Source organism: Glycine soja, chromosome 13 (genome assembly GCF_004193775.1).
Source record: "Glycine soja cultivar W05 chromosome 13, ASM419377v2, whole genome shotgun sequence".
Taxonomy (NCBI): Eukaryota; Viridiplantae; Streptophyta; class Magnoliopsida; order Fabales; family Fabaceae; genus Glycine; species Glycine soja.
The window spans coordinates 15,263,632-15,335,720 of NC_041014.1; the positions used below are offsets into that span (position 1 = coordinate 15,263,632).

At 30.9% G+C, this 72,089-nt stretch overlaps 4 protein-coding genes, 1 long non-coding RNA gene and 1 pseudogene across 10 annotated transcripts; 3 read left to right on the forward strand and 3 right to left on the reverse strand.

The window, feature by feature from the left end:
- The first annotated feature begins 8,574 nt into the window (after positions 1 to 8,574).
- On the forward strand, positions 8,575 to 10,892 carry LOC114381622 (annotated as a pseudogene).
- Positions 10,893 to 13,803: 2,911 nt separating this feature from the next.
- LOC114381020 lies at positions 13,804 to 15,994 on the reverse strand. Its single transcript, XR_003659918.1, has 3 exons — positions 14,720 to 15,994; positions 14,537 to 14,667; positions 13,804 to 13,998 (listed from the first exon to the last, which is right to left on the reverse strand). It is a non-coding gene; the product is annotated as an uncharacterized LOC114381020 (long non-coding RNA).
- Positions 15,995 to 24,271: 8,277 nt separating this feature from the next.
- Positions 24,272 to 28,226, forward strand: LOC114382075 (uncharacterized FCP1 homology domain-containing protein C1271.03c-like). Of its 2 annotated transcripts, XM_028341309.1 has the most exons (8): positions 24,272 to 24,417; positions 25,881 to 26,167; positions 26,249 to 26,330; positions 26,502 to 26,568; positions 27,029 to 27,214; positions 27,335 to 27,395; positions 27,779 to 27,977; positions 28,059 to 28,226. In XM_028341309.1, the coding sequence occupies exons 2-7, from the start codon at positions 25,882 to 25,884 to the stop codon at positions 27,949 to 27,951; spliced, it is 855 nt and encodes a 284-aa protein (XP_028197110.1). In that variant the 5' UTR covers positions 24,272 to 24,417; position 25,881; the 3' UTR covers positions 27,952 to 27,977; positions 28,059 to 28,226. The 2 variants fall into 2 exon arrangements, with proteins under 2 accessions (XP_028197110.1, XP_028197109.1); XM_028341308.1 differs by having other exon boundaries at positions 27,779 to 28,098.
- A 15,373-nt stretch (positions 28,227 to 43,599) lies between these two features.
- On the forward strand, positions 43,600 to 49,146 carry LOC114382492 (protein LONGIFOLIA 1-like). Its single transcript, XM_028341959.1, has 5 exons — positions 43,600 to 44,385; positions 45,651 to 45,703; positions 45,783 to 47,600; positions 47,680 to 47,833; positions 48,003 to 49,146. The coding sequence occupies exons 1-5, from the start codon at positions 44,229 to 44,231 to the stop codon at positions 48,776 to 48,778; spliced, it is 2,958 nt and encodes a 985-aa protein (XP_028197760.1). The 5' UTR covers positions 43,600 to 44,228; the 3' UTR covers positions 48,779 to 49,146.
- Positions 49,147 to 54,320: 5,174 nt separating this feature from the next.
- LOC114381623 lies at positions 54,321 to 54,722 on the reverse strand. Its single transcript, XM_028340877.1, has one exon. It carries the CDS (start codon positions 54,720 to 54,722, stop codon positions 54,321 to 54,323), a length of 402 nt encoding a protein of 133 aa, XP_028196678.1.
- Positions 54,723 to 63,132: 8,410 nt separating this feature from the next.
- On the reverse strand, positions 63,133 to 65,813 carry LOC114380806 (transcription factor TCP13-like). Of its 5 annotated transcripts, none has more exons than XM_028339860.1 (2): positions 65,668 to 65,813; positions 63,133 to 64,888 (listed from the first exon to the last, which is right to left on the reverse strand). In XM_028339860.1, the coding sequence occupies exon 2, from the start codon at positions 64,764 to 64,766 to the stop codon at positions 63,660 to 63,662; it is 1,107 nt and encodes a 368-aa protein (XP_028195661.1). In that variant the 5' UTR covers positions 64,767 to 64,888; positions 65,668 to 65,813; the 3' UTR covers positions 63,133 to 63,659. The 5 variants fall into 5 exon arrangements, with proteins under 5 accessions (XP_028195661.1, XP_028195660.1, XP_028195662.1 ...); XM_028339859.1 differs by having other exon boundaries at positions 65,663 to 65,813; XM_028339861.1 differs by having other exon boundaries at positions 63,133 to 64,901; positions 65,663 to 65,813.
- Between the last annotated feature and the right edge of the window lie 6,276 nt (positions 65,814 to 72,089).

The following is a 72,089-nucleotide window of genomic DNA, read 5'->3' on the forward strand; positions in this document are numbered from 1 at the left end:
AGCCTACAGGTTGCAGTTGCCACCATCGTCAAGGATCCACCCTGTGTTCCACGTTTCTCTTCTTAAGCTTCATAAGGGTCCCTTACCTTCCTCTCCAGCGTCCCTTCCGACGGCATCTATCGATAATCACCCATTAGTTGCACCCCTCGCCATTCTCGACTGGTGAATGGACCACTCGCAGGACCCACCAGTAACGCAGGTCCTGGTTCATTGGGAAGGGCAAGCTCCTGAAAACTCCTCGTGGGAACGCTGGGACGAGTTGTGTCGCGTCCACAACCTTGAGGACAAGGCTGTTTTCGGGGAAGGGAGTGTTGATAGCAACACTGGCTAGGGGGATACAGGTGTTATCACAGGGAATCACAGTAACACAGGGGACATCACAGAGAACCACAGCAGGCCAAAGAGAGTTAGTGTGAGACCGACTTACCTGCGGGATTATGTGTAAAGCAAGAAGCAATTCATTACCCTTCTTATAGCAGTAGATAGCATTGTGTTCAGGAGAATCACGGTGTATAATAATGTCACCTGTTATACCTGTCATAACAGGAAGTCAGTTGAAGTTCCTTGTATAAAAGCAAGTTAGTTACTGGAATTGAATAACGGAAAATATTCAGACTTAACTCCTTAGCTTCTTAGTTCCTCTTTCTCTCCCTTTTACTCCCCTTAGATCCCTATCAAAGTCCTACTCCAGGGTTATCCTATGTGAAATCCTCTATAAGAAATACTATTCTTACGGATATTCTGATTTTCTTTTTAGATAAACACTTATTCTCTGTCCTGTTCTTGTTATGAGAACCTTTTTCTATTTGGCAAAAAAAAAAAAAACAGCCAGGTGTCTCTCTCCCATGGTCTCACTAATTATTATTTTTTTTTTCTAATTTCTGATTTTTCCTTTCGACAAACACTTAATTTTCACCTGTATGTAGAGAAAACTTTTCTCTTCATCTGTATACGTAGTACTGCTCTGAGTATTTATTCTGATTTTTATTTTCGATACGTACACACTTAATTCTTTAGAACCTTTTTCTAATTGGCAAAATAAAAAGAAGGTCTCTCTCATGGTCTCACTATTATTCCCTTTGGATCTATATATATATATATATATAAAAGGAATCTCGTATGTTAGAGTATTAAAAAAGTTGTGGGTAATATATAGCTGAGAGGCTCTCAGGCACACTACGCTTTTTACCCGGGAGTGAGTGAGAGTAACAAGTAACAATGGCTTCTTTCAGTGCTTCTTTGGCTCTTGGTATTCCCACCACCACCACCACCACCACCACCACCACCACCACCACCACCACCACCAAAACCTTTGAGTTCAACGTACAAAGAGAGAGTGAGAGTAACAATGGCTTCTTCCAGTGCTTGTTTTGCTCTTGGTATTCCCACCACCAAACCCTTGATTTCAACGTACAAAGACTCTTTCCTTCGGTTCTCTGCAACCTTTCCGACCCGCACACGGTTTTCAAACGGAGCATTTTCTGTTTCTTGCTGCAAGGTAAAATATATTGACTATTCCTTCATTATTACGACTTTCAAGTATTGAGGGAGTTGTTTCTCTATTGAATGCAGAACATGGAGCCGGTTGTTTACTTGAACCATGACAAGCAGCAGCTGATGGTGAATGATCGTCCCATTTTGAAGGGAATGACAGAGAACTTTACACTGAGCTCAGTGACGGAAGGTCATGGGCATTTCCTTGAGGTGAACAACTCTGCGCATGTTGTCTCCCTCGGAGTGCTCAGCTGCCTCTCTTTCACGGCATCATTCCGGAGGGATAGATGGTATATGGCGCGGGAGACCGGAGACTGGGGGGATTTGAAGTGGGATGTTCCATCCCAAACTGAGTTTTTGCTTGTGAAGAGCGACAACCAGCAGGGACTATATACCATTTTTTTCCCGCTCCAGGGAGTGTGGATTCAAAGCAATGTCGAGAATAAGGATAAGCTTGAGCTACATCTACATCCCGAGGCCAAAGGGTTTACTCGTGTGATCTTTCTCAGTGCTGGCAGCGACCCATTTAAGTTAGTGCACGACGCCTTCTGCTTCATGGAAGAGTCTTTACAAGATGAAAGAGTTCATTACCTTCAACCCCTCGCCACAGGCAACATGCCGCCATCGGAGTTCGTGATCATCGACGACTATGTCTCCCAACATCTCAGCCGTCGTAGCCCGTCGCCAAAAGATGTTAGCCTGTTGAAGATTTGGAGGGGGAACAAATATGGTGGGGTGATGGGAATGTTTCACTGTCAAGGTGTTGCGTGGAGCTCGGCTTCTTCCAAACTGGGTGGGTCTCTAACGGAGCTTGACGTGAGATTCACAGAGTTTGTTCATGGAGACAGAGGGAAGTGGAACCACCAATTTGCCTTCTACGCTCACTGTGAAGAGCGAGTGTTCGTGGGCAACAATGTTCGACTGTGGCTTAATCGCCCCTTTCAACATGAGGTGCTAGTTGTGGCACCCATCATGAAATTTGGAGATAGAGTAGTTGCGGTGTTTGGTTTTATTGACCTCTTGTATCCCTGCTCATCAATTGAGGGAATTGATTTTGAGGAGGTTGATCATGAGCTGCCCAAGGTGAAAGAGTATCTTGTAAACGTGAAACTCAAGGGTAATGGAAAATTTGCTGTATATTCCTCCTTTAAACCAGCTTTTTGCTTGATTCTTGGGAAGATGGTTGAATTTAATTACAATTATGAAGATCATTTGGTGACTATCAATGTTGACCCACGATCAGATGGCAATCCATCTCAGGATGTTAGCCTTGTGTGGCTTACTTATTAGGGAGGTTAAAGCTATTTAAGATAGGATGCTATACAGAGTTGGTGTAGTATCTTTTAAATGTTTGGATTGAAAACTAAACTTTGTATCCCGTGCTTCTTTCTTTTCTTTTTTTTAGTAATGACTTGTATCCCATATGCTCTCTATCTCATATGCTCTCTATGTTATTATTGTTATGTTGCTAATCACTTGTATCCCATATGCTCTCTATCTCTCTTTTTTAAGTGTTTTTTTTTATAATTTATCTAGTGATATATTTTAAGTTTTGAGATCATATAAAATATTATCATACCATATCTTTAGAAAAATAACCCTATCAGATCCGTAAAACTCTTAAGGTTAAGTTCAGCTAAAAAATTCAATTATATTATTAACAAAAGGTTTTTATCACATTAAGCAAATGTAATATGCCAACACAATATTACTTTCTTTTTTTTTACCGAAATGTCACTATTTTCTTCATTTTTTAATTTATAAAATAAATAATTATAGTAATTATAATAACTAGTATGATTATAAGAAATATATATTTTGATCAAATCAATTAATTAAATTTTATATGATTCTTTATTTTATATAATACATTATAATACTAGCTAGATTAATATATTTGGTCTGTCCTTATAATACTTTAAAAGCCTTGAACGGACTTTGGAAGTTGGCTTATGTTATCATAAGAAATTATCATCTGCAGAGAGGTGCTGATTAAGGTTGCGCTTTTGGTCAATACCGTGAAGGGGGTTCTAAAATTGTTTATCAGTGTTGGGTTCCTTTTAATACAAGGGTTAAACTTATTTAACTGTGTAAGGACAGGAGTTTAAAATGAGACCTTTTTTATTATGTCTTCTGTCTTTTTTAGCAATGAGGCACAATGTTAGCATTTTTACCTCAGGGACTTCGGGTAATCCTTGCTGACAGATAAGGACAAGGGAGCATATCTTTGCCCGCACCGCACCAGGATTTCTGCAGCAGAAAATACAAATTCAGTTATAGTGTTAGAATCTTTAGCAGACAAGGTTGTTAATTTGTTGATGAATTACATTTGTAATGTCTATCAATAGCATCAAGAATGAATGAAAATGCATCAGAATTTGCTCAATTGCCTTAGTCTTAATAGATATTAGATAAACTTCCCTAACACACAACTTGTGTTTTGTTTGCATCTTAATAAATCTTTTTTTTGCTTAGAAAAAAAAAATTCAAAATTGCAGAAGGAGGCACAATGAATTCCTCAGGTAAAAATTGCATGTGAGCTCCTAAGCCAGAGCCAGATATATTTAATTAAACGCATGATATATTTAAACTTGTTAAGATAAAGATAAATACATAGCAGTAAATATACAATTTCTTAGTCAAGACTAAGAAAAATTGCTCCTAAAATCCAAATAATGTAACTATTTAGATTCCCAATAATTATATTTATAGATAAATACTTGACACTAAAGTATATAATTCTCAGTTTTCTTTTATAACCTTCCTTGCCAAACAGTGGCACAATACTATCATATTCATGACATGGACAATACTTTTGTGACCAGAATGGGTGGCACCTTTATTCGACCAAAACATTTTACGAATCTGAAATTAAAATAAAAAGCTCTTTAATGTTAATATAGCTCCTAATTAACTGTGATAGATCACCCATAATCTTTTTACAAGACTAATAATGCTTAATATGATACTCTCTTACTTCTTAATTATAAGATTCTTTTAAAAACTTATTTTTCTTTTTTATATTTTTTTTAATTTCTAGATACATACATTAGTTTTTTTTTCTTACATATTTTTACTTAATTAATCTCTTCTCAAATATTATTGAGAAATAACTAAATGGATAGAAAAATAAGAAAATAGTAATTTTATTAATTATTTTTTTAAGGGATGTGAATGAATGCATTCTGCAGCATACTGTTCAATTTGAGAATACAAACATTGGATCAAGCAATTCAATTTGATAGATGGCAGAATTATTGGAAAATAAATTTCATAGAAACTTGTTTGTTGATGTACTTTATGTCAATGAATTTCATAGAAACTTGTTTCTTCAACATTTGCTACTTGATTCTGATGTGCTCTGTACCAATCCCATGTTTGCGCCACAAAATGCAAAAGATGGGAGAAGTGATTTTCTTTTTGTTTTTTTATAAGGTTAGATTAGGAACACATGAAGCAAGAACATCACATTTGATCGGTTTTTTAACATTTTTTCTAGTGAAGGTTATCAACTTGTTGAAATGCCATGTGTTGAACATGATCGATAAACAACTGGATCGCAATTTATAAATATGTTTTTAAAAAATTAATTTTATTTTATCAGTAATTTCTTTCTCAACCAATTATTGTATTTTAGATCATGATATTAATAAATTAAATCATTTTAAATAAATATTGGCACGTTGTTATTGTGTTACATTTAAAAATTAAAATTTAAAAATATAATTAAATTATTAAAATTATTTCATAATCGAAAAAAATTTGTTTATTAGAACCAGAAACATTATTTAGTAAGAACTATTTCAGTATCAATTTGTACTAGGAGGTTATTGATAAGGAATTTACTAGAAATTCTGGATATTTTGTGAATCACCATTCTTAGTTTGGTACAAAGGATTGAGAATTACGATTCTAGAAAATAAAAGTCAATAAAATCTGGTTGATGATAAGGAATCTAAGAAATATTTATATTATTCAAATGGAATAAGATTTAATTTTGAGTGAATATTATTTATTTTTAGATATATCTAATTTATTTATTACACATGTTAATTAAAAATAATTTAATAACATTTTGGTTGATAAAATAAATAAAATTGACGATTAATTTTTTGACCTACATATATAATATTCACTCGTTTTAAATGAAAATAGATCAAAATCTTCTATTGAGTTTTTTGGGTAAAAAAAACATTTTAAATAGAAATAAATTGATTTTGTTTAAATCTGCCTAAAATTAATGATAAAATATAAGATAATAGATTATAATGATAATGATAATGATATATACTCTCATCATTGATGTTTAATATTTTTTTCACAAATATTAAGAATAATAATCAATACTCATTTATTAAAACAATTTTACTAAAATATTTTTATTTATTAAAGGCATTAGTAAGAGAATTTAATATAGAAAATTTTCATTAAAAATATCATTAATCTATCTTTGTTGTAATTTTCAGTGTATTTCTAATGGGAATTCCATATATATATATATATATATATATAGAGGGGTGTTCAAAACCGAACCAATCCAAAATGGAAAACTGTAAAAAAAAAAAAAACCGAAATCCAAACCAAACCGCGAATTTTCGAATTAGTTTGGTTTTTTTTATAGAAACCGAGCGGTTTGGTTCGGTTTCGGTTTCTAGCTGAAAATCCAAACCAAACCGCATATTTACATATTATATATTTTTTTAATGGTGAGAGATGTTGAAATATGATCTTTTTGTTGGATTTGGATAACTAGATTGTTGTCTTTGATCTTGATGATAAGATTACCAATCAACTTACTAAGGATTGATTGTGTCATGTAGTATATAACTATATATATGTTGCTGGTTAGGGAAAATTTTCGGGAAAAAATTATTGTAGGGGAGATTTGCAAAAATTTATGTTTGATTATTTTGTGAAGGTGTTTGTATGACATGATTTGTTGTTTTAGTCAAAATTATTCTAGAAAGCATGAATAGATTGGATTTGGATTTGAATTTGAATAACACATATTATTTTCAATTCAAAGATAATAGTACTTAGTACTGATTGAGTATTAAAAGAAATATTAATTCTTTGATTGTTTTACTTGAATTATTGTTGTAGCATATCTTTATGAATTACTTGAATTATTTGACGGTTTATGTTTTTATACTTTATTTTCTTAAGAAATATTTAAATCTACAACATATTAATTTTTATTATGATTATAAACAAGATTTTATAATTAAAAAAATAAAAAAAAACCGCCCAAACCACATCGCATAAATTGGTTTGGTTTGGTTTGGTTTGAATTTTATTTTTTAAAAAATCCAAACCGCATGTTAATTTTTTGTTTGGTTTGGACGTAATTTTGAGAAAAAATTGCCCAAACCGTACCGTGAACACCTATATATATATATATATTGTGAATTCTTTGACTTATGGTGCTTATTAGTCAAATGATTAAGAGTACGAATATGTTTGGATGGAGAAATTTAATAGGGTAATTCAATTTTTTAAAGGATTTTAATTACTTTTCAATTAAATAAGATGTTTGGATAAAAATTTGAAAAGAAATTGAAATTTGAGTATTTTGATCAGGGATTTTAGTTAACTTAAATGTTAGCATTTCAAATTCTTTGAGTATTCTCTCTCTTGCAACAGCTTCTCCCGAAAACCTCCGCACTTGTTCAGCTGCCGACGGTGGTTTCTGGTGACTACATCGGAAAAGAAGAAGAAAAAGAAGCTGATGGTGGCGTTGTCGATGCCGCAGGACACGGTCATGGTTGAGTTGAGGCCGAGGGACGATGATGAGAGCGTGGTGGACTTGTTAAGCGAAGGGAGCCTCTCAGGGTGGTCACAATGGCCAAGGCTGTTGCCTCCGGTCAGCAAAGCGACGACATTGGTATTTTGATACGCTTATTGCGCTCCGATTTGCCATCCTCGATGCCACCAAACGTTCGAGATGCCGCCGTTGCCGGTTCTGGCCACCACTGGACTAGTCTTGCTCAGCCTCTGCGACTGTGGCTTGTTGGTGAGTGTTGCTTACTCTTTGATGGAACTGTCACTCTTGTGGTCCCTTTGCTATTTGCGTTTCATGGTATATAGTTATAACTGCTGCCAAGTGAGTTTTGTAAATCTGCTGCCACCAAGCAGTTTTCGAAATTGAAGGAGGAAGTTAGTGATTTTGTTTGTTCTATGCTATATTCTACAGTAACATATGAAAGATTTTGGATAAAAGTTGGAAATATCAATGCATGTTCCTGAATATCAAGGGACCAAACACAAAATTTTAAAAATGAAAGAATTTAAATTGAAGCATTTGAAATTTTCAGAATTTTAAATTCTTTAGAATTTTAAATTTTCTCATCCAAACACACTCTGAGTGATTAATGGTAGTAATTATAAAATTGATATACATGATACTAGAAAATCAACCAATGTGATTTTTTTTAATAAAGAGAAATTAATAATTTTCTTTATACAAAAAAGAATTTAATCTAAGTATCATCCAAAGTACACCTAAGTAGGATTATTATCTATTCAAAAAGTCATTTTAAATAAATATTGACAAATTGTTATGGTGTTACATCTCAAAATTAAAAATATAAATAAATTATTAAAATAATTTCATAATAAAAAAATTTTGGTTATTATAATCTGAAGCAATATTTAGTAAGAATTATTTTTTTACCAATTTGTATTAGGAGGTGTTTGATAAGAAATTTACTAGAAATTACGGATTTTGTGAATCATGATTCTTAGTTTGGTACAAATAATTAAAAATTAGGATTCTAAAAAATATAAATGAATAAAATCTGGTTGATAATATAAAATCTGAAATAAATTGACGATCAATTTAACATAAATATATAATATTCATTCACTTGTTCTAAATAAAAATAGATCCAAATTTTCAGTTGAATTTTTTTGATAAAAAAATATTTTAAATAGAAATAAATCTATCTATAAAATCAATGATAGAATAAAAGATAATAGATTATAATAATAATGTAAACGATAATTTTCTTTATAAAAAAGTGCACCTACCTGCATCTTTTGAAACCTAGATCAGTATCTATGAAAGGTAGGGTGGGTACCATGCTGAGTGTTTCAAGTTTTCGGCCGCCGGCTGTGTATCCTACGTTGTTGCATTGTCCGAGACTCCACCATGTTAATGTTTCCTTATTCTGCTCCCTTTCAAATGGCGCCTCTTCTTCATGTAGATCCCTCGGTATACTACGTGCCATCGACCGTGAATCCGAAGTGCCGGCTCAACAGTTGCACCACGTCCAGAACCAGAAGCTAAAGATTGGCATCATAGGCTTCGGCAAATTTGGGCAGTTCCTGGCCCGAACCTTGGTTCGACAGGGCCACACCGTCTTGGCCCATTCCCGCTCCGACTACACTCACGTCGCACTCGAACTCGGCGTAACATTCTTCGAAAACCCCCACGACGTCTGCGACGAACGCCCCGAAGTCATTTTGCTCTGTTGCTCCATCCTTTCCGCCAGGCACGTGCTCCTCACTCTTCCTCTGCAGCGTTTGGAGCCTGGCACATTGTTCGTCGACGTCCTTTCTGTCAAGGAGTTTCCCAAAAAGCTCTTGCTCGACGTGCTTCCCTCCAATCTCGACATTCTCTGTTCGCACCCCATGTTCGGCCCCGATAGCGCCAGCTGCGGCTGGAGTGGCCGTCGCTTTATGTTCGACAAGGTTCGAATTCGGAACGAGGAGCGGTGCAACAAGTTCCTGGATGTGTTCAAGAGAGAAAGATGCGAAATGGTGGAGATGAGTTGTGAAGATCATGATAAGCTTTCGGCAAAGACGCAGTTCATAACACACACTATCGGTAGGGTTTTGGGGATGTTGGACTTGGAGAAGACTCGTATTTATACTAAGGGGTATGAGTCTCTGTTGAATTTAAAGGAAAACACTGCTAAGGACAGTTTTGATCTCTATTATGGTTTGTTTATTCTTAATAAGAATTCCCCGGACATGTTGGGAAGGTTGTGTTTTGCTTTCCAGGAGTTGAGGAAACAACTCTTGAAAGGGGTGCATGTTGTTGTCAGAGAACACTTGTTTGAGAATCCCGTAACCGCAAAGGTGCAAAATTTACAAGATACTGCATCATTTCATAGGTACTTATTTATTTATTTTACTATCCATCTTAATGTTGTTTAATTAGTACATTGTAGGGACATGAATTTGGTTTTTTGTTGTGATTTCTGTTGATTTTTTTATTATCTGAATTGGCTTAATTTGTTTTCAACTGTGATGAAACTAGCCTCAACTAGGCTAAAAGGCTAAAGAGGTTGCTTAATTACAAGGCAACTGCGAATGTCCAATACAATTACAAATGAGTGCACGAGAATCAAAACCCCTCTTATTTTTGTTTTCTATTTTTTCTCTCTCATTAACTCTGATTTATACTTAATTCTATGTTGAATCTCATTACATACATTCAGTGATGTCAGCGAATACAAGTCGAGCCTTTCAAGTGATTATTCTTATAACAACTTGAAGTTGAAGATTGCAATAGTTGGTTTCGGCAACTTTGGTCAGTTTCTCGCAAAAACTATTGTGCGTCAAGGTCATCAAGTGTTGGCATACTCTAGGTCAGACTACTCTACTGTAGCTAAGGAATTGGGTGTTACTTATTTTCGTAATGCTGATGATCTATGTGCACAACATCCCGAAGTAATTTTACTTTGCACATCAATCCTTTCCACAGAGGGTGTTCTTAAATCATTCCCTTGGCAGAAATTGGAGAGAAGTACCTTGTTTGTTGATGTACTTTCTGTCAAGGAATTTCATAGAAACTTGTTTCTTCAACATTTGCCACTTGATTTTGATGTGCTCTGTACTCATCCCATGTTTGGGCCACAAAGTGCAAAAGATGGATGGAGTGGTTTTCTTTTTGTTTTTGATAAGGTTAGAATAGGAACAGATGAAGCAAGAACATCACGATGTGATCTGTTTCTCAACATTTTTTCTAGTGAAGGGTGTCAACTTGTTGAAATGTCATGTGCTGAACATGATCGGCAAGCAGTTGGATCGCAATTTATCACTCACACTGTAGGAAGAATGTTAGAAAAGCTAGATTTTTTGGAGCCAACGAAAATTGACACAATAGGCTTTGAGTCTTTGTTGAATTTGATGGATAATACTGTTAGAGACAGTTTTGATCTCTACAATGGTTTGTTCTTGTTTAATGAAAACTCCAGGCAACAACTAGAAGAATTTCATCTAGCTTTTGAGTCATTGCAGAATCAACTTTTGGATCATGCGCTTGATAACTTAAAGCAAGTATTAATACTTGAAGAAGAATCCCATGATTAGCCAAAGAGGTCTATATGTTGCCTGAGAGATATGAAGATAGTACATAATCATCTTTTTCTTATATTGTGGACACTAAATGAAATTGATTTTCCAGATTTGCCTCTAATTGATAATGTTGAAGGCCCCTGATTAAGAATGGAGTTCACATGTTCATATTTTTTTGTCCCTTACATAGCTCCCATTGTTAATGACAATAAATATAGACTTGAAAGTTTTTATTTATTTGATTCCCTGCAAAAAAGTCATTACATTTTTTGTGAGTTTGTGACTTTTTATAACCTTGATTGATGCAATGTATTACTATGAGTGTCCAGACTCCAAAGAATGTATTATTTGTGGTTTGAACATGAGTATATTCTTGATCCCTTGTAATTTTTTCCCGAAACTAAAAAATAGAGAATTTCATTGTATTGTTGAAGGGGACTCATAGGTTTGAACATGATTAGGCTGTTATGTCATGGTTTGATATAGGTGTGCTTATAGGTTTGATTAGGTTGTTTCAATCAACCATGAATTTGGTCTCAGAAGCTTTTTGTTTGATCATTGTATAGGTTTGAGTTTTGCTGGTGTGGTGAAAAAATAGATAAAAAAATAAATAACCAAATTATGATTTTGTTGGACTATAATTGAATCATGTTTTTATTGGTTTATTTTTTTTCCCTTATGATAAATAATTTTTATTTTGATATAATATTATTTTTAAATACAGACAAATTATTTTTAAAATTTATTGGAATTTAATTTACACCTATAAATTTAAATCATCATCCTAAAATGATTTTTTAAAGCTATTATTGAACTAAAATATTTTTAAGAGTTACACTGACTTTTGTTAAGTCACATATTTTATCTTAGTTCTATATATTGAGTATCTAATTTTTTTTTTAATTTTAATTTATTTAAATATATTTTTATTATATATTAAATTATAATAATGTTTGTATATTTAAAATTATAAAATATTAATATAAGTATATATTATGCAAAACAAGTCTAAGGTGGAGTGTATAGTAATTTTTGTCAAGTAAAAAAACATTAAATTGACATCAAATGTGCGCTGTAAATTACCCATAACTTAGTTCAATGTGGTGGAAGTAAACAAAAACCGATAAAAAATTGTAATCTTCTCGGTGCTGGCTGCGACCCATTTAAGTTAGTGCGCGACGCCTTCTGCTTCATGGAAGAGTCTTTACAAGATGAAAGAGTTCGTTACCTTCAACACCTCGCCACAGGCAACATGCCGCCACCGGAGTTCGTGATCGTTGACGACTATATCTCTCAAAAGCTCAGCCCTCGTAGCCCGTCGCCAAAAGATGTTAGCCTGTTGAAGATTTGGAGGGGGAACGAATATGGTGGGGTGATGGGAATGTTTCACTGTCAAGGTGTTGCGTGGAGCTCGGCTTCTTTCAAACTGGGTGGGTCTCTCACGAAGCATGACGTGAGATTCACAGAGTTTGTTCATGGAGGCAGAGGGAAGTGGAACCAATGTTCGTGGGCAACAATGTTCGGCTATGACTTAATCGTCCCTTTTAACATGAGGTGCAAGTTGTCGCACCCGTCATGCAATTTGGACATCGAGAAGTTGCGGTGTTTGGTTTTATTGACCTCCTGTATCCCTGCTCATCAATTGATGGAGTTGATTTTGAGGAGGTTGATCGTGAGCTGCCCAAGTTGAAAGAGTGTTTTGTAAACGCGAAACTCAAGGGTAATGGAAAATTTACTGTATATTCCTCCTTTAAACCAGATTTTTGCTTGCTTCTTGGGAAAATGGTTGAGTTTAACTACAATTATGAAGATCATTTGGTTACTATAAATGTTGACCCACGATCAGATGACAATCCATCTCAGGATGTTACCCTTGTGTGGTTTACTTATTAGGGAGGTTAGAGCTGTTTAAGATAGGATGATATATGCTTTTGTTGTCTATGTTAGAATTCCTTTTAATGCTTTATTTTACGGTGTTGGTGTGGTATGTTTTAAATGTTTGGATTGAAAACTTTGTATCCCGTGCTTTTTTTTTTGTGGTAATGAATTGCATCCAATGTTATTATTATTATTATTATTATGATTATTATTATTTTGCTAATCACTTGTATCCCATATGCTCTCGATCTCTCTTTTTAAGTGTTTTTTTTTATAATTTATTTAGTGATATATTTTAAGTTTTGAGATCATATAAAATATTATCATGCCATATCTTTAGAAAAATAACCCTATCAGATCAATAAAACTCTTAAGGTTAAGTTTAGCTAAAAAAATCAATCATATTATTAACAAAAGGTTTTTATCACATTAAGCACAAATGTAATATGCCAACACAATATTACTTTTTTTTTTTTTACCAAAATGTCACTATTTTCTTCATTTTTTAATTTATAAAATAAATAATTATAGTAATTATAATAACTAGTACGATTATAAAAAATATATATTTTAATTAAATCTTATATGATTCTTTATTTTATATAATACTAGCTAGATTATATTTGGTCTGTCCTTATAATACTCTAAAAGCCTTGAACGGACTTTGGAAGTTGGCTTGTCATAAGGAATTATCATCTGCAGAGCGGTGCTGATTAAGGTTGCGCTTTTGGTCAATACCGTGAAGGGGGTTCTAAAATTGTTTATCCGTGTTGGGTTCCTTTTAATATAAGGGTTAAACTTCTTTAACTGTATAAGGACAGGGGTTTAAAAATTGTATTTGGTCGAGGGAGGTTCTGAGACCTTTTTTATTGTGTCTTCTGTCTTTTTTAGCAATGTTTGCATCTTAATAAATCTTTTTTTTTCTTAGGAAAAAAAATCCAAAATTGCAGAAGGAGGCACAATGAATTCCCCAGATAAAAATTGCTTGTGAGCTCCTAAGCCAGAGCCAGATATATTTAATTAAACGCATGATATATTTAAACTTGTTAAGATAAAGATAAATACATAGCTGAAAATATACAATTTCTTAGTCGAGACTAAGAAAAATTGGTCATAAAATCCAAATAATGTAACTATTTAGATTCCCAATAATCACATTTATAGATAAATACTTAACAGTAAAGTATATAATTCTCAGTTTTTTTTTATAACCTTCCTTGCCAAACAGTGGCACAATACTATCATATTCATGACATGGACAATACTTTTGTGACCAGAATGGGTGGCACCTTTATTCGACCAAACCAGCAACATTTTACGAATCTGAAATTAAAATAAAAAAAACTCTTTGATGTTAATATAGCTCCTAATTAACTGTGATAGATCACCCATAATCTTTTTACAAGGATAATAATGCTTAATATATACCATCTTCGTTCTTAATTATAAGATTCTTTTAAAAAAATATTTTTCTTTTTTATAAATTTTTTTCTAACTTTTAGATACATACTTTTACTTAATTAATCTCTTCCCAAATATTATTGAGAAATAACTAAATAGATAGAAAGATAAAAAAAATAATAATTTTAGAATGATAATATAAATAATTGATAAATTTAATGTGATTATTTAAATTAATTATTTTTTTCAAGGGATGGGAATGAGTTAAAAGGATTCTATAATTAAGGAGTGAGGGGAGTATATTTTTCAAATGATACAATGCCTATAAACCAATAATACACGAGTCTTATAGTATCTGCATCACTGTGCTCAAATCTGTGATAATTCCTGGAATACCAAATGCTCGGTGATAAATATTGTAAAAGAAGGAAGCAAGTTGAGACTCAGACGAGTATATTACCAAGAAAGATGGTGACAGACCATATCTCAGAATGCTCTCAGCAAATAAACGCACAACACAAAGGTAGTTGCAGGAGCAGAATCTGTCAAGCAGGCACATATATAGAGATAGCTTGTTGAAATGAATGCATTCTGCAGCATACTGTTCAATTTGAGAATACAAACATTGGATTATAAAATTTACCTGAAAAAGAATAAGATGGGGTCATCAATTTGATAGATGGTTCAAAGATAAGATGGGTCAACGGAAATTGATGATCACTCAGTAAAATAATGTTCTACCAGGGAGATGATAAGATATCTTCCAAAGCAAAAACACAAAATAACTAGAAGGAGGAAAATCCCAGCAACGAAGCAAAGCTGCCCTATCTCTGCATGCTGCGTTAAGAGGAACCAAATCTGAATCACAGGCACTATTTCTAATTTAACTTTTTCCTTGACAAAGATGTACAGGTAGTATAATGTTACCGGCAAAATAAATAAATTCAATGGCTAACTGGGAGAAAGAGATAGAGCAATAGTAGCAAACTTCAGAGAAAAGGTGAAGAGGAGTGCTAGCAACACTGCTATTGCATAAAATTTATTAGAAAACACAAATTTTGGTGGATCTTATTTTTAAATAAGAAGAAGAGAGCCTCATTAAATGAGAGGTAAAACCCACCAAAATTTGTAATTTTTAGTAGAGAGGATATTAGAAAGAAAGTAAGATTGGCATTCTTCAAAAGTGAAAACATGAAATTGATTTATCAATCGCAAGGTAAATAAAAAAAATTAAGAAAATTCACTCTCTAGTGACACCACTCAATTATTTCTCTATTGCAAGTCATTACACTCTCAGGTCGTTCTTCAACACCAGAAAACACAAAGAAACCACCTAATCAAAGGGAACCGTCAACATATGAAAATATAAAGGTACAAGACGTTAACAAAAGTAATTTAGATGCATTTCACACAAACCATGAACTTTTGCAACGCTGTTAATAAGTTCCTATGGATGGTAGGTAGTTAAACTTCCTACAGATAAAAAGGGACAGGACCTAGTATTGATAAATTAGTCCATCAAGATTTAGACCTTCATTTTCCCCAAATAAATCCATACTGGGAGTCTAGAGCAACAAATTCAGACTTTTAAAACACAATTTGCAGAACGGATAATTCCAAATCTCCACTTATACTACAAAAAGACTCCTCAAAGGAAAAATTATGAATCGTTATTCAAACAATAGAAACGATCACGTATGTGAAGAGTGGGAAAAACAAATGTCAGCTCAGATACCAGAAGAAAATTGAATTTAGGAGTGAGTAGACATACACATACAGAGGGCATCAGGGCAAGAGAGAGAGAACCGTAAAAATAAAGGAAAGCAAAGTTGATGGGCAAGAAAAAGGAGAAAAGGAACACAAGTGTAGGAGATCCTGTTGAAAAAAGGGATAGATAGGTAGCAGGGGCCAGTTACAAATTGTCGATGCAAGTCTGAATAAAACTAAAAAGGAAATTCCATAAATAATATCACGTGTAAGTATACACTATGAAGTTATGGTCAATAGAGAGAGAAGAGGAGAGACATCATCACAGAGTATCAGACACCATAGTAAAAGTCATTTATATCTTTATCAGTGAAAAAACTACTAATATCCTTCTCTACAACACACACCCTCCCCACAAGAAAAAAAAATCAACCAATCAATCAAATTAAGTTCACTTCAAGCACAAAATTAACAAACCTTGGGAGATAAGTTAAAACAAATGAATCCAATCTAATTGATTCTTATCTTAATTGATATGTATAATATTAATTTTAATAACTAACCAAATGTCATTATAATTGATATATATATATAGTTATTCTAATTTATATATAAAAAATATTTAAAATGTATGATAAATAATTTATACCGTGATATAAGATTATTTTTAAATACTATAACAAATTATTTTAAAAAGTTGTTGAAATTTAATTTACATCTATGAATTCGAATCATCATCCTAAGATGAGAGTGTTTCTGAGAGTTATTGTTGAATGAAAAGATCTTCAAGAGTTACACTCACTTTTGTTAAGTCCTGTATCTTATCTTAGTTCTTTATGTTGAGTATTTAATTTTGTTTTCTAGTTTTTTTTTCTAGCAAATATATTTTTGATTTTAATATATTTAAATATATTTTTATTATATATTCAATTATAATAATGTTCATATATTTAAAATTATTTATTATAAATTTAATTATATAAAATTAATTGTCATTAACTTATCGCGTAAAGTAATAATATAAGTATATATTATGCAAAAGGAACTCAGGACCGAGACTCCAGTAGTTTTTGCCAAGTAGAAAAAGGTTAGACTGACGTCAAATCGTGTGTTGTGAATCATTGATAACTTAATTCAATCCGATTGATGTAATAACAATAATAATAATAATGATAACTTATGTGATGTCCTGGACCAAAATTTAAAAAATTAGTTCTGCAGAAAATATCATAGCAAAACCAAACAAGAATAAGATTTATGAATTCTGAACAGCGAAAAACACATATCCTTAAGATGTTATTTTGCAATGATTGAATTTGTGTAGTGATTGCATGACTTGTTTTCTTTACCCTGCCTTCACTAATGATTTCCTGATTTCCTTCTTTGAAAGCTCAAATTCACTTAAAAATCCCTTTGCATTGTTTCCACAACAATTATAAATATTTTATTATACAAAATTGCATGTAAAACCCACAAATCGAACACCAATTCTCACCTTGCAAGTTAAATTGTTCCCTCTTTTGTCTTCCTCAATAGAAGATAACTTATTAAGACTCTAACTCAACTTAGGTTGTTGAAACTGCTTCTAAATTAAATGTCTTTTATGCCATTGGTTTCTTCTTGGCCTCGCTTGTGACGTCCAATGCCCGAATCTAAATTTGTAACCACTTTGGTTTGTTGTAATATGTTGGCGTGTGCTCAGTCCTCAAACATTGTTGTCCATCTCGTCATCCATGATAATTGTCATAATAATTTTTTTTTTTTGTTTTTTGGTGCGTATATTTTGTATGGAAAATTATTTGTTTTTCATAAATATGTTTTAAAAAAATTAATTTCATTTTATCATTATTTTCTTTCTCAACAAATTAGTGTATTTTAGATCATGATTTTAATAAATTTAAATCATTTTGTATAAATGTTGGCATGTTATTGTGTTACATTTCAAAATTAAAAATTAAAAATATAATTAAATTATTAAAATTATTTCATGATGAACAACCTTTGTTTATTAGACTCAAACATTATTTAATAAGAATTATTTTGATACCAATTTGTATTAGGAGGTGATTGATAACAAATTTACTAGAAATCCTGGATTTGGTTAATCATAATTCTTAGTTTGGCGCAAAGGATTGGAAATCACAATTCTAGGAAATAAAAATTAATAAAATCTGGTTGATGATAAGGAATTGAGAAATATTTATATTATTCAAATGGAATAAGATTTAATTTTGGATAAATATTATTTATTTTCAGTTATTTATAATTTATTAATTACACATGTTAATTTAAAATAATTTAATAACATTTTGATTGATAAAAAAATAAAATTGACCGCTTAATTTGACTTACATATACAATATTCATTCACTTGTTTTAAATGAAAATAGATCAAAATCTTCTGTTGAGTTTTCTTGATAAAAAAATATTTTAAATATAAATAAATTGATCTTGTTTAAATCTACCTAAAATTAATGATAGAATATCCATTCACTTGTTTCTTCAACATTTTCCGCCTGATTTAGATATGCTTTGTATCCATCGCATGTTTGGGCCACAAAGTGCAAAAGATGGGTGGAGTGGTTTTCTTTTTGTTCTTTTATAAGGTTAGAATAGGAACAGATGAAGCAAGAACATCACGATGTGATTGGTTTCTTAACATTTTTTCTAGTGAAAAGTGTCAACTTGTTGAAATGCCATGTGCTGAACATGATCGACAAGCAACTGGATCGCAATTTATGACTCATACGGTAGGAAAAATCTTAGAAAAGTGGGATTTTTTGGAGCCAAAAAAAACTGACACAATAGGCTTTGAGTCTTTATTGAATTTGATGGATAACATTGTCATTAACTGTTTTGATCTCTACTATGGTTTGTTCTTGTTTAATAAAAACTCCAGGCAACAACTAGAAAATTTTCATCCAGCTTTTGAGTCATTGTAGAATCAGCTTTTGGATCATGTGCTTGATAACTTAAAGAATGGATTAAAACTTGAAGAAGAATCGCATGCCTCAAAGATATGAAGATAGTAGAGAATCATCTTTTTCTAATATTGTGGACAATAAATGAAATTGATTTCCCAGATTTGCCTCTTATTGATAATGTTCCGGGCCCCGGAATAAGAAGGGAGTTCACATGTTCATATTTTTTTTTTTTGCCCCTTATACAACTCCCATTGTTAATGACAATGAATATAGACTTGAAAGTTTCTGTTTATTTGATTACCTGCAAAAAGAATCTTTACATTTTTTTTGACGTTGTGACTTTTTCATAACCTTAATTGATATAATTTATTGCTATGCGTGTCCAGACTCAAGAGAGAACATAATTTGTGGTTTGAAAATGATTAACTTCGTGACGCCCTTGTAATTTTTTTCAGAAACTAACAAATAGAGAATTTCATTGTATTAAAGGGAGCTCATAGGTTTGAACATGATTAGCGTGTTATGTCATGGTTTGATATTGGTATGCTTATAGGTTTGTTTAGGTTGTTTCAATCAACCATGAATTTGGTCCCTGAAGCTTTTCGTTTGGCCACTGCATAGGTTTGAGTTTTGGTGGTGTGGTAGTAAAAAAACAAATATCAGAATCATGATTTTGTTAGACAACTAATCATGAAATCATGTGGTCATTCTTAAAACAATTAAATATTTATTAGTCCTCATTTTATTACGAGTTCATGACTAACATGCAATTTTACTATTTCATTGTCTCAATATTTTTTTGTTTAAATTTAGTATCTCAAGTTGTTAATTATTACAATTGAGTAGTTTCATCACTGTAAATTACAATTTAGTACAGAATCATCTTTTTCTAATGTTGTGGACACTAAATGAAATTGATTTCCCAGATTTGCCTCTTATTGATAATGTTGCAGGCCCCTGGTTAAGAAGGGAGTTCACATGTTCATATTTTTTTTGCCCCTTATACAGCTCCCATTGTTAATGACAATGAATATAGACTTGAAAGTTTTTGTTTATTTGATTACCCGCAAAAAGAATCTTTACATTTTTTTTAGTTAGTGACTTTTTCATAATGTTAATTGATACAATTTATTGCTATGCGTGTCCAGACTCAAGAGAGAATATAATTTTTGGTTTGAACATGATTAACTTCCTGATGCCCTTGTAATTTTTTTCCAAAACTAAAAATTAGAGAATTTCATTGTATTGTTGAAGGGAGCTCATAGTTTTGAACATGATTAGCGTGTTATGTCATGGTTTGATATTGGTCTGCTTATAGGTTTGACTGGGTTTTTTCAATCAACCATGAATTTGATCTCTGAAGCTTTTTGTTTGGCCACTATTTAGGTTTGGGTTTTGGTGGTGTGGTGAAAAATAAACAACCAAATCATAATTTCATTTGACAATGTATAATAAAATTATATTTTCATTGTTTTATTTTTTTCATCCTTATGATAAATAATTTATACTTTGATAAATTATTTCTAAATACTGACAAATTATTTTGAAAATTTATTGGAATTCAATTTACACCTTTAAATTTGAATCATTATCCTAAAATGAGTGTTTTTGAGAGCTATTATTGAACACGGAAATATTTTTAAGAATTACACTCACTTTTGTTAAGTCACATATCTTATCTTAGTTTTGTGTGTTAAGTATCTAATTTTATTTCTTAATTTTTTATTCCTTACAAATATATTTTGAATCTTAATTTAAAATTTTAATTTATTTAAATATATTTTTATTATATATTCAATTATAATAATATTTGTATATTTAAAAGTATTTATTTATTATAAATTTAATTATATAAAATAAATTGTTATTAACTCGTAGCATAAAGTACTAATATAAGTATATATTATGCAAAAGGGATCCAAAGGCGAGAGCCTATTAGTTTTTGCCAGGTAGAAAAATATTAGATTGACATTAGATCGTGTGATGTGAATCACTGATAACTTAATTCTATCCCGTTGAAGTAAACATAAACGGATAAAAAGTTGTAATCTAATAATAATAATAATTATTATTATTATTATTATTATTGTTTATGTAATGTACTAGACAAAAATTTAAATAATTAGTTCTATAAAAAATTGTAAAGTAGAACCAGACAATAATTATTATTATTATTGTTTATGTAATGTACTAGACAAAAATTTAAATAATTAGTTCTATAAAAAATTGTAAAGTAGAACCAGACAAGAATAAGATTTATGAATTTTGAAAAGTGAAAAACACATATCGTTAACATGTTATTTTGCAATGATTGAATTCGCGTAGTGATTGCATGACTTGTTTTCTCTACTCTGTCTTACCGGACTATTTCCCTTTGTTTTCTTCTTTGAAAGCTCAAATTCACTTAAAAATCCCCTTGCATTGTTTCCACAACAATTATAGATCATGTACCATACAAAATTGCATGTAAAACCCACAAATCGAGCACCAATTTGCACCAACTTATTAAGACCCTCAAATGACCTCGTAATGTTTTTACTATCATAAAAATTAAAATGAAATAAATAAATAAAATGGTAAAGAGAAAATGTTAAGACTTAAGATCACCTAATAGATATTTATTAAGCTAAGGTATATGGTACAATTTGGATGGCTTCAAAGCATCGGTGTGGTTGAAATAGGTGAAAGTCTGAATCCACTTCTCCTGATTCTTCCACAAATGAAGTGCAATAGTATATCATTCCAAAGGTTGTGACTACACCCAGAAGGTGGATCAGGATAATTGTACATAAACCACTTAGCATTGAACCTGTTGGTTTCATGGCAAGCCCATCGCATCCAATCTCTGAACACCTTATGCTCAGGGCCCTCCATGTGTTTCTTAGGAATATCAGAACCATGAATCCACTCCACTATGTCCTAGTACACCACAAACCCCATCCCAAACATGTAGTGCTTAAAAGGGTCCACGCGACCAGTTGAAACTGAGTTTTTGGTTCCATCATCAGCTTCATTCGTTAGAACATCATTTGATTCACACGAACTTGATTCACCTATATTAGGTGACAATTTTAACTTGTTGTTATTTAGTGGACATTATGTTAAAAAAGAATTATAGTAAAGTTAGTAAATTGTTTGAAGTCACAAGATTTAGAAGGAACTCAATATTTGCATGCTTCTCTGTAAATAATTCTTGTGTATAAACTAAATTATAAGTAGTTAACCACAATTGTAGATAATATTAGAAACTACACTATTTAACACCAAGTTGTGACAAATAGTACCATTTTAGAATGCCAAAGAATAGCCATAAAAATTCACATTGCTATGACAATGTTAGTGCTAAAACACTAATTTCAAAAGTGAAACACTAATTTCAATTCAAATTTGGCATACTTGACTGTCACCATAAGAAATATAAAACCCCACTAAATATAAAATAGAAAAAAATACAAGAACTAACTTCATTATAGAAGCATTGACATACCCACAAATTAGTTTGCTTATTAAATAATAAATCAAATTAAGTGAGTAGCAGAAGAAAATGCTACTTCATCATGTATAATAAATCAAATTAATTTATAGCAGAAGCAAATGTTTCTTCCATACACATGAAAGCCAATTTAACATATCATACAACATTATAACACTTAACTTTTTATATTTGCAAAATAGAAAAAAAATGCAAAGGAGTGACTCTTGTGGGTACAATGCGGGGATGTTGTGCTTTGAGGGGGAGAACATCATTGATGACAAGTGATGAAGACACAACTAAGGGCAATGATCATGAAGCACTTGAAGGGCCCATGACCAGAGGTATACTTAAAAGGGTCCAACACAGTGATGAGGACACAATTAAGGGCAAGGATCATGAAGCACTTGAAGGACCCATGACCAGAGACAGACTTAAACAGGCCCAACACGTCACAGAGACAAGACTGGTTATTTGTATAGCTGCCATTGATGATGATTGAAGGCCCATGTTTCCATTATTTTTATTTTATTATTTAATTATTGCAATTAAATAAATAATTTGGTGGTTATGGCTGAAACCTATGCCTTTTCAGCTACACCAATTTATTTCGTTTTTAGGGTTTGGTGAACTATATATATTTTCGTCAAAATGAATGAAGACATTTTTGGCATTATTTTCAAATACGTGAGAAAACTTCTCTCAGGATTCCTGTTGAACCAAATTCTGACTTATCAAGGTTGATTCCTTGTGGCATCACCGTGACTTATCTTCCATCTCTGAAAGTGGCGTCCCTCTCCGTCAACAATCCTGTATCAAACGTTCCGCCCCGTAAGATTCACGTCAACAAGGGTGCTATGAGGTGATGACAACGATAAGGTTATGTTGTTGTGCCAATACGATGCAGATTGTGGTGACAGTGAGGGAGGTAGAGGTGCGTCTCTACGTGATAGGTAGGGAGAGCGTCGTTGAGGGAAGGAGGGAGTCAAGGTGGCTAAGGGCTTGAGGCTGTGACTCGTGAGGGATTGAGGGAAAGGGAGAAGTGGAGAGTGTCGCGTGTGAACAGTGTGAGCGTGAGTGTAGGGTTTTTTTTTCTTTCTAACTTATGTTATATATATATATATTGGCTATTGCGATATCTGTCCTTGTCCCGTTAACTAACGAATACCTAAAATACCTGTATCCGCAGGTAGCAGATATCCATTTACACAACCCGTTTGATATCTATTACGGATTTTATATGTGGATAATCACAGGTGTGAATATCTTTTTGTCATCCCTATTTAACATAAATAATATAGGAAGGTTATGAAGAACACCACCCACAACAATTGTATTTAAGTTTTTCTAATTACTACTCCCTCTGAAATCAAATAGAAGAAGAAGAAAAAATATTTATTTCTTGATCTCAAATATAAAAAATTTCAACTACTTTTACCTTATTTAATGTTATTTTTTTTAAAATACCTTTCATTTATTTGATGTGTTAGTTTCAATAATTCTTTTTTTTGTTTCTAATATCAAATTTCAATAAAAGATAAATTGAAAAAAATATTTTTTAATTAAGATTTGTGCAATTAAATATGATTAACAAATTAACTTTCTAAATTACCGTGAATTATTTTTTTCTTCTTATATTTGAGACTAGAGAAAGTAATATTAATAAAACATCATTTTATTATTTTGGAACACTTGTCTAAACATCTAATTAAACAATAGGAATGCTAACAATAAAGTCTCCAACACTCTCCTCCTAACACACACTTTATGATTAATTTAAAACTATAAAATTATGAGAAAAGGTCATTAAATAAGATATTGGACCATAATTTGCTATAATTTTTAAAAAATTTCAACCCATCAAATAAAGCATGTTAAGATGAATGTGTGAAAGAATATGTTGCTAACATGTATGGTTAATCAAACAAACAATACCCTTTAACCAGTGTCCTCTTAAAGAAAAAAACAAAATCATGGACCAAGCCCAAGTTGTCGTGTTGTGATAGCCATCTAATTTTCTTGGTTCCTTAACAGCACTGTCAGCATTTCTTAATTACAGCGCTTCTATTATCTCAATTTCTGTGTGCGACGGTTACACTTTCTAAATCTTTCGTTACAAAACTGGAACTGCAGCCTAGCGTGCATGACGTGAAGAAAGTACAAGAGTCTCTCATTCTAAATCGTTCCCTTCGAAGAAACTGTGTTCTCCTTGTTTGCTTAGTTGGTCAACTTCACCAGGTACCATAGTTCTCTACCTGGTGCAACTTTCTCTCTGTTTTAATCCATTTCACTTTATTCATTTCCTTTGGTCTATTTTATTGAATGCTGAAAGTTGATGTATGTATGTCTCCTTATTCTCCTCTTCTTGTGTATGAAACAGTGACCTTCCCTTTGTTTTTATTTAAATTATAAAATGAGTATTTCTTTTATTCATTCATTGATTTATTTTATTTGTACGTTCATTCATTCAGCAACTAACCAGAATGTGGTTGATATTCTTGGTATCCTGTTCATTATTAAGTTGTTTATCTGTTTCATTATTGCTTCTTGAATGTCAGTATTGTCACCTTTTTTAATCAATCAGCAGCGTTTCTCTTAATTTTTTGTTGCTAAATTTGTTGATTTTATATTTTATCTTCTGTGGAGGGTTGTTCCTCAACATTTCTCTTTTCTTTTGAGAATATGTATTCTAAAAGGGAAAAAAGTATAAGTAATAAGTAATATGATGTGATAGAAAGAGAGATAGAGAAATGATGAATGATAATTAAGAGTTTAAACTAGTAGGATGTGTCCAAAAATCATTAATATTTTGAAAACATTGGATTGCATAACCCGAAGTAGAGCTTGAACTTTTAAGTAACCTTTTGGTGTTATTAGCAAGCGTGATGTTATCCCTCATACTTGCTCTGGTTTTCTTTGGCCACTTTGAATCTAAATCTCTAAAATCAATATTTCTTCCTAGTATTTTTTGTTTGTATGTGAATTCTTTCAACACTTGGCCATGAACGTAGACCTTCCATCTCCCTATTTTAATGGCAACATAAAAAAACAAGGCATTAGCATCGAAATGGCTTGTAGGCACTGTTGAAAGGACATCATATAGGGCATGCGGGTGGAACTTGCTATATTCTTGCTAAGATTTATATCATCATTTACCATTAAGAAGATATGTCTGGTTTGATTTAGAAAATTGAGAGGAGTATGAGCAGCATATCTAGTTGTACATTCTCTCTGTCATTATTCATTAAATTTGCTATATATACCAGACATGCTACAGATCATTTTAGGTGAGATTCAAAGGGAAACGATTATATTTTAATTGGCAAGTTGAAGAAACATCCTAAAAGATCTGGCTGGTGAAGCTAAAAGAACAAAAATAAAAAATTGTTTTAAGATGGGTTATCTTATGTATTGTTAGGACTTAATATTTTAAATTGCCTTATTAGTTCAAGCTTATAAGTAGTGCACAGGACTAAGCTCGAGGATATAGAATGCAGCATAATTGGTTGCTTGACTTTCTATAGAAAATGAGTGCAAATGTACTATTGATGCCTGCTTCAAAACAACTGAGTGCTATAATCTGTAAAGCTAAACTGTATTAAATCATGCATGTGCTGGCCAGATTGTTTTTCTGTAAATAATATTCTATTGACTTATTTGAATCTTATGGCTGTTGTCCACATGTGCTGAGATAAAAATAGGATGGATCCCCAAGGAAATACAATGGATTCTGAGTCAACTATAGCAGGCAAAAGGAAAAATGATAAAGTGTTGAATTCTTATACTGATGAAATGAAGATGGTATCTGCTGCTTCTATCATAAATGAAGATTTTAGTTCAGAAGTTTCTAAATTTTCTTTGGATGGAACTCAAGTTCGTAGTTTAAAGAAAAGACTAATTGTTCTTGATATAAATGGGTTGTTAGCGGATGTAGTTTCTCCTCCTCCAAAGGATCACAAAGCAGATGCAACCATTGCGAGGAGAGCAAGTAAGGATTGTGTTGTTCTTTGTGTTTAATGAATCATGTTCATTCTTTTACTAATTAGTTTGTATTTGAATTTGGTTTCAGTATTCAAGAGGCCCTCGTATCTCAAGTTTCTGGAGTTTTGCTTCGATAAATTTGAAGTTGGCATATGGTCTTCAAGAATGAAGTACTCTTCAACTATATTCAATAGATATGTCTTAATTATGTCTACCATTAAATTTGTTTGTCTTCATTTCTTTTTCAGAAAGATTTCAACTGCCCTCTTTTCCTTTTGGGATATTGTGCTGCTAACAAATTAGCTGTAGTACAAACTTATGGATTCTTTTTGTTATCATAGGAAAAATGTTGATGGAGTCATTGATTATTTGATGGGAGACATGAAAAACAGGTTGCTTTTCTGTTGGGTAAGCTGTAAGCATTTGTTGAATTGTTCTCTGACTACTACATGCTCTCTCTCTCATTTCTCATTGACCCTGATCCCTTGGTTTTTGTAGTTTATAGATAATACATATTTGCTTAGAGATGTAATTAAGGTTTGGGGAACCCACGTTAGTAATCAGTTGCATTGAAATTTTCGGTCATGTTTATTTTGCCTGGTGATCTTGTCATTTTACGAGACAATTTAATTTAGATATGAACTTTATGTTACTTATGTCTTCATTTTATTAAAAAATTATGAATTGCATTAATTCATAACTCTGCACCCCCCCCCCCCCCCTCCCTATAATAAGCACATTGTTGTTATCCTTTCATGAGATTGATGACATTTACCACATTCTACTTAATGCTTGTCTTCACACTTTTGTTAGAGGTAAATATTTTTTCTACATCTGATTCTGCGTTTTATTGGCTTTGAATTCGCAGGATCTTTCTCATTGCACTGAAACAAGCTTCAAAACTCTTGAAAATAAGCATAAGAGTGTGACTTTTAAGGATTTGAGGAAACTCTGGGATAAACATGATCTTAATCTTCCATGGAAGAAAGGACATTTCAATAAAACAAATACATTATTGTTGGATGATTCTCCTTATAAAGCATTGCTTAATCCTGTAAATAACTTGACTCCATTTCCTTTCCTTCTTAACCTTCTTAAAACAACTCGTTTAGCACCACCACATTGCTAAATCATTTTCTAACACTTTTTTAAATGTTTTGATCAATTATTTTAGCCAAACACATCGGTCTTCCCTCGTACGTTCACTTATAAGGATGGAAGCGACAACTCCTTAGGTAAAAAAAATCTTTGTTTATATCTACTATTACGTACCATGCCAACGGATTATGGAAAGCTTGACTCATTCTCTTCGTTTTCTTATGTTTATTTACATACTTACATTTTATTTCCTTTAGTTTTGTTTTAACTTCTGGATTGAATCTTATTGTCGTCGAAGAATAGAAAGGCAAAACAATATTTATGTGATAATTTAAAACATAACCTAGTAGCTATCTCTAAATTCTGGTTAAACTAGACATTTACTGTATGTGACAAACTATGTTGCACGGTTTATAGTTTTGTAACATCAGTTGCATAAAAATGAGCCTATCATTAATTTCTAAAGCTTATTTTGATCAATTTTGATTTTGATCAATAACATTAATGTAATTCATGACAGCTGAAGGAGGGGAGCTGAGAGTATACCTAGATGGTTTGACAAATGCTGAAGATATGCATAAGTATGTTGAGGAACACCCATTTGGCCAAGAAGGCATTAGTGAAACAAGTGAATGTTGGGACTTCTATCGCCAGGTTATTGATAGTCTTTCTGCAGGTCAAAGCAACCCTTAATTTGAAGAGAAAATGGGATATAGAAGGTTTTCATACTTTTTGTCATAATAAGTTTGTTTTGATCATTATACCTTCTTTCAACATTGCTAAAACTTTCTTTGTTACAGGTTCTCTTCAAATTTGAATGGTGTTTTTTCCTATAATATTCATCAATACTCTACTAGTCTTGGAAAGTTTTATTGGTTGTTGAAAGTTTCCTTGGAAAATATTATTGGAATTTAAGAACTGTTTATCGTTATGGATTGTTTAATTTTCTTATGGGGTTATTTACTTAATTTTTTCTTGTGTTTTAATTGCTCAAATTTATCAGGCTTTTCTTTCATTATTAATACCATCAGTTGGTTTTGATTGCTTTTCAAAATGTTATTTTCTTCTTAAAAGTCAAACCTTTTTAGTTTGTTGGGTCTGATACAATCTTCTCGAATAAGTGGCTCTGTAGTAGTAATACTGTGGTAGAACTTCCCGCACCCTTTCTTCAATATTTTTTTTTTCCCTTTCGTATTGGTCATTTTGGAAGCTGAAATCTATAATAATTTCTGAATTTAATTTTACATTATTGATTAGATATTCTAGAAGCTAATAAAAGAGGTGCAAGAAGTAACTTGGAGGTCCAGGAAACAACCTAGAACTGCTTATCCCATGATATAATGGCAGATTATAGACTCGATCCACAAAAATTATTTTTAGAGAGGAGTGGGCCCAAAAATTGGGAGGGAACCATGGCCCATTTCAGTTATTAGGCTGGAGCATCTCAATTTTCATATACATGACATAACGCTGGTCGATTTGAGCATAATGATCGAAAAGGATATTTAAATAAAGCAGTTTTCTCATAATAAACGTAATGTATTGGAGTAATGATGGGGACGCGTGATTTTACGTAATTGTAATTGATGATAAAAATGGCTTGGACGGTAGACTAGTTAGTGTCACGTTGTAGGATATATTAGTAACTTAAAAATTATGGAAGTAAAAGTATTATTATTATTATTATTGCTTAGAAAAAGAAGAAATTAAAATTTTAATTCTATCTCACAACATTTCGTTGACACCCAAGTCTAGAGTTTAAGTTTAATGATAACAGCAGTCAATAACAGTTAATCCTTGTGATACCTTTCTAGTTTTTCCAAATAAAGTTGTACAACTTAGGATGCAACTTTAATCATTGCTGGATATGTAGGAATCGAAGATGGTATTGAGGAATTTATAACATTCAAAAACTTTTTCAGACTGAGTTACATCTCTTTGATATGTATGAATTAGCATTAATTTGCAAAATTAATTTTAAAGCGAATTTATTTATGTTTGATTATTAGCACTAGTAAAATCCAACATTAATTTTTTTTTCTCCCGCAAAAATTATGTAAGTTATTTTAACTCAATTAAATTTAATATACACAAAGAAAAACCCAATTAGTTTTGGACTGAATTAATTCTTTAATGTGGGATCAAATTTACTTAAAATTATATTACCAATTAGTTTTAGATGGTTTTAGTGAATTTAATCCTTTCTGCCTGTATTTTGTTTTATTGATATGTGCTTCTAAATTCAATAACTCTTGTGCGCCCAAAACAAATAAAAAAACACTCTTAATTGGGCTTTTATTGAATATTTATTCCTATGTATTTAATGTAAATAACTCCACTAATGGGAAGGAAATTAGGAATTTTATTATTTCTAAATAAAATTCAAGGATATATATTATTACACCAGTAAAATTAATTATTTTGTTCAGTGGAATCTCCATCGATAAGCGTTGGTTGCACCTTAGCAATATTATTATAAAACTAAATTGAGCTAGATAGCTACTCAATTGTCCAAATGAACAGTAAGAATGGTCATTTTCAGGGAAGAGAGATTCATTGGATCACACAAACACAGAATAAAGCTGCTGCTAGGTTTCCAAACTAGGTTTTTGTGGGGTTTGCAACGAAGAATTTTGTCTCTTTATCTTCTTTTTTTTCTCAGTGTCAGATTTCAGAGAATATAAAGTGATCAAACTCCTTTTTCTGTATATTTCAATTTCTAGCATGCACTTATGACTTTTGAGCAGGCCACAACTAACTCACTATTCTGCTCTGAGCACTACCTCGGTACTTCTGTTTAGGACTTAGGTTCTTTGCCCATCATCACCACACCAGACTGTGTTTTCATTGAAAAATGGTTTCAGCACTTTTCAGTACTGTAACATATCCATATGATATGACACATGCATAGTAATCATTCACATAAAAAACTAATCACATTGGTCCCTTCCGCACAGAATCATGTTCTTCAAAGCTGACATCCCTGAGTTATAGACCAATTGAGGCTATGTTCAGTTTATTCTTTGATCTCTTTTAATTAACTTTTATTATCCAACAACGTTTTGTTCTCAATTGAATGCTGTATCAAGGTTTTTTTTTTTTTCAAACTCAAGTTGTTTTTGGATCACCATTGCTTTTTCCTACGAGGGTGTTGAACATATTAATTTCTAGAGAAAAATATTCTTTATATCTTTTATTCAACATGTATTTTTATAAAGTTTGCAATGGTAAATGGTAATTCAAATATATACACTCAGTTTGCAAAATAAAAATCCATTCAAATTTGAAATTAGATCCTCTCTTGCTCCTTTTGTCTCCACAAAAAAATATGATAAGTACACAAAAAATAAGAAAGAGAAGTAAATGACAGAAAACTAAAGAGAGGCAGGAGGGAACTAGAGAGAGAAACTATTGGCTAAAGAGAATTCAAGTCCTTCAAATTTATATTTGAAAACTTTAATCTAAATATAGACTATTATAAATTCGAGATGCATAAATTTTTATTTTATTTTTAAGCAAAATATCCCTATAATTAAAAATCATATGAGACTAATTTTTTAAGGACACAATGTATCATTAGTTAAGGGATAACTCATCTCTCAACTTGTGTTGTTCTATTCACATCTTAGATCATATCATTGACGTATGGTTAAAGAATTCAACCTACTAGTCACTTATATCACACCTTTTGGGTTGAGACACATACATTTTTAAGGTAACACCACTTGATTTCACGGTGTAATTTACATGTACACATTGTTTGGTTTTGTTGAAAGTGTGAAACAAAGATTAAAAAAATATTTCTTTCCCTTGTTTGATTAGACCGTGGGAAAAAAGAAAAAGTGTCCTATGCTTAAATGACCTACCAGTACTATACTCAAGAGTTGAGAGGCCTAAACTTTAAGGAAACACCAATGGTTTCACCTTGCAATTCAGGGGTATACATTGTTGGTTTAGGTGAAAAATGAGAGGAAGAAATGAAAGAAAAATAAATGTGGGTCCATAAATTTGTTCTTTCTTCTCATTTTACTTAGAGTTTAAAGATAAAAGTGTCTTTTAGACAAAAATATGTTAGCTTCACCTATTATTCTTCTCATTTTGTATAAATATTTTCTTTCTTGCTTTTCCCTTTTTACACTATCAAACAACTTAAAAATTCATCTTATTTTTTTATTCTTTTTTCTTTCCTTTCACTTTATTTCCTATACCAAATTAAGCATAATCTTACTTTAAAGTGTTATCTGATACACAATATTCTAAGTAAATTCACATAATCAATACAATAATACACTTTATAATTATATAAGGATATCACTCAAAGTTATATTATTCACATTCATGGGATTATAAAGTTAGTTTAAAGTTAGTTTGATAGTGAAGGGAGAAAAAGAAAAGAGATCGTGAACTCAAATCTCTCATACTAATAAAAACTAATGAGTAATGTTGTTTGATAAATTTTTTTTATTCACATTAATATAAATAAATTTTCGTATGTTGGAACCTCACAACATATATATAGTACAATCTAAAATTTAAATCAATTGTGATCAGCACTTATTCATTAATTCGGTTTAAAAATTAAATCTTTTACAATATTTTTCATTGAATTCTAGCAGTATCAATATATACTAACATAGAATCGGGATAAATTTAGATAATTTTTTAAATTTTTTCTTAAATTTATCTGATCATTATATAATTTTTTAAACTTACTTTTAAACTAAAAAATTATGTTTACTTAAAAGAACAAATTAAATGAGTCTTCAATTTCAATATACACCAATTAAGTTACATATTCATTAACACTTGAGGTTTTGAGTTGGGCATATTTTCTTTTATTGGTCGTAGTACACATGCTTTTAGCTCTCTCCTTTTTTGGTGATTGAGCTTTTTGATCTTATTTGATTCATATAATCCTAGTTTGACATATGCCAGAAATCCATAGTATTCTGGGTCCAGTAGTTTGCCTAAATAGATGTCTTAGTTAGAGATTAAAAGATAAAAGAGTTATTCCATGTCTGCTTTCAAATCTCAATTGTTCAGCAGTAGGGCAGTGGACATTTTTTATTTCTTTGCTGAATGGCCTGGGCAAGAAACACCCCAGACACAAATTAATTAATACTCAACTGATAAGAATTACATTGATCATCCTCCAAAAAGGAGCTGACAACAAAGTAAGGAACAAAATTATAAAAACAAGTATCAATCTCTAATTAAGGATAGTCCAGCTTTGGCAAAAGAATCCGCTAATTTATTTGCCTCCCTTTGGATATGCACCATCGAGCATTGCTGAAACTTGTCTTTGAGTTTCCAAATCAGAAATGATTTCTGCAAACTGGTTAGCAACCGAGTTAAAATTATTCAACAGATTGATAGCATCAAGACAGTCAGTTTCAACAATCAAACAAGTCTCTCCCAACTCCCGTGCCATATTCATGCCATAAAAAACTAAAGAAGATAAAAGAAGAAGAAAGGTAAAAAAATGGAATCTCTAAGGGCAGTGGGCATGCTCACAATTAAATATCTTTATATGACAAAATTAAAGAAGAAAAAAGAAGAAAGGTAAAAAAAAATGGAATCTTTTTAATTTTGGCCAACAATGTTGAAACACATGAGATGAGAGCATGTGAAACTGTGAGGTTTTAGATCAAGCTGGCCTGTCAATTCATATATATTTTTTCTTCTCGGAATAATTATTAAATCATTATTGAAGTTTATTCTAACATCTTTTTATATTCTTTCTATATTATTTTATTTTCAGTCAAAATGATTGCATTAAACAGATGTTAATTTTAATATTATCAATAATTCTTAGGACACGTGATAGCTATTATTGATATCCACTTTATGCTCATCAATACATAAAAATTCTCAGAGAATTTAAAAGTACGTTCTATGTATGCAAGTTATTAATTAATTAACCAGGACCACAATGCATAAAGTGAAATTGAATCAATAAATTTTAAAAAAAGAGGAATGATAATATAACGTTCAATTATTAGAATCATCTAAATGAAAGTGAAAGATAACCACGCATTATGAATTCAATGTGTTGCCCCACAAAACAAGGAAGAAAATAAAACAAAGTTGTGTTTATATATGGTTTGAATGAATGATTTATATGCTAGCCTAATACTACTATAAATTTACATCGTGTAATAGCTGTTTTTGCTCATGTGAAGTAGGGACAAGATGGAATCAAGACTTCACTATATTAATAATAATCCACTTCTCTAACATGATCTGTTCGTTGTTTAATGGTCACACCATCTTGGAACCCTTTTGGGCACTCCCTCGGAACGTGAATTAGACTCTTTTTTCTTTCACAATGCATGTCAATCTCTTTCTATCTTAATTTGCATTATTCAATGGCTATTTTTTAGGGTACATGTACAGAAGCTTTGTTTATGGTAAAATTTGCAAAATTTTATTGAACTTTATAAACCAAGAAGCTTATAATCCTGCCACAAGTTAGGCTCATTCGTCAAGTTCTTAATAAAATATATATTTTTTTGTTGTAACTGGAGGTATCTGTTTTTTCTTTTGTCAATAATTCAGTCATAAAAATGTCCAACGACTCTTACACCATGCTACATACGAACAATGAAAGATTACGCACACACTTGCTATACTAACAAATAGTAACCAGAAATTACAAGTAGATGTTTATCATTACTATTACGTGGCTTAATATTATAAAACAATTACATTAGTTATTTATTATTAATAAGTTTTATTTTATTTAATTAAATTAAGTGTGTCGATTAGATAATTAAATAAAATGATATAAACTTAATTGAACGAATGTTAGTGTTGGCTCATTAAGAAATAATAAGAATCCTATTATGTTAACATGTTATAAGAAAATCATGGTTTCTAATATACCGAATCAACATGTATTTTATCTAATTCTTAATAATCAAACATGTTATAGATCCTAAGATTTTTGGTAAATTATCTTAAATTATAGACATGTGAATTATTTAGCTTTCAATACAGAATAAAGATTAAAGATTGAAAATTAAAGATATTCTAACACTAGAGCCAAGAAAACAAAGAAATCATTTCCTCCTATTACAAGTAAACATAGATAGAACCTTGAGCTTTTTTCAATTTTTCTTTCCTTTGTAATTCCTTTCAGATCTGCACGTGCTCACAAACAACTCAAAATATAGTGTGACCTAAAACCCACCTTTGGTAGTAAGGGCCGAGGTACAATAATGAATTTAGTAATGAACTTCTATTTAAGACTTAACTATTTTTTTTTTTTATTATAGATCGATCTATTTTGAAATAAAATGATACTTCTAATCGTGACTATATTCTTAAGTCAAGAATCAAACCTAAGATCTATTTGACACTTAACTTCTAGTATTTTTTGTGCCAATGATTTTTTACATTAATTTTATATGATAATAATATATATATTAAGTATTGAATTTAGTAAAATCACATTTTAATAACTTTTGTTACTTATTAATAGATCAATTGATTATTATATATATGGGATATTGTCATGATGACTATATGTATAAATTTTTATTAATTCAACCATTAAATATTTTGATATTAACTAAAAGATTATGCACATTAAAATTTACATAAAATTTATAGACCTATTCTAATTAATAAGAATAGGTTGAATAAAATTATTATATGAAAATGAAAATTTTATGAAAAAGTAACTTAGATTGTTCCTCAATCTATATATCTAAACAGAGAGTGGAGAAAGTATTGATCAAATATTTATTATCTAAATTCTTATACTATTTGAATTTGCTTTGCACACGTAGATTGGTGTGGAACTGGCTAGACGGAATCATCACGTGCCAATCATACAAAATAATGGGTAAAGCTTTCTTGGAACTTAGATGTAGATGGATTGCTTCTGAGTTTGGTTTACGCTCAAAAGTAAGGAAGGTACCTCGTGATGCTTCAACTTTTCCATGTGGTCGTGTATCCCCCCTTTTCAAATATCTGCTTCAACAATCAAAGATATTTTACTTGAAACCCGTTGCACATACACACGATCATCACTAGCATAGAGTTTTGCTATTAGTTTTAGACAATGCTTCGTTATGAAGATTTTATTTTATTTTAAATATGTGGATTGTATAGTACGTACAAACTTCACTTTCTATTTGGCTCTGCATGTCCTTCCTCCTTTCTTTCTTTTTTTTTTTTCTTCTTGATAATCAAAGAAATATGACACCAAACACAATACATGCTGAACCAATTACGAGCTAGCTAGCTTCAAAAGAATTTGAGAGTTTCATTCAATTTACATTTTAGACTAATAATCAACCTATCCTCACAGTCTTCTCAATAAGGGAAGAAAGGTGGGAGTTTCATATGAGATTTTAATTTTAATACTTCTTTTTTATTTTTAATTCATAGAAATTAAAAATAACCACAAAAAAATTTATAACAACTCACACTTTATTCAACCAATGATTTAAACTCCTTAAAATATATAGTTTGTTACTTCTAAATATAAATGTTCGTGAACGCGTGCAAGCATTCCAAAACTAATGGTGCTATTGATTTATAGCACGTATTAGATCTAAGGCAATTCACCATTTTCGATCATTCCAAGACTATATCCCTTAAGGCGAAAAAACAAAGAAAGTGAAATCACATAAGAAATACATTCTTTAGATGGTATGAAGGGTTTGGATGAATGAGTACATAAATGAAGCGTGGTTGATTTTTCTAGACCAAATGATGTTTTAGTATTTTTTTTATTCTCATTTATTAAGTTTTAAAATCTTCATTTTAGTGATTTATGTTTTTGAAGGATTTCATTTTAGTCCATTTTAGCTTAAACATTTAATATGTTAACAGAAAATTTGTCTATTAACATTTATTAGCATGATAATAAGACATAATAATTGAAACAACATCATTTTAAATTATTTTATTTTGATTCTTCATATTATTCAAATGATTCCATTTGGATATTTTAAATTTTTTAAATGGTTTCATTATGGTCCATCAAGTTTGTCAAATGATACATTTTAATTCCAACAAAACGTTATAATGATGTCATAGTCTAGTGAATGAAATTAAAGACATTCTATCAAAATTGTTTTGGGTTAGATGTGTTTGATGCTTAATATATTTATTGTTTTTGATTTTTTTAGCATTACTAATTTACTTATGTGTAAGTGTGTAAGTAAAAATCATTTTGAAGTTAGACACATTAGTCAAGTGCACATTTGCACATAATAAGTAAGTCAATTAGTGATGCTAAAAAAATTAATTAAAAACAATAAATATGTTACAACATTAATATTCTCATAAACAAACCTAGTCAATGTTGATATGTTGTAACAAATTTAATCTTCAATTTCTTTTTTATCCTAGGTAAGACATTAGCTTCCCAAGCATGATATGTGACTTTTGGCGCCTTGGCCTCCACAATATTTGCTTAGATAAGTGCTTTCTGAAATTATTGTACAATCGTACATGTGTTTAGACAAAAGAAAGTTTGTGACAGTTTTGATAAAATGTTTATAATTATATTTACTAGACCTTGACATCATATGTCTAATTGTTAAAGATCAAAACGTATGATTTCAGAAACTTGATGGATCAAAGTGAAATCATTTAAAAAATTTAAAGTATCAAGATAGAATTATTTGAAAAACATAAAGGATCAAAATAAAATTATTTAAAACGATATTATTTTAATTAACATGTCACGTCATCATCTTAATCAGCATTAACCAACATGCCACACTCTTCTGTTAACATATTTAACATTTCAACTAAAATATACTAAAAAGAAACTCTTCAAAAGCATACAATATTAAAATAAGACTTTTAAAATTTATTGAAAAAAATCTGTAAAACATAAATTTAACCATTTCTATTTCATTTCACAGGTACTTATTATTTTATTAAAGAACCAATAAAAAATATTCACCTAATTTCGTATCATTTATGTAGAAATTGTTTGCACTATATAACTTTGTTCTTCTCAAAATGGTGTTTAGGAAAATGATATATAATATGAAACTATTTTTATGCAATATCACAAAAGTGTGATTTACGTAAAAATAATATCTTATATGTTTTAATTTTTAATTAACATTTTTTTTCAAAAAACATTACTTAAAGTTTGAAATTTGTGCATTTTGTGTCATTTTTATTCGTGTTAAACAGCATTAGTGGCAATCGATGTTATATTAGTCCAACTGAAACTAAACTCAAAATTTCACCTATCGAATGATAAAAATAAAATAATCAAATTGACATGCATGGTCTTAACAAATAGTTTTGTATATTTGAACTCGTCTTCGGTTTTGTACGTTATCTGATAACAATTTGCCAAATTCCACTAAAAATTTCTAATTAATTCCACTTTTGTTTTATTTGTTGTTTTTTGTAATTAGCCTTTCTTTTGGATGAGTTTTTTCTCACAATTTTTACCCAACGTATTTATTTCCCCCTCATTTCAAGTTTAGTTTTGCCTCCTATCCAACGTTATTAAGGACAATATAATTGAAAGAGTGTCATAGGACACAACGGACTAATTGCTAGTTGAGATATGCATTAACTTTAATTATGGTATACTATCAATAAGTTTTAAACACAATTGATAAATGATTGAATTTTTTTAAAGTATGTTGACAAGATTTTGATTCTACCGTCGTCGTACTATGAAAAATATTTTGTTAGGAGAAATAAAATTCACTTTTCCTAATTTATGCCATGAGAGTTAATTCCATGATTTCTGAAAAATATTTTGTTTAAAAAAAACTTTAATTATGATATTTTGCTATGATAAGCAATCCACTAGCACATGATATCACTTTCTTGCCTGGTTGTGATTTAGACAAAAGAATTCAACTGTCAATATGAAAACCTTCTAGGTTGTTGCAATATATAATATGAATCTATAAGATGCTAAAATTGTTAAAAGACAGCATTAATTTACTAGCATTTATCAGTGAAAGAACTCTATCATATGGGCATAATTAGAAGATTTAAGGGGGCCATTATTGTCTCCATGGAGTCCAGTGCACAAATTTGTCAATCAACACTAGCTAGAAACTAAATATAACATGAGCTCAACAATTATGTATGATTATGGCTACAACTTGCCACCGCTAGCTAACACATGATGCATTAAACAAAACAAATTAAAGCTAGATACTAAATTTTATTATAGGATGCATTATTATATTCTTACAATATTTTTTCTTAATATTTGTGTTGAAATTATTCTCACATTATTTTTAACTTTGTTTAGCTATTTCTATAAGTTTGATGTTCATGTAAGATTGCTCAAGAGCAAATATGCATAATTTTGAAAAGCTAATAAAGTAATAAGCCGTCCAATAATATAGCACCTTTTAGGCACAGTGTGGGGGAGGTCATAAATATATAAATTAAAAGCAGCCGCTAATCTTTCGCAGGACCACAATTTTATGCCCAGAATTTTTCGACAATAAATTCTTAACCCAAAGCTAATGCTTATAAAATTAAACAAATTAGTAAACAAAGTACACATGAAAATGGGTTGGATCCTTGAAATGTACCTTGCTGATCGACGTGTTTTCAATTATTGTCCTTGATTCAATTAGCAATATTATCAAAGGGACCAAAAAAGAAATATTAAAACATTGCAGAAGGTCAGAACTCAGAAGCCATTAATTGTACAACTGCATGTGCGCGCGCGTGAGGCATAGTATTAAGGTTAGCATTTTAAAAAGGAGATATTACAGTTGAAGAATTTTTGAATTAGCTGCATGTGGAGGGAGGGTTATGTATTTAAACTGGAGGCTGTAGCGTAATCCTCTTTTGATAGTTAGAAGTAACAAAATAATGATGGTTGATCATCTTAGATTTGAGTATATCGGCCATTCAATGCAAGTAGTCCTCTAAGTAATTAAAAACTTATGAAAAAAGTCAAGAGTTTGATTTGTTATCCAATCTATAGAAGATAAAAAAAAAGGGTAGTGCCTTTCAAGTTGAGATATTGATTATGAATGTTACACTTTTAAACCTTTTCATCTTATTATAATCGTTTCGATTCTCTACACTTGGATTCAGTCTAAAACTAAACTCAACTTGATATAACTTTGTATGTTCTAGTTTTTTTATTAGGTCAAAGAGTTATCAAAGGCCTACTAAGGCTGATATAAAAAAATAAAATAAAAATCAAAAGGCCTACTAAAGTCACTCAATATTACAACTTAGAGTATTCCCTACATTACAGACCAGTGAATTTGAATTATTCAGCTCACCGTACTCGTGACAAGAGGTTTAAAATATTTAATGGTTATAGAAATCATATCATCTCAAATTTATCAAAAGAATAATAATGATGTAACTCCATGTAAAGCTTGTAGGTCTTAGATCTTTTTCATCAATGGAGTCCGTTGTTTCTTGAAGATCAATGAGAGTGGAATGAAGAAGGAAAAAAGGTGATTGGAAACGCCACTTCAAAGAGAAGATGAGTCAAGAATAAGTTGATCACCATAGGAAGCCATGAATAAGAGCTTGAAGGTAGGAGAAGATGAGTGGAGGGAGAAGAAGAGAGAGGGCACCAAGTTTATAACTCAAATGAGGCTTGAACTTTGAAGTATAATTTCTCAAATGATTAAAGCTAAAAAATGCACACACAAGACCTCTATTTATAGCCTAAGTGTCACACAAAATTGGAGAGAAATTTAAATTTCTATTCAAACTTCACTTGAATTTGAATTTGAATTTGTGGAGGCAAATTTACAACCAAAATTTCAGTAATTATGATTAGTGAATTTCAGTTATGGTTCAGTCCACTAATTCAAGATCAAGTCCAAGATTCTCTACTAAGTGTGCTTAGGTGTCGTGAGACATGTAAGACATTGCACAAAGTGTGACTATATGATGTAATAATGGGGTCTAACAAGCAAATGCTCACCTCCCATTTAGGCTAGTCTGAAATTTAGTTGGATTGAGCTTTTTTCAATTCAATTAAATTTCTCTTCCAACATACGTATCAAATAGTATGCTTAATGCATGTGAAATTACAAAACTACCCTTAATACAAAAACTAGTCTTTGAGCCTAAAATACAAAAACTGAAAAATCCTACATTACTATGGTACCCTCCCTACACTTTGGAGTGCTAAATACAAGACCCAAGAATAATGAAACTTTAATTTAATATGTACAAAGATAAGTGAGTTCATACTTAGTCTATGAATCAAAAATCTATCCTAAGGCTCATGTTCCCTTATGACCTTCTCCTGCATGTCTGACCCAATTTTCTTGGAATCTCCTAACCATGGTTCTGGTGATGGATCCCATCTTTGGGAGGATTATATCAAATATGCTCTCAATTAAGATTATGACTCCCTCACATTTGAGTATTATAAAAAAGACACCTTTGATCTTATTATATAGACTTTGTTTTATAGGAAAAAAAATTAATACTATACGACTGTATAATAAATTTGTTATTTTTTATCAAATTATCTTAAAAGTTATATTGATAATGATTTTTGGTTGATTGACATGTAAATAATATATATATATATATATATATATATATATATATATATATATATATATGGGGGATAATAAAATGGATCTCATGAAGCATTCAAATACAAGGGTGGACCTGATAAACAACAATCAATTGGTAAACATTGAAGGGTATTCCTCCTTTTCTTTTTTTATTTCCATGTGATTCAATGTTGGAGCTCTATAGTTCCCCCCAAAAAATTGTACAATTGTTACCAAATAAAAGTATATACGCCTAAAAGAGAGAATAAAAAAGGCTCCTTGTTCATTTTGCTTTTCTTTTAAGTATGTTTGAGAATTGAAATTTGAAAGAGCTAGAAGGAGAGAAGAAAAAAACAAAATTTTCATTTTTAATAAATATTTTTAATTTAATAAAAAAAGAAATACAGTGAGATAATATCATAAAGTTAATGCATTAATCTTTATTTTGTTCACTTTCATAAACATTACACAACTCTAGATCTTAATTTAAAAATTAAAAAGAATAAATTATCCTTCCTTTCTTTTCCTTCTAAATTCAACTCTCGATCAAATCAAAACACACTAAGACAATTTGACAAAAATATTCTTATCTTCACAATGTTCATACTAGTTCCTTATGGTTTGTCCCCCTCCCCTCCTGTGATACGAATACGAGAGCTTTGCCACTAGTAAACTTACACATACATACAGATAAGTGAAAATCTAACTCATCCAATATTAATGACAAGAAAGATGTCGCACTAAATTAATAACATGTGATACTGTCTCTGGCAGAAGTGGAAAGGGACCAAAAGCTTGCGGCAAAAATGATGTATATATATTTTCCAAAGGGTTCCCCTCTAATTTTGATTTTATTCTCTAATTAATTTCAACATTTTGGAAAATGCTAATGGTCCAAACCTCTTCAAGGAGTTAGTACTTGTCTGGCCCTGCATGGTAGTTGTGACTACACATTGGACCACACTTCTGAAATGCATAGCTACAAAGAAACACACAGCCAAACACATAGCCTTGCTAGTGATCCCTGTTTTGCTCCTGGCTAGATTGGTATAATACATTAGTTCAATTAATGACACAGAGTTCTTCAATTCCCAAATTTTTTCCAATTTTTGTTTAAGGTTAAATTAATATTGACCTTACAATCGGCATATTTTAGGCTACTGAGCAGGGTAATATATACTAACAATACGCTAAAATGCAATAATATTCAGGCATTACATTCTGCACTGGAAAAATGCAATGTTCTTCTGCATCCTCCTTGCAAAGGGAAATAATATCGTATAAGCTCCATTTTGAGGTCAGGTCCCAAGTAAGGAAAAGAAAAACAAAAAAGTAATTTGGTTAAAGTGAGATATGTATGGGAATGGTTGAACAAGCAATTTAAATAATCTGCAGGAATATTCCAGCCTGAAATGTTTACACAGTTCTTCAATTTTATTTTCTTTTGCTACTAAACCTATTTTTAATAAGATGTAAAATTGGGTCAAATATTTAGAGAAAAAACATTATTACTTACAGTGATCTTATCCAGTCCAAAAGTGTCCATACTGTCTCTACATAAAAAAAATTACATAAACAAATTAATGAAATATTTATTCAAATTTTTTTTTAGTAATGTTATATTTTCCTATATTTTCTTATTAATTAGTTTAATAATTTATAAATAAAATATTAAATAAAATAAATATACTTATATTTTTATAATACACAAGAAATATGTAATACTTTTATCTAATAAAGTAAAAGGGTTATTGAAATGATATTGTAAAAAAATTAAATTATTCTGAAAACTTATTTACAAAAGTTGATCCTAAATTCAGAAGTTGGGTATTTTTATTTTATGAAAACCAATCTAAAGTTATGTTTCGTTTAAATTTATTGAAGTATTTCATGAATTTTAATTTTACGCATTTTAATATATAAAAGAAGAAGAAAAGATTTGTTATTTTAAAAATAAATATACTTTTGAACTCTTCCGCTTTAATTCGAATATATACTAACTCAAAATGGACGAAACTATTATAGTTCTGCTTTTCAGATTTCTAGTGCATTTACCTACTTAAATACTTGAATTTTATTAGTTGCTCCATATACTAGATTATTGATAGATATTTATTGTTTCATTTATCATAGTGATATATTTATTAATTTTATTAATAATTAATTTTTATAAAAAAAAATGTGGTTATTTACTTTTTGGTCGGATTCTCCCCATCAAATATACTAGCTATAATATATATATAAATATAAATTAACATCTAAAACCAATAGAAGTTGTTTGAAGTCTCAATTCAAGTTCAAGCACACCAAAATATACTATTTCTTCCTTTACTTATTGTTTTTCCCTCCCCTCTGACAAACTCCACATGCTCATGGAGAGAGGCCCAAGTCAGAGACCCACCCACGTTATTGTGTCTGCATACAAGTGCTAGGAAATGACCACAGCAGATCTGCCTCATCTCTGACCCACGCATTCACACACCTCCCCTCTCTCCCATTCCCTCCTTTTTATCAACCATTTTCATATTTTAACAACTCTTATCTGTCTCATGCACTCAGATTCTCATACCCCAAATTCCACCCTTTTTCCCCTCTCTTACGTAATGTAATTAAATAAGAATACAATTGACCGGTATTATTAGGGTATTGTTTAAGAAAAAAATAAATTATTTATTATGATAATTATAAAAAAATTTATCAACAATGTAATTTTAGTTATTCAATAAAAAAAATTAATCAGTACCCTAACAATACTTGTTAACGTTTGTCGTTAAAAAAAGCTGTCACTACTAGGTTTTTATTCTTCCTACCCAATTTTTTTCATCGCTTGCCTTCACTTCTTCATATATACACCCCGCAACTCCTCTCACACACACTCTTTAGCCTCCTCTGTAGCTGTTGCCTCTGCAAGCGAAAAAGCAAATTAAAGATTAAAAAAAATATATTCCTCTGCTCAGTTTAAAGAAAGAAAAACATCTCTTCTTGGGTCTCTCAAATTTTTCCCTCTTCACTTTGGAATTGCTTGGTTTCCACTTCTTTTTGTTTCTTCTTCTGCTTTTGCAGGAGATTGATTTATATTCTCTCTTCCTCTGCTATGTGAAATCCCAACATCATCCAATTTTATGCAATTTTTCTGCTTTTGTATCTCTTTGTTTCATTCAAGGTCATGAAGGACATTCTCTTCTGTTTTCACATGCATACACACAAGTAGTACATGTAATGTAACACACATAAGCATAAAATTTGCATGACCAAGTCAATGCACTAATATTATCAATTTATCATCTTCTTTAGAATCTTCTCTGACCCTGAAGGCCAATTTCTTCTTCTGAATCACCGTAACATATTTCAAATTCTTTCTACCCCAAAAGAGGTCTTTGATTTCTTCTACATTCTTTGTGAGAAGGAAGATGGTAGTTACATAACTGAGGCCTTGTGAACACTGAAAAGTTAACAGTGTAGCAAAAAAAAATGTCTAAAAAGGTTTTGACATCAATGAAGGATGAAAATCCAGATTTGCAGAAGCAAATTGGGTGCATCAGTGGGTTTTTTCAGCTGTTTGACCGCCACAGTTTCCTCACAGGTCAAAGCAATAGCAGCCACAATCAGAACATACCAAATAATAAAGGTAATCTGCAATATATTTGTTATTGTTATGTATGCATTTTGATGGTGATTTTGTTAAAAGAATTAAGGTTAACTTTGATACATTTTTTTTAGTATGTGTGTGATGTTCATTATTCATAGACAGTACTAAGTGACAAATTTTGGTTGACATTAATAAAAAAGGACTAATTGACAATTTTTGATTGGCATGCATCTTCAGTAAAATCGCTTTCTTTCAACATTAATTGGACTGGCCCAATCAACTTACAATTTGTCCGGATTTAATGTCTCAGAGTAATCGCTTTCTTTTGCTGCATGTAGTTACAAGGCAAAACAAAACATTTTATCAACTGGCTCGGAATTGAAGATCATATAGAAACCATTTCCATTTTATGTGAAACCCTGAAAGTTTTCAAGATATAAAAATTTCAATGGATTTTCTGATACTTTCCTCCTCCAGATGTTTGCATATTAAATGTTTTAGAATGACAACTTTCATTCTTTAGCAGCGCCACAGATGCAGATATATATATATATATATATATATATATATATATATATATATATTTGAGTTTGTACCTTACCACTCCCCGTAATTATTTCGTTTTCCTCATTTAATATAACGATGAATGTTTGGTTGAAATAATTATGGAGAAATAACTATCTCTTTTTAATGCGTCTCAAGAAGCTGGTAAAACAAATAATTTTACCAAATACAAACAAATTCTGACTTTATACATTCCCAGAAAGCACATGTTCCGCAGAAAAAAAAGTATTTATTATTATTATTATTATTATTATTATTATTATTTAGAACATTTGTCGCTTAAAATAACATTACTGTAAATGTGTACTACATTTCAGGTTCAGATTTTTCAATAAAAAAAAAATTGAGATTCCTTGTACGATAAACACCTTATGTTTGTGACAAGTAATGATACGCCTTTATGCTCGAATCATCCTTGATAAATATAGATAAATTATTGTATATACATGAAGATTGATGCATTTAAATTAGGTGTATTAAGCTAATAAATCATTATTGCTTCATTAAAAAAATTAACACAAATAATAAAAAAAAATTAACACAACATTCTTTAATGATGTGTTGATCTATTTACTTATTACATCCAATTTAGATGAGAGGTTACTTTCTTTGAAGCTTTAACATGTGTAAACATGTCAATGTATTTTTCAGGAAGAATTTAAGAATGAAGGGCTAGTTGAGGTAAAAAATTCACAAGATATTTCAAATTACTTCCTACTAAAATTTCGTTCCTTTCTCAGGTGGAATCAGCAACCATATCAAAGAGGTGAAAAATACAACTCAAAAGGCAACGGTAAGATAACTGGACAAAAGTTTGAATCATTAGAGAAACCTTGGTATGGAAAAAGTTAAGAATGTGAGTATGCTTGCAGGCAAATAATGTGAAGGTTGCAAGAGAGAATCAACAATTCTCCACTGAATCATCAGGAACTTCAATGACTTCATCGTCTCGCTCATCTAGCATGTCGTCCCTCGAGTTTAATAGAACAATTCAGATAGAGCCACCACCAATCAATCAAATGAAAATTCCAGAAAACTCTAACTCAGGAGCAGCAATGAAGCAAGGCAGCCAAGGCCATCAACCTCTTGATTTCTATGATATTGTCAAAGAGTCAATGCATAGAGATGTTCATGGATTGTCAGTAAAAACTGTAGCTAAAGAGGAAAAGAAGGGTCGTATCTTGAAATACATTGACTCTCCCAGGCCTTTGGAGCCCTCCAAATTTGTCAATACAGGAGTTATGGTTGCTTGGGATTCACCAAGACTCTCTTATGATGGGAGGGACACACAAGATACATTCAAATCCGCTACAAAGCCAAAGGAACTCCCAAGGCTTTCCTTGGACAGCAGACAAGGATCTATCAAAAGTTTCAATGAAGGAACAAAATCTCGTAGCCTTTTGAAGGGTCCCCAGAAAGGGTATGGTAGCTCCAGTACAATGCAGCTGCAGGAACCAGAAACTTCTAGAAGACCATCCAGTGTTGTAGCAAAGTTAATGGGACTTGAAGCCTTCCCAGACTGCACAGAAACTTGTGATACTCCGCCGCGAATCTCTAGCTGCGCCACCAACAAAAATGAGACAACCGCAGGACCTAGCACAAATGATGAGTACAAGCAACACCAAAGTGCAGCATCATCCCAGAGAACAATCAAGGGGTCTACCTTGCTTCAGTTTAGGAGGGATGCTTCAATCATGAACATGACGCCATATTCACGGTTTTCCCTTGAACCAATTCCGTGGAGGCAACCTGAAGCAAGCCAAGGTTCTCAATTACAGGATTCTAAGAGAAGCGAATCTTCAGCAAAAGCATCAAAACTGCCCCTCTCTGTATATGGGGAAATTGAAAAGAGGATAGCAGATCTAGAGTTCAAAAATTCTGGAAAAGATCTCAGGGCCCTTAAACAGATTCTTGATGCAATGCAGAGATATAAAGAATCATTGGATATTCCAAGAGATCAGTTGTCTAATTCTCTATCTGACAATAGAAGTAATAGCAGTCTCAGTGAAAGCATAATAGTAAAAAGCCCAAGACTACGGCAGAAGGACCCAACATCCACCACTGTTGAGATGTCAAATTCAACCCAGGGTAGTAAGTCGCCGATTTTCATCATGAAACCAGCAAAAGCTGCAAGAAAAACCAATAGTCCAGCTTCCACAGAAATGTCATTTCAGGGTAAATCAGGCCCCAGCAAGTTTAGCCCTGCTAACCGCACAAATGGAATAATGGGTGACAAGCTTGACAGGCAAACAGCAAAGGGTATTGGTCCAGCAATCACACATGCCACAGATCCCATCAGCCAACCCTTTCACTCAGTGAATAAGAGTAATAAGAAGAGAACTTCAAAATTGATGCAATCCTCAAAAGTTCGTCAAGTAATCAATGGAGAAAATGCCACCAACTCCAGCAATACAGCAGAAGCCAAGAGCCCAAGACTACAAAAGAAGTTTGGTTTGGAGAGGCGTTCTCCGCCAACTAGCCCATCATCAGATTTGAGCAGTAACAGAAGACAACAGAATAGGCAATCAGTGGAATTGTCTTCCCCAAGTACAACACCCAGACAAAAATTCAGTGAGATTAGCAATCAAAGGAGGGATTTTAAGCATGAAGTTGACCTAGAAGTCATTCACATTGATCATTCTGATAGGATCAATGGCAACACCATCCAGCTAAAGGGCATTAACCAAAATGTAAGTATTTCTTCCTCCCATCACTGAATTCATGCAACTAAATCACCTGGTTTAATGTTTTATTGTTTCCATTGATCAGAATGCTGCAGAAGAGTTGAGTAAGGAAAGCTTTATGGCTGAGAAAACAATTACAGCAGAACAGCCAAGCCCTGTGTCTGTTCTAGATGCTTCTTTCTACAGAGAAGAACCACCTTCTCCAGTTAAAAAGAAATCAGACATCTCAAAAGATTTAGGTATGTAGCACAATTCATTCCTAAGCAACATGGATTGAATGTTGAATCAGTCTAAAATCATCAGTAAAATGAATCATTGCACCAAATACACTTTTTTATGCCATTAAAAATAAAATCCAGGAAAGGAGGTTTTGTTACATATTGATTTTCTTCAAATTTATTGCTACAGATGATGCTCTGAACACTTATGATAGTAGTGAGGAGAACTCAGAAGATCTTCCACTTTCATCCAACACTACAAAAGCCAACTTCAGCAGTGATACTGACTTGAGAACTCAAAATTTGGTCGAAATTCTCCAACAAATTGACAACAGTGATGAGAGATTCACCAATTTCAGAGACAATAAAGATCCTGATCATAGATATATATCAGAAATACTGTTAGCATCGGGGCTGCTCAGCAGTCCAAGCTCTAGCCAGGTTTTTCATTCATCAAGTTACCCAATAAACCCAAAGTTGTTCCTTGCACTGGAGCAAATCAAGACAAACAAGATGTGTTTCAACATTGAACATAATGCCAAGAATATTGCTGGGCTGAATAGTCCTGAGCAAATGCAAAGAAAGCTAATATTTGATGTTGTTAATGACATTCTAGCTCAGAAAATAGTATTGGAAAGTTCTACTCTGTGGCGCCAACCAAATCAGCAAGCAGGTAGAAAACTAAGTGGACAGCTGCTTTTGGATGAGCTTTGCACAGAAATTGATAAGTTGCAACATAAAAATACAAATGTCAACCTGGCTGATGAGAATGAGAATTTGACAAGTCTCCTGTGGGAAGAGTTGATGCACTGTCCCACAATTTACACAAACAGTTACAGTGAAATACCAAATGTCGTGTTGGATATTGAACGGTTGATCTTCAAAGATTTGATAACTGAAGTTGTGAGAAGTGAACTAGCTAACCATTCTGGTAAGCATTGCAGACAACTGCTGCTTTCCAAGTAGGACTTCTCGTTAATCAGTTAAAGAAATAATTTTAAGTCTTAATCTGTCAACTTTCTTTTCTACCTATACTTATACTTTGAGGAGGGGGGAAATAAGCTAATTAATAGACATTTTAAATTGTATTTCGTATCTAAACTTGTGAGCATTAATGTCTACAATCATCTTTTTTGCATGTATTTATAGTGTATGTTGAAGAAATACATGTAGAAATGCAGATAAATGTATATATCAATGACATGATCTTTTTAAGTTCAACTATAGGTGTCTTAAATTCATCAGAGTAAGATGCCCTTTTATATATCTCTACAGTCATATTCATATCATTGTATGCCATTTGAAGATGTAGTTAATATTCATAAACCAGCTCATCTGTTAGCTGCTTTTAGCAAATTTTCATCTGTTTGTTTTTTGTTAGGCTCAGCTCCTCCAGAGGTGCTTAATGCCTCAATCGTTGATTTATTGCTTCCTTCGATTCAATACTTTTGGTAATTTTCCTCAAAAAACAAAAAAAAATCTTCCATGGTCTGGTCTCTGCCTAAGAAGATTCAGGAATCATCTCAACTTTTAATACCCATGAAGACATAAACAAAATGAAAATGAAAAAAGTTCAGGACGTGAAATATTCTCTACATAACTAGGCTACATTGCAAGGTGCTGGCTCTTTCCCTGCATCTTCCTCTCTGTGGTCTATTATATGGTTGCGCATGGATCAAAATTCAATATGAACCTAAGTATTATTCTTTTCACATTTGAAGTCAATCCAATCCTAAGAAACGGCTCACAGTCATATAACTAATTCAAACTATTGACTAGGAGTTGTATGGAACACAAGTGGTGCTAAAATTGTGTATACTAATTTTCTACACTTCAAAAATAAACTTAGGTTTTAGTCAAGTAAACAAAGATTTTTAGCAGTAACAAAAAATGATGATAAAAATAGATTCAAGTTTTCAAATCATTGCATTCCCTGTGAAGATAATTGATACATCCACTCTTTAATTTCATCCAGTGAATAATCAGTAAGTCTGGAAGTGACTCCCACAATATTTTAAATTTCATGAAATAAAAATAATCAGTTGGATAAACTTGAGATTTAACCATATAGGCATACTACAAGTATGCTCCCTTCGGAACTGAATAAAAAACATCTCAAACATCAAAAGGCTAGTAAACTTTTTAGCCTTCTCCCCAGTCATATATTTTAGCTTCACAGTAAAAACTTCAAGGGTATTTTTGGGAGTGAGGTTTTGGACAAAAAGGAAAGGGAGACCAAATTTTTTACTTCCGAATTAAGAGTTATATACTGTTTATAAAAACAAAGGATTAAGATATTACATCTATTTTATACTAATATATCATTTTATTTCTTTTATTCTAAACAGTCATCAAATGAAATTAAATAATATTTATTAGAAATGGAAATTTTATCTCCCTTTCCTCTCACTCACCAAAAACCCACTCTTAAACATACCCCAAAATCAAATCTTCCTTTCTTTTCCTTTTGTTTAGATATTCAGTATTTTGCCTATGCTTGTCCATGGAAATGGAAGTAACAGTGGAAGCAGGAACGAGTTCATGGCAAACCTTGACTTCTCAATACAGGAATAAGTTTTCATGTTACATGAGCAGCAGTATGCATTGTAGAAAATTATAATAGGGGAAATGGAAGACACATGGAATGAATAATAAAAAGCAAACACCTAAATGTTGAATTTCTGGTTACTAGCTCACCAATTTTTACAAAGAGCAACTTATTCAGGTGTTATAACTTGTAATTAAGCTGCATCTTTAATGCCTTAGACACTTGTTAATTGGCTTAATAAAGAGAGAATAATTGAACCAAAGACACTATGGAAGCAAGAGTGTGTCATCCATCATTCAGTGACCGAATGCATATGATTTGTGTGTACAGGGAAACAAAGAACATAGTGCAAAAACAAAAGATTAAGGGGAGCAAAAATAGGGCTATTAGTTTGACATTTTATAATTCATCCATTATCATCCCATTAATAATTTTTCTGTCTTTTCTACCGTTTCCTTTTTATTAATATCAACAATTATATGATATAGTCAACATACCGTCATAAATATTGCAAACAAACTTCAATAAAAAGAATCATCAATTAACTTACCAGACAAGTGAGGTAAGCACGTACCTGAAAGATCGTTAAAATGGGAACATGTCTCTACAAAATAGTAATATCCATCTTATAACCGCCATAAGAAGACAAGGAAATAGATTTCACTACCACAGAACTAGCTATACTGACAGTTTCTTGAACAAGTACACAAATTCCATTCACAGCAATCTAACACACAATTGAACAAGCTCATCTGAATTTTTCCAAACATTGTTTCAGAATTCTCAGCTCTCCTTTTCCTGTCATCCTTTCACGCCTTCCATCACAAATCATGGAAGGAGCTCAATGGATTCTTATTAGAAAGAAGCTCTGTCTGCTCTTGAAATCACAGTGCATGTGCTTTTCACAGCTTCAGTTGCAGAAGCAAAGGTCTTTTGTCTTCAACAAGATTTTTCCACAAAAGGGTTTTGCTGAAGCTGCATAATTGAATATCATAGCTAGAGAAAAGACAGAAGCCACTTCTTTATCCTGAATTCGAAAAAATACAGCAAAAAAAGAAGAAAAAAAATGGGTTGCCTTCCACTGCAAAGATGATTTTTTTCACAAGACTCAAGTTTCTAACGCATACATAATTATAAGAACAGTTCATTACGGGAAAATCCGAAGCAAACAAGCCCAAAACCCTACCCCGTGTAAATTTGAATGTAAAACATAAATTAGAGAAAGATTCAAAATTGAGAAATGAAAGAGGAAAAATGAAAATAAAAAAAGTTTCGCAGTGAATTGCAGGTCTTAAACGAAGGTAATGCATATTGAGAGGGTTTGAGGTTACAGAGTGTGTATAGCACAGTAATTACATAACTGATCAGAGGACAGAGGGTTAAGTGAGAGAAGAAATAGTGAAGTTTAAGGTTAGGGATAGCTTAAGAATGGTTCTTAGAGCATCTTCAATGGGAGGTGCTTCCATGATTTCTTAGACTAAGAAACGGTCTCTTATGAGTTCTTCTGCATTGAAGCATAGTGACGTGATAAAGTGAGTTTCTTCATTGCTAAGAATGGTTTCTTTATAAGAAACTTTAATGTTTGAATTTTTTACGATTTTTTATAATTTTTTACATTGGAGTAAAATTTTATATGAATTTCTTATGAATGATATGACACTCTGGAGATCAAAAAAATAATGTGGAGATCACAAAAAACTGATTAAGAAATTTATATGAGTTTCTTGCGAGATGCTGTTATGAACATCCACATCGTTCATCGTTGTCTCCGAGGAAAAGCGCACAAATGAAACAACAAACTACTATGTGGGAAGGTGGATCCTCTGCTGCAGCCGCCGGTAAACAGAAAGAAACATACAGTACAGGGTTTAGGAGACGGAACCATCTATTAGTTAGTCTGTGTTAACGACAAATGATAAATATAAGACTTTTTTTCAAATTTGTTTTTCTTTTCTATACGACATTTTTTATTTTGTATTAATTATTCTCTTACTAAAATACTATTAATTAATTTTCAATAATATTATGAATTAAAAAGATAAATACATTTGGTCTCTTAAGATTTTAGAGAAGAACAATAACACATTAATTAATCATGTAGAAAGTAATTAAGTAAAAAAAATATGACAAATTTTAATAATTTTAAGGATAATTTTAACCAAATAATTGAACACAAGTGATTAATGTGTTAAAATTAAATTTAAATTGTTTGGATAGCATTCAAGTTTAATCTTTAACAAAAATAATTATTTGTCAAATCTTACTTATCAACAAAATAATTAGTTATGTTGTTGAGACACTCAAAGATATATGGATTTATTAAATATATTAGTAGCTAGTATTTTAATCTTATTTTAATACTTTAATTAGACTTTTACTTCGGATATCTCATAATGATGAAAAAATATTAATTACATGCTATGATAGATAATATACTGATACAAAATATTTTAATGTCTCGTGTCTTACACGAATATTAAATTCAATAATTATGTTTTTGGTTTTGGTCCTTAAACTTTGTCGAGATTGGTCAACGTCCCCAAACTTGTATTTCGTCCATTATTTTCATCTTCGCCGTCACATGCATCATTAAGTGTCTATGTGTGTGTACATTTGGTTTGTTCCTAAATGCAATGTTGTAGTAATAGGTTTTGTTCATTTTTAATTTCTATATATTAATAGGTTTTATTTTAAAAAGTTTTCTCATCCCTACCCCATGACCCTCAGTCACAAGCCCCACCCTTACCCCACGATCTCAATCACAAGTCTCACCATCGATGAGGTTGTTGTTTGTTGCCCCAACTCATGATGCCTCCTCATAGACCAGAATCGTCATCGTCAAAAGGGTTCTCTTCGATTGATCACGTTGTGTCGTCATCATCATACTCGGCACCCACTATATTTGGATGGAGAAATTCTTGTGTGATGATAGGGAGATGCTTGTCACTTCACATAGCTCAAAGAATCATGGATGATTCTTTTGGGTTGCCCTAACTAGAAGGTGAAATGCCTGTCTTTCTTCTAATTTGATAGATCTTGTTTTTCATATTTAATTTTTTTGGTTAATTTTGCAGCGAGGGTTAACAATAGGAAGGTACTATAATCACTTCCGCTAGGCTGATGAAATTTATGTTGGTATTGATGATGAAGTTGTGGAACAAGTACTGGATGAACACAAGAAGAGGATTGTAAGGATGCAAAAAAAATTGAACTCTGAAAGGAATGAGGGGTGGATGCTATTCACTGGAGCTTTATTGTCTTGGTTGTTGTGTTTGTTTAGAGGGGTGATATGTGTTATGAGTTGCAGCGTGGGTAGAGGGTAGGATTGTGTGACTTGTTTAGTGTATTTTGGGGTTGTTTTAGAGTAGGAAATTGTATTTTGGAGGGATGATATAAGTCAATGTATTTTGCCTTGATTTAGTTATGAAACTTTGATGTCTAAGTTAGTTGTTTGTATCTAATGAATAATATGTTAATGTAGTAGTGGAGTCAAATTAGTTATTGATAATATGTGCTTGCAAGAGATTAAGAAGTGAATTGTGTTTCAACTTTGTGACTAATTGTCTACTTTTAAACACAATTAAAACCAAAATGGCACACTACATTTTTGCATAAAGCAATTTGTGTTATTGTCAACATTACTCATAAGTCATTTATGTACCATTAATACATGCCAAATCAAATCTACTTCTATATATTCCCTGCAACCTTTGGAGGCACATTCACTTCACTTGGTTGGGCATTGTCCCGCAAACCCATAGAAATAAGACAATTTAAATATAATATATTACCTACATGCAAATGTAAATAAAAAGTATGAGAAATTAAACTTGTTGTGTAGTATTAGGTTGCCTTGGTCACTGACTTGTGCAAGTTCATTTGTTATGCCTTGTTTGACCATAAATCCTACACTTGATGTTAAGTGTCCTAGTTGTTCTCCTTAGTCTAGTTGTGGATACTTCATCTGGCTCCCTCCTTCTCAACTTTTTGGGCCTTCCAGGGGGATGTTTTGTAGTTTGGAGGTAAAATGTTTGGGTAACCGGTCTTAGGCCACCTTTGCCTTCCATTGATGGGTGATATTACATGATCATAACGGATCTTATACATCTCCCTTTTATAACATGGGTTGAAATAGTCTGCAGGCTTCTCTTTGTTGCTTGCAATGGTTGATATTGCTTGCCTACAGGGGATTCCTACTAAGTCCCAATAGTTGCAAGTGTAATTTTTCTTATCCAAATCCACAACAAACTTGTGTTTGAACAAGCTGTCAGTTACTTCAGATATCCTTCTTGTAGCACACAATGCAAACCAATTGCTAGTATAATGAACTTCTTTATTCAACCTCTTCAATGGCTTAGGCATTATGTCCTCCCTATTGTTTTGCCAATTTCAACCTTGATATAGTAAACTTACACATCAAATACTTTCTAATCCAATCCACCATTGTCAAAATGGGCTTGTCCCTACATGCCAAGAGGACACTGCTCATTGACTTATTAAGGTTGTTGATGACCACATTGCACTTTGACCACATTGCCCATCATCAGATTTCTTACCAAAGAACCCCCACCAAAAATTTTCTTCAAATTTGCATACAAGTGCCTAACATAAAATATTTGTTCAGACCTAAGACCCATTTCTTGAATGCATGGCATGAGTCCTTATGGCAAAACAGAAAAGTGAAATGTATAGATGTGACAATGACAATGACAAAGCAATATAGTGAGACAAATCATATACGTACATTTTCTTGATCTGACATCAATACCCACTTTTTGGTGATGACTCACCAATGTCTTGAAACAACATTGTTAAAAACCACTTTCAAGCCTTTTTAGTTTCACTTTCAACAACATCAAATGTAAATGGGAGGTTTTGATCATTTGGATCCCTCCTAACAACCACCAGCAAAATTCCACCAAACTGAGTTTTCAAATGACAACCATCTAGTTCAATGAAGGGTCTGCATGCAATTGTAAAGGCTTTTTTACATCCATAAAAAATAAAATAAAATTTATCAAAGGTTGGAAGAACATCCAATTGATCTATGTACTTATACTTGTGCATGATTGAACTTACAGACTCTTCTTAGTTCCTCACTATAAGAGCATAGATCAGTAAACTGCTTCTTAGCATCCTCTTCAACATTTTCTAGAGCCATCATTCGCCCACGGTCAGCAATTGAAAATGTTATACCAACAATAAACCTATTTTTGATGTCATCAATTACTTGCATAATTGTCATCTTTGGATTAAACTTAATTCGCTCTGTTAGCTACTTCGCAACCCACTTTGACTTTGCATTTTTATTCCAGAAGACCCTGCTACATGTGTGCTTAGAATGCAATGTCCTCAGAATAAAAGTAATGTCATCTCTTTCTTTGCTAACAAAGACTTCAAAACCACATTTTGCTTAACATAAGACTCTTACTTTTTTTTTATCATTCTTGTCAAACTTCACTTCTTTACTAATTAAAATTGAATACTGCAACACGACATCTTTGAACTATGCGTGTGTTAAATTCCATTCCTAGTGTCCATTAGAAGTCTTTACAAATGTCCTCTTGTCTGAATCTATAAATCATTGGTTTGTTGGCGACACTTCTCTCTCCATCATTGTCACTTTGTAATTCTTTAGTCAAGCAGTCCTCATCTAAATCAACTATGTTCGACAAATCAACAAACAATTCTTCATCTATGCCAATGACATGTGCTTCTGTAGAGGCATCAATAACATCATCAGACTCAGTCTCAAACTCCAAACTTGTCTGCATATTATCCTCATCCATATTAGATGGCTTAAAGTCATCATTATCACTGCTTTCAAATTCAATGTATGCATTAAAACCTTGTTAATCAACAAAAACCTCTCCATGCACTTCACTCTTTTCATCATGCACTTTACCCTTTTCTGCAGCATCCACATTAGCAACACCCTTTTGATCATGCACTTCACCCTTTTTAGCAACATCAACAACACCAACAACATGATCATCAACTATATGCACATCACCCTGATCAGCAACATCCTCATCAACAACACCCTTTTGATCATGCACTTCACCATTTTCAACAACATCTACAGCACCAACAACATGATCATCAACTGCATGCACATCACCTTGATCAATAGAACCTTCATTAGCTAGATGTTGCATATCAACATCACTAACAACACCGTCTCCATCCACCATTTCTGCATTACCACCAACATCCTGTCCATCATTCCCCCAACCCATATGTTCAAGTATTTCAACTTCAGCATGGGGAATATGTTGGACATACATATGGACTTCAACATTGTGGTCGATTGCATACTTTGCTAACTCTAATGTCTGTTGGTCTTCAATGATTAGTTTCAACTCATCTTCAAAGCACTCATCATTTTGCTTCCACCATAACTTGAAATTTTCTTTAGGGTACCCCAATTCATGGACCACAACCACTACTTCAAAATAAGACTAAGTGTCCACATCCTGATTGTAAATTGCATCCTTATCTGTCTCTATATAGTGAAGATGTCGGACCATGGAAAAAGTACCACTGTGATGGATAACCAAAGTAAAAGCCATTTCTGTAACAACAAAAAAATTATTATAGAATGACATGAAGGCAGTCACATGTCCAACCCCACAAACAAATCTTTAAATACAAATAAAAATTCAACCCTACAAACCATTCAATAAAGCCACCAACTAGGGAATACTTTTTTCACAAACACCATGAATATAAATAAACAACCAAAATTGACCTTTCTAATGTCTGACAGTCTTTTAGCAAATGGGGCTATCGAATATTCATTCTTTGCTATCAACATACGACCATGTTCTTTGATTGAGTCCAACACCTTGGCCTTGACATGAAGCAAAATGACACTAAAAAAGCAAACGAATGGGGTCATGTTTTGCGATTCAAGATGCTTGGGTGAACGGAACAAATGAATATGGCCATGGGTGACCTATGATTTTGGGAATGACACAAAGCTTGGGGAACTTGTGGTTTTGGAGAGAACATTTGAGGACTGAAACCCTAAATTTGACCCACATATAAAATCAATTTTTAATTGGTTTAACTTAAAATTAAAATTAAAAATCTCCCTACTATCGACAAATTAAAAAAAATAAAAACTCACTCTACCACATCATCAAAATGTACACATTGCAACAAAAAAACACGTGCTTGGCAGGTGGTGATCAGACAAGTAGACACTTAACGATGCAACTGATGGTGAGGATGAAAACAATGGATAGAATGCAAGTTTGGAGATATTGACCAATCTTCACAAAGTTTAAGGACCAAAATAAAAAATGTTGAAAACATGAAGGACTAAAAACATAATTATCTCTTTTTATAATTTATAGTAGTAACTTTGTATATTATTTTGAATTTTTAATATGTTGTTAATTATTTAGTCTAAATTTTAATAAATATATGTTAGTAAATACGTTAATAAATATTTAAATATATTTTTATATGCACACATGATTCAAAAAAAAATAATTATAGGAGACGTTGCCATAGGTAAAGTATCTCTTTACTTTGGTGACAACTTACATGTTCTCTTTTAAAAAAAGTTGATTTAGTTCTTGTTTTTTTTTTCTTTCTTTTGTGATTTGCATACTTTTTTTTATCATCCATGCCAACCTAGAGAGTTAAACCCCCTTTGACTTATGCGCTTGATTTAGGATAATAAAAATTGAGTAAAATTGTTTAATTACAATAAAATGTACTTTTTTAAGTTTTAAAATTTATCTTAAAATATTTAAATTGACATGTTTTTAGAGACCATAAAAATTATTATTTAAAAATATTATCTAATTTTTGGTTGGAATTGAAGGAAAAAAATATTAATGTTAATTATTTAACCGATACTGGATAATTTGATTAATTTCATATTAAATTATTTTTAAAATTTAACTTCAAATATATTTACATTGTGATATATATCTTTTACTTGAATGTTTCAATATATATATATATATATATATATATATATATATATATATATATATATATATTAATTAAGTTATTTACCTATACAAATTTCACTTTCAGTTTTGTTATGGTTAACTTTATTTTAAATTAAATTAGTTCCAAACATAATTTTTATATTAATTTTTTTTATGAATAAATGTCATAAGAAATGAAACTTATTAAAATAAATAAATATTTTTTTGATTAAATTTCAATCAAATATTAACAGAAAGATATATTTTCATCATGGATAAGATCTGGTATGATTTTCATTTTTAAGATCTAAATTTTAGTAATGTAGAAAATGTTATTAAATAATTTTTTTATCATTATTTTATTATAATTCATTAAATATTTTTCATGAATAAATGTGACAGGATGAAAGTTTATTAAAATAAATAAATATTTTTTCATGATTAAATTTCAATCAAATATTCAAGGAGGGATATAATTTTATCAATGATAAAATCTTGTATAATTTTTTAGTTTGCAAGGTCTAAATTTTAGAATATTAAAACAAATTTATTAAATATTTTTGTATAATTATTTTGTAATAATCATTAAAAAAGATAAAATAGTATCATATTATTGTTGAACTAAAATATACACCAAATAACACTTATATAAGAATATAAAATAAAAATTAAATTCATATAGTTAGAGTAAAAATTTAGTTGTAAAGTAATTTTTATTATTTGGAAGAAACAAATATATTATCATTAAGGGAACTATTTAAAAGATAGTTATTGTTAATGAATAAAAATGATATTGGTTGCATTTATAATTTGGGAGGGAATGAATATGACATCATATATAATATAGTAGATAAGATAATTTTTATAAAGTCTATTATAAAGAATTACCTTTGAATAAATTCTAGCAGCTGATGGGCTTAATCCTCCCATAGAGTGCATCTCAAATTTTATCCTTCCCTGCAAATACAATGGAACTATAACTCCTATTCTTATCCCTCCATTCCCTCTTTTGGTCTATCTACATTCCAAGGACGGATCAAAAAGTGGAGGCTTGGTCAGAGCAAGCCGCGCCCTATTATTCTATTAGCAGACATAAGAGCTGGAAACGCCTCATTTCGTTTCGTTTCCTTCTTCTCCAATCCAAGGCCCAAGGGGGACTTCTCATATTTAGAATCTTTCTGCGCTGTGCTTTGTTAAGGGATTTAATTTTACAAAAATAAAAAAAGTATTGCGAATAAAAATATTTTTCAATTGGTGCATAGCATTAAATATTAATTATATTTTCTAATAAAAAATTCAACCATAATTAAAAAGAGTGATTGTCCACTTTCCAATCTCTTCTCTGATATAAGGAGGGATTATATATATATATATATATATATATATATATATATATATATATATATATATATATAAAGAGATCAAATTATATTGATATAACTTTAATAATTATTATATTATCTTATAATTTTTAATTAGATAATATTTTTTAAAAATTTATCGTTAGATTGAAAATTTTTTTCACTTGAATCATACATATAAAATTTTATATTAATTTAAAATTATTTATTATCTTATTTATATAAATTAAAATCAAAACAATATAAATATTTTAAAATATACTTAAATATAGATCACTTTACTACCTTCATGTTATTCAATCTTTACAAAATTTTACATACACAACTAAGATAATATGTAAATATAATTCAACAGTTAAATTAATAAAAATTACATTTTATATCAAATTATAAAAATAATATAATAATTATCAAAATTACACTTTTATATATATATATACTCGTAGTAAATTATGCATCAATATTTTAGGCGTAAGCTAGCCCCACCACTAACACTTGAATACTATATTTCGAAAGGCTTAATAATTGTATTGTGGGAAATAAAATGTCCAAAATTTTGAAGATATAGGACAAAGGTGCGATTAAGTTTTTTTTTAATATACTCCCTTGTCACGTTAACGTCAAGGAAAAAATAATTATAAATCTAGATTTTGTTACCCTTGTCTATGTTTGATACCCATTCTAGAACCCAATTAAAATTCTAGTAATACTCTTTTTGCTGTAAAAAAAAATAAAAGAGTAATACACTGTTATTTATTGAAATTTAGGTTTACTAACAAAATTTCGTGAATCATTCCTATTTACTATCTCTGGTACTCTTTATAAAAAAACAAACAAATGCACTGAAAACTTATTTCTTATAAAAATGGAGAGAGAAGATAACAAATCTCATACATAACTTTATAAATTTCAATAAATTTTAACTTCTAATAAAAAATTTGTATCCACATAATTACTATTATACCTCCATTTTTTATGTCACTTTTAGTATTGAATTTTTGTTTTCATTTTCAGTCATTTTAAAATATCATTACTTATTATTATTTTTGTTAAATCTTATAAAAAAAATGATTGATAAAGGATACACTAGTAATTATAAATAATTTTATATTTTCTAACTACTCTAATAGATACTTTATCAAATACTTATGATGTAATAAGATAACTTTTTTAACGCGGTCCGTTCATTTTTTTCAGTTAATATTGTCAAACATAAACTATTTCATTAAAATTAGTTGAAAAGTTACTTATTAACTTAGATAACTTACTAAAATCATGATTTATTTAAAAAATAATCAAAATATTAGACAAATATATTGAGGTTAAAAATGGAAGGAGATATAAAAATATAAAAGTTGGGAGTTAGTGTTTTAAAAAATATTACTTCAAGTAGTGTTTAAAAAACACAAAAAATTACTAAAAAAATGTTGTTTATGGAATAGTCATCAATTAAACTTTTCATTTAATAAAAAAATTAAAAACTAACGATGTTAAACATAATCATAACCTTTTAAGTAGTGTTTCTAAATATGCTAGTTTTTTTTTCTTTTTATTTTTAATATATTTATCAATTTTTTTATTTTTTTAAAATAAATCATGATTTTTTTTATCATTTTATACTTTTTAATTATTTCAACAACTAATTTTATCAAACACTTATAATCTAATAAACTAATTTTCAAGCTTTTAATTAGTTTTTCAACTAATTTTTCAGCACTAACATTTTTCATCAAACATGTACTTTATTGGTTGAATTTTTGTCAATAAAATTTAAACTCTTAGTCACTTGATATAAAATTATAGTTTTTTTTAATATAATCAGGAGGTGTAATGACCCTTCTATCTATCGAATTAATCCATTTTAAAGATAAATTAGTATTTCTAATTGTGATTTGATACTCAAGTCAAAAATAAAACTTCAGAACTTAATTAAAAGACTCAAATACCATAATATAATATACTGTAATGATCAATAATTCTATAGGAAATTGATATATCACTAACATATTATATTGTTAGTATAATGAAATTCTGTGTTTCTGATCGAGTATTTATATATTCATAATATTTTAATTAATAGTTTAGTTATCATCTCAAATTAAGAAATTAAATTATGCTAACAGATTAAACAAATTATTAGTAAATGAAATTCGTTGTTGTGATCGAGTATTTGTTGCAAGTGAAATGTGCAATACGTAAATTAATGTATCCCAGAGGCAAAATATTCATCTATCTGTTTAAACATACGTGAAGTGGAAGACTTCTGTGCTTTTCATCCTCTTTTTAATTGTTTCCTAATTGATTGATATTTTAAAGGGCTAGCTCATATTTGGCATCATATGCTTTATTCAGAGACTAGAACGTGCTTCGAACTTCTACTCCTTGTTTCTCTAAAGCAAGTAATATCTTTTAATTTAAAAACAAATCCACTCTTCGAATTCCATTTTCCCATGGCCAGTAGTTTTACGAGTAATTCTAGGTTGAGCGCATCAATTATTTACAGACACAGGATTAATTTGTTTAAATTTATTTAATAAAATAAGTATTTTTTTATTTTTTTATTCTTTTTAGTATGTTTATTTAAATTGCTTCTATTTAATTTTTTTTTATTAATTTTAAGAAAAAAAAATTTATCCCCTTATTAAAAAAAATTAAAATACTTATTTTAAACAAATTGATCAATAACCAATAAAAAATTATGATAACATTTAATAATATTATATTGTTATGTATAGTAATATTATTAATTTTATAATAATTATTTTAAAAATTATATGTAAATTAAGTTATAATTAATTAACAATAAATCTTCATGTGATACACAAACATCTTATCATTTTAAACATTTCTCTCACCGTTCTCATTTTTCTTTATTTTTATTCCTTTCCCATCATAAATTTTATTATAATTATTTTTTTTCTTTTTACTTCCTCTCTACATGTTCACCTAACATTTTTCAAATTTTTACCATACATAAAAAGTTAAAAACTACCTAAAATCTAATAAAATTTACATTAAAATATGTGCTGAAATCATTTTGACATTATAAATTTATAATATATTAAACCTTTGATTGAAATTATTTAGTAAGTGTTGTGTTGACACATAAATTGTTTTGGATTTAGATAGTGTTAGGGATTGCCACATTCTCGAGAGACGAATTCACGATCAATTAATACACTATAGTAATTATATTAGGATATTCTGTTTTTTACTGGTATATTAGGATATTTTAGTAGTATAAATATCTCATTAACATTTATTTTTTTTTCTATATTTCTTTTTCAGCTTATTACATTATTTCACACGTTATATCTACACTTCTCTCTTTTATCTCTTATGAGTATCTATTTGCAAACAAGTGTCTATGCATCATTTTTCATGTGCCGGGTGAGTGTACATGAACTCATGAAGGAGAAATTATTTTTCTCAGTCTCATCTCATGGAAAATACAAACACAAATAAAGAATAAAACATGATTTCCTTAATAAAAAAGTAATTAATTAACAAATTAGACATAATATATAACATAGGACACTGAGAAATCCTGTCTGATTCAAACGAAAAACATGTTTAACCAAATCCAAAACGCACTATCAAAATGATAACATTATTATTCAACCTTCCAACCTTTCTCAATGTAGAAGAGAGAGAGAGAGAGAGAGAGAGAGAGAGAACTTATCTGAGCATGCGTTCCCTTTAGCGTAGCAATCACACTATCACTTCAGGATAAGCTCTTACCCTTGAAAAAAAGCCATTCTTTTGTAGACCTTTGCTTGGTATCCATATAGATCAAACTGAATGGAAAATCAGAAAATTAACCAAACATAACTTTGACTAAAACGAAATGTTTGTTCAAACCGCAAAACGTTGAATAAAAAGATGTCTTGCAACTATAATAATGAACTTCTCACACTGCCCTCATGATATCAATCCATAACTTGTGAGGAGAAGAAATTTTGACAACTTTATTTTGCACTATTTGTGCATCACTTGGAAGGCAAATCCTGGTCTTTTTGGGAATGGCTTTCACTTCTGTTAGGAGAATGGAAAAGTTTAGGCCTAATTCCCAAGCTGAATGGCAATTTCTCTGATTGGCTCATGAGTTGCTGTGATGATGGATTGAGAGAATTTGCCAAGAGATTTTGATGAGAACTTGAACTCAGCATCTGATAGTGGTTGATTTGTCTTGCATTCATCTCCATTGCTGCAACATGATGTGAAGAAGGGAAATATGGCTGTGTTGTTGCTCCATGAGGAGGACACACCAAAATCTGAGAAGTAGTAGTAGTATCACTCCCAGTTGATAGAGCCAATGTTGATGGAAATGGAACCACATTGATGCTGTGTACATCTGTTTGGTTAAGAAATCCATGGTTTTGCCATTGACCAATATTAACATCATGAGCTGAATTATTAGGCTCCCATTGGTAACCAAGTGATGGCATAATGTTCATCAAGCTCAAAAAAGAAGGATGGTTTGGTCTTGGCAAGAGATTATTTGGCAAAACAAGTGTACCACCATGACAAATATTATTATTGCTTCCTTCTTTACCATTACTATTATTATGATTATTATCATCATCTCCTTCACTTCTATTCATCCAATTTGCTTTATCATCACTAACCATTTCTCCTGATTTTGGTTTCCACAATAAAGTGTTCTGGCCTGAACCTTCACGAGAGGTGCTAACTTCATTACAAGAAACAAGAGAGGGATAACCAAGGGTGAAGTTACCTGGAGGAATAGGAAGTGGTGGAAGTTCATCAATTTCATGTTTTGCTGCATTGAGCAACCAATCAACAACCTTGCTTGGTTGGTTGAGTCCAAGCCTATCTTGGAGATCATAGAGGTGAATTGCTGTAGGGACTGAAAGCCTCACTCTTCTATCTCTTAGCCCTCTTATTGTGCACACCTTGCTGTGCCTGTCTTTTCCTCCGAAGGCTCGAGACACACGAACAATCCTTGGATCCTTCAGTTTTAGCCATTGTGATGATGATGATGAGGTCGATGGAGCCTTAGCCTTTTCATGATCACCTGATGAAAGACCTTCTTGTTTTAGTGGAAAATCAGCTTCTTTTGTGCTGTTGATCATTGTATAATTTCTTTCATTGTTGCTGTTGGTTTTTCTTCGTGGAAAACTTCTCTTCTTCCACCTTCTACAATGAACCTCCTAGTTTCAGTATGAATTTTCTGCTTGTCACTATTAGCTGGTATCTGCTTCAGAAAACTATGAAATTAAGATTGAGAAATATAAGATAGATGGAAATTGAAATTAAACTGCTACTTCAGGACAATTATTGAAATTAATTGAAAACTCAGTCTAGATAAGGTTATAAGGTACATATCAATTCAGATCAAAGTATCCTTTCTTAAAGCAATTTAACTTAACCGAAGATGATATGTTAGCTTCATGAAGAAATATGTGAATAATCCTATTATAACATCTCTAAGAATATCAAATTTTATTGTGATTCATAATTGATTTCGTTATCTAAGAGTTGAAATTCCTTGCGTTTTTCTTTAAAAAGAATTCAATTTAGAAGAACGAAATCCATCTTAAATATAGCAATCTAAGTCAGAATTTCTCATATGGATCAATATGAGAAGAACACATGACAAAGATATTTCTTACTGAGCAACTGTTAGACATATTACACAATGAATTGAATCATATTCTATTGTGATCGATTTGGAGGGGATTAGAGAGGCTAAAATAATTAACATTAACGAAGGAAAAAACCTAAGAGAATAACAAATGCAACTAAGTAACAACTCTTGAATCCACAATTAGTGGGGTGCACCGACTACTATGTGATTATTCAATGCAAACACACTGTAAGATCAAGTTTAACATCGAAAACGTGCATAATTGAAGAGGCTTATACATAAACCCTAGATGTAGATGATATATATATGCAGTGAAAACAAACACGAATACCTACCACTGTTTGATTTCATGCAAATTATGGTGAAGGACGAATTGTGCACCTTACTTTTGATGTCAATCTGGAACAACCCTATTTATCAAGGTTTCAAACTTGTGTATTGGAAATTTGATTGCGTAGAATAAATTGGTTAAGTTAAGCCCGCAGCTTGGAGAAAAGGAAGATGCCGGAATGGAACCGACCACGCCGCACTGAAAGATAAAGCAATGGCACATAGGGGGCCACGTGAGATATTACCCTATTGGTCAAATAAATTTGGAAGTCTACATCTTATCATTTTATGGTCAGGCATGATGGACAATGATTTCTTCATTGATAATGGTAGTTAGGAGGGGATTAGGGTTGATATTTCTTGGTATTCTATTCTCATTGATCCATTTGCCAAAATTAGAAAAAGTAAAAAGTTTTTTTCAAAATTAATTGTTTTGATGTCTTAATTGTTAAGAAATTTAACTCAATTTGAGAAGATTATATAAATTATTATTGTTAACTTTTGAAGCTGTCTTCAATTCCGATAAGAAAGAAATGTATGAGTTGCTCTTCCTCTATGTAAACGTTATATAAAAGTAATTATCTATGGTAAAGCTAGCATGACGCATAAGATTGTAAATGTGAAAGAAAGAGTGTAAGGAAAATGTTTGATGGGAAATTAATTTGTTTCTCTAAGACAAAGGAACACAACTAATAACCTCAATGGACCATTTGCTACACGCTTCAAAAAGCGGCTAGCACACTTTATCGACAACTACAAAAGATTTGGTTACTGAAACGCATCACATGGGGGGCCATAGAAGCAAGACAAAATAGCATCAAAGAAAACGTCGTTCTTATTAACAGCAAAGCCTTATAAATTAAATAAATAAATTTTCCTTTTTTTAAAAAAAGCCTTATAAATTTCTACATGCGTTCTGTTTGTTACTGCACTCTGAGATATTTTCTAAATGTTTTTCGTTATACATTGATCTTGAAATTTTTTTAAAAGAAATTAACAGTAAAAGAATGATAAGTTATAACTATCTCCATTGGCATAATTTTTTTAATAGTGAAAATTAAATTGTTAGTATACATATTGTTGGTTTCTATAATAAAAATATGATGCATATATCACTGAAATTATTACATTAATTTTTATTGCACAGGATTATATCCACAAAAGAAAATCTAACATCTATCTATTAGTACACGACATTTGATTTTTTTTTCTTAATACTATTTTAGGAAAACTAAATTTCCACATTTTACAAATCCTCTCATACGCTTTGGAATGAGACAATGAAAAGATGAAAGGAAGTGAACGGAATAAGAGATAAAAATGGAGAGAGAGAGAGAGAACAAAAATACGGGAAAGCATCACATGGGAGAGGAAACAGAAGAAACCCACTTTAGATAAGTCATTTAGCTAGTAAGATTCAAAAGTTGTGGTGTCTAGTCCGAGAGAATTGTCAAGTCTTTGTGTATGATAGTTGATAACTACTTTGGACAATGTAAAGCTACATATATAGGTGAGGGACCAACATATGATCGATGTTATCTTTTACGACACTCACTTAGGACCACACAATGCTATTGCAGAGAGATATGCATGGGGGCAACTTGCGATAATTTTTCTGTTAGAAGCTAACATCTGACACCCACACAAGTGGATTAATTAATCAACGCATGTCTTTCATCAGAAGAAAGTTAATTAGTGAGAAGATACAGAAACGTATGCAAGTTTTCTTCTCTTCTTCATTTGTCAAAGACGATTTGGAATTGGTGTAGTCTTCACCAATGCAAGAAACTGGAGGAGGTAGATGTATACCAACTTCCAAACCCTAAAATTTCCCCCAGGCACGAGTGTAAATGAAGAAAATTTTCACTGAATTTTCCTTCATTAATTGATTTTCAAACATTGGACAACCCTGAAACATGCAGAAAGTGATGAGAACCGATATGGTTGGATTAAGAGAGAAACAGAGAATTTAAGGAGTTATAGAATACCCCAAATACCAAACCAGGTCCTTGTTAATTGTTAATTTACACGATTTTGTATATTATTAAAAATAATCTATAAATAATATAAGTCATAAATTAATTCTATTGCTTCAATTCCACATCACAAATACACATGACATGGAAAACCCTAAGACAACTTGTGCACTAACAAACCAAAAACTCTAAGTAACTATATATCAGCCATAGAATTGCAGATAGAAGCTTCAGCATCTACTTATAGTATAGCATGTTTTAAAAATAAGTTGAGAACTGAGGAATCAAATTTGTAATGTTAAAGTTATAACTATTAATTTCTTAAAATCACTTTCGTGAAAAATTACATACGAAAAAGCACGATATTTGTTAGTAATATTTAAAAAAATGGTTTGATAATTATTGAATTGATAAAAGTATAGCGGTAAACGATTTTTTAATTAGTGTAACTGTAGTTGAATTTTAATTAATTAAATTGGTAGTAATTAAATTTATATTTTAATATCATATAATATTTTAATTAATTAATATAAATAAAAATATAAATAATAAACTAATTTAAATGATTAAATTACATATTTAATTAGATAAAACTAATAGTAATTGGCAAAATAATGTTTTATTATTTTAAAAATATTTTCTATTAAAACAAACATGAAAAGTTTAAAAATAAAATAAAAAACTGGTTTAAACCAGATTATTGCATCGTATTTTTTTTTATCGAATTTCACTTGATTTTAAACCAATTTGACCGATTCTCATTAGTTTTGAGATGAACCGTTTTTATAGTTAATACACTAGTTACTAAACTTGTTTCCAATCAAATTGGCCAGTCCTATCTCATGTTTAAAACAATGCTGGTTAGACACTAAGAGAAGCTTCACATTTCATAACTGAAAGCTAACTAAAATGTTTTTTCTCTTTTTTTTGTTCTAAAAACAAAAACCATGATTAAAAAGGAAGGTAAATAAGACTACTGGAGTGAGTTAAAAAAAAGCTATCAAGTTCTACAGTATATGCAATATCTTCTTTATTAACGACAAATAAACTAAAAAAAAAAAAAAGGATGATAAGAAGTTTAAGAGGAAAAAGGAGAAGAGTATAAGGAGAAGGAAGAAGACGAAGCAAGACAAAAACCAAGTTCGCCTATTCCTTTCTGAAAGGAGAAAGTAAAAGATTATTTTTTTAACTGTTGGAGATGTTCCTGAGAGAATCCCCACTTCCAGTGTTGTTATAAATTCGTGCATGTAGGAACACTCCTTCTGCTGCTACTTGTACCAGACCAGAGAGAGTGATATATAGACACACACAAAGAGAGGGACACATAGAAAAACCAAAAGGAAAATGAGTAGGGCTTGGATATGTTAAGAGTAAGAGAGACTCTAAATTAAGTAACAGGTAGTAGTACTGAGGGGCATCTCAAGAGGGGTTCTGAAAAAAAAACTAGTGATGACCAATAACCGAGTCACTGAAAATAGTACAATTATTGTCCAATAAATGGTCCACAGATTCATAAAAGAAGCCCTTGATCATAGCTCATGACTAATCGCTCTCACCTTTCTGAGTAGCCAGAATGCAGCAGTGTCTGTAGGCTCTAGCACTTGGCAGCTGTAACTTCATTGGTAGTGAATGAAAACTGAAAACACTTCAGAAACATTAATTAACTTTACTTTTTATTATGAGCTTAATCATAATAAGTGAAGTGAATTTTAATCCACTAGTTATAGTAGTTATTATATCTTATAATTAGTTAACTATTTATATGAATGAGCTGAATTTTAATTTAATAATTCAAAGTCACAAGGCAGAAGGTTCAGCTTGACAGAAGGAAGGAGCAGCTTATTATGATGTTTATTTAAAGACCCTTTTTAGGTATTCAGTCAGATGCTAGGGTTTGGTAAGGGAGAGACTGCAAGGAAAGAACCCCGGCTCTGAGATCGTAAGTATTGGTCATCTAGTTGATTAATAAACTCTTGTCCAATATTATATTTTGTAAAATAGCATTTACACGGCTTTTTTTAATTATAAATTTTATTATCATGATAAATTAAGTAAAGTAAAAGATATTTACAAATAAATAATTAGTGTATCCATTGGCATATATATCTAATAACAAATACATGGTATCTTTGTTAAATTTTTTTAATAATTTTTTTTAAGTTATACCAATTATATGATTTTTTTTATGGGTGAATACTATAAAACTTTTTTTAATTTTTTATTTTATACTGACCATGCATTGATTTTAAACAATTTTAAAAAAATCAGGAATTAAAATACTAATCATCAATCATAGGGACTTGGGTATTATAAGATGTCTAAACCCCACATCAAAAGGTATGAAATGTTCGATACAATTCTTAAGTAGTTTGGTTTTCCATTGACAGTTGGATTTTAGAGGGGTTTTCCAAGTATTTGACTGCTTATCAATTTATATCAAAGCTAGTTATTGATGTTAATTTTAGAAAGGGATACATCCGGAGGGATTAAACAAATAGACTGAGTAAAATGTTTATTGGAATATCTACTCTCAAAAGCGATAGTATATAAGGAACTTGTATTATATTAGCGGATGCCTAAGTCATACACCCAGTAGTATGAGAAGTTCAATGAGTACTTAATAAATACCTTAGATCTTCCTCTTAACAGCTACCCTTTAAGGACAAAATTTCTCAAATATATACTTGATTGTTTTTCAATTAATAGACACTAATAATCTCAACAACAAATATATAATATATTTACTCCTCATCAAGTGATTCCACCGTAATTCAACTTTGATTTATCTATAAATGCCGCCATGAAATAACATTTACCTAACTGGTCAAGCCCTTGGAGATAGGCACACCCCTGACATTATCCAATTATCATATTGATCTGTTCTTGGAAACTTTTGACAACAAAATTTGGATAGAACTTTTTTAAGAATAAATAGTACCGGTAGTAGAATAAGTTAAAATAATAAATGTCATTATCCATTCTAACCGGCCTCTCATAAATGCAGAATATTATAGAAAATACAAAAAATGCATTTCCATGATATCAAACTACTTAAGAAATATATGTAACAAAAAAGAAAAAAAGAAAAAATATATATACCATTCTGTTGATATAATTGGAATTAGACTTGGATTCTCTAAGTTAGGTTTTTCAGTTGAATTTAATCATTGATGAAATTGGTAAATAGTACTTTGCACCTATAACATAGTAAAAAAGCTAATTAATAAAGGAATATATGTAATAAAAAAATGCATAGTATTTGTATCCATTTACATATAGTGTTTATATTAATAGTTTAATTAAATTTTGTAAAACAAAAGACTATACTAATAAAAATAAACTTATCGCCTAACATTTTTTCCTTTTCGTTAATATTTTAATTATAATATATATATATATATATATATATATATATATATATATATATATATATATATATATATATATATATATATATATATATATCACAGTTAATTATTTTTTGTTTTTTTTCTCTTCTGTTTTTCCTAGATCTGTCCCTGTCTGTTGTGGAAAAAGACGTTATATTTTCATGGATGATGTGTTACTTCAAAACTAGCTAGCAATCATTTGAGATTCTCTAATTTGCTGACTATACCGTTACTTATTTTTTTCAAAACCATTTTTATCGAACAGATTTAACCTAATAAACTAATAAATTAATTATATTTGTTATTCGTTAGAATGTGAATAGAATCATGAAATGGACGTTCACATCATCATGATCACGAGCATAACTGCTCTTTGTGGCTAGATAAATAACACTTCATTTGAATGGAAGATGAGTGAGAGGAAAGAAATAAAAGAATATAAGAATTTTAAAAGGATTTTAAATAGAAAATGTGTCATTTGAGTCAATGAAATTAATAAAATTCTTAAAAAGTTCAGGAGCTTATAAAGTAGTTCTATGTATATAATTTATAAGAAAGGTAAGCATAATTAATGACAAATTTTCTAACCAGCAATAATTCAAACAATTCCATTTTATTCAAGACTTTTAATTTATATATGTTTTCCAGCTATTTTTATTCATTAAATAATTGTATGGTCTATATCTAAGAAAAGGATTTGAATCGTCTTATATACAACTGCTTACAATTTCCACCATAAAAAAGTTTTTTTCTACAATAAAAAATACTATCATAAACACAAATTTTTGAAGTATGAAGGTAAGTATGAGGAACTGCATGTCATGCTCACGCAGTCAACATTTCGGACCGCAACAATTCAAATCCAAAGGAAACGTTGAACTCGAGTTATTGCAAGAGTATCTATCAAATAAAATAAACCTCTTCATTTTAAAGATCTATACCATAAAGCAAATATATATATATATATATATATATATATATATATATATATATATATATATATAAATCATTTCAAATTCAAATTTCAAGCATCTTAAATATAGCACTTTGTGTTTTGATGTATAGGGTATAAATTTTTTCTTGTGAGAAAACAAATTAAGGAAGGTAATACTA

What these genes read in the sequence shown, in the direction of transcription:
- LOC114382075 (XM_028341309.1), top strand. Translation starts at nt 25,882, where the DNA reads ATGGATCCCCAAGGAAATACAATGGATTCTGAGTCAACTATAGCAGGC. An exon ending in ACAGGTTGCTTTTCTGTTGG is followed by an intron (nt 26,569 to 27,028) that starts GTAAGCTGTAAG and finishes TTGAATTCGCAG; the next exon opens with GATCTTTCTCATTGCACTGA. An exon ending in ATAAAGCATTGCTTAATCCT is followed by an intron (nt 27,215 to 27,334) that starts GTAAATAACTTG and finishes CAATTATTTTAG; the next exon opens with CCAAACACATCGGTCTTCCC.
- LOC114382492 (XM_028341959.1), top strand. Translation starts at nt 44,229, where the DNA reads ATGTCTAAAAAGGTTTTGACATCAATGAAGGATGAAAATCCAGATTTG. An exon ending in ATACAACTCAAAAGGCAACG is followed by an intron (nt 45,704 to 45,782) that starts GTAAGATAACTG and finishes GTATGCTTGCAG; the next exon opens with GCAAATAATGTGAAGGTTGC. An exon ending in TAAAGGGCATTAACCAAAAT is followed by an intron (nt 47,601 to 47,679) that starts GTAAGTATTTCT and finishes TCCATTGATCAG; the next exon opens with AATGCTGCAGAAGAGTTGAG.
- LOC114381623 (XM_028340877.1), bottom strand. Translation starts at nt 54,722, where the DNA reads ATGCCTAAGCCATTGAAGAGGTTGAATAAAGAAGTTCATTATACTAGC.
- LOC114380806 (XM_028339860.1), bottom strand. Translation starts at nt 64,766, where the DNA reads ATGATCAACAGCACAAAAGAAGCTGATTTTCCACTAAAACAAGAAGGT.